The sequence below is a fragment of the Mus caroli genome, unplaced genomic scaffold, assembly GCF_978045245.1.
Source record: "Mus caroli unplaced genomic scaffold, Mus_caroli_1 scaffold_4, whole genome shotgun sequence".
Lineage (NCBI taxonomy): Eukaryota > Metazoa > Chordata > Mammalia > Rodentia > Muridae > Mus > Mus caroli.
The window spans coordinates 144332657-144402652 of record NW_028227259.1 but is presented as its reverse complement, the minus strand read 5'-3'; the positions used below and the strand labels follow the sequence as shown (position 1 = coordinate 144402652).

Genomic DNA, 69996 nt, shown 5'->3' with positions numbered 1-69996 from the left:
TAGTTTTTGTTTTTTGAAACAGAATCTCATGTAACCCAGTTTGGCTTGGTGTGTGTGTGTGTTGTATGTATGTATGTAACATATATGTCATATATGTGCCAATTGTATGTGATGTGTATGTTGTAAGAATGTAGCATGTGTATGTCAGGTGTGTTGTATATGTATTATGTGTGTGTGTTTTCTGTAATGGCATGTGTATGTATGATTGTTATTTATTCTATTTATTTTTATGTAGTATGTGTGTACATATGTGTATGCATCTGTATGTGATATGTGTATGTGTTTTATGTATGTGGCATGTGTGTTATATGTGCGTGGTATGTATATATGTTGTGTATGTGCATATGTATATGGTGTGTGTGTGTGCGTGAGAGAGAGAGAGAGAGAGAGAGAGAGAGAGAGAGAGAGAGAGAGAGAGCCAGAGAATAATCTCTGGCACTGTTCCTCAAGCAAGATGTACCATTTCTTTCAAAACAGGGTGTCCACTGCCTTGAAACTCACTGATTCTGCTAAATGAGTTTCAGTGGTTTCTCCTGTGTCTGCCTCCCCATCCCTGGATCACAACTATGCATGACCACTATATCCCACATCTTACACGAGTTCTGTGGGTGGAGCTCAGTCCTTGTGCTTATATGGCAAACACTTCATGGACTGAGTCATGTCTGCAGCCCCCAGATCTCATTACGTGTTTTGGGACAGTCTCAGACCGAGCTCCTTCAGCCCCTGCCTCCCTGGAGTGTGGTTCCCGGCACTGGCCACCATCTTGGCTCCAGTCTCTAAGTTCTCAGATCTGTCACTTGTGACTCCACTGAGCACCCAGCCATCCATCAACCACAGAACTTTCCAGGCTGGTTTTTCCAGTGGAAGCAAGACCTTCCCCAGGTAACCTGAAGCTCTGAGCTCTGAACGGCCCTGTCTCTGCAGCTTTCACCCCCACCCCCAAAGAAGTTGTTCCTAATGGAACTGCGTGTGCTAAGAGTCACAGGTATGCAGTGAAGCCATCATGTGTCCCAGGCCCCTGGTATGGGCAGTTCTCCAGGAAACTCCTTCTGACCTCAGCAAGTCTAACTGGGCACCATTTTCCTTCTAGGACCTGTGAAAGCAGGGTACTGTCTTTGCTGTTGAAGAATTAGAGCGTCTCTTGAGGAATATGTATTGGTATATTCCTGTAATCTCAACACTGGGAAAAGCTGAGCCAGAAGGATGCCATGAATTCAGGGCCAGCTTGGGCTAAAACACAATAGATTCAAGTCCAACCTGTCTCAAAAAGGCAAAACAAACATCTAGATAGATAAGAAGCCACTTAGATTAGAGGTGTCCTTTATAGAGTCTTTCAGTGACACAATGGTCTTATCCTCCATGGTCCCCCGTTTCTCCTGCTATAAACTTGACCTGACTGCCAACCCTGGCATAGGGCATTCAGAGCTGCCTCTCAGGGACTTCTCCCTGAGCTAGCCCATCCCACTCCAGGAGGAAGGTATCTCAAACCTGGGACCACACTGGAGACGCCAGAAGGCAGAGTGATACCCGAATCCAGTTTCTCAGGCCAATTTAGTACAGCCCCAGCCTGGCTGGGCCACCCCGCCTCAGCAGTCCCCCTAGGCTGGCAATCGGCAGACGCGGTCAAGTGGATCTAAGGCGCCTCTAATTGGCTTCTTGACGATTTGGAAGCTAACGAAAGCTATGCTCGACTCATCTTTAATTGGCATGGGGCCGCTGGAGATGCCAGTGTGGGGAGAGCTGTGGGGCCTGGCTGACACCAGACTGTCATTAATGCTGCTGTGCTGCTCTGTGAAGACCCATCCTCCCGCTCTGTCCCTCCCGGAGCCCTGGGCTCAGCTACCCACTCCACCTCACCGCTAGGTCTCCTCAGCCAGCTCCATCCACTGTAACTCTCTGTGTGGGTGATGAGAGACCCAGGCCTTGTATGCCCCACCCTGGAAAAATGGTCCTGTTCTTGGATAAGGACTCCCCTCCTCCTCTCTTCCTTCCCACTTCCTCTTTTTCACTTCTTCCCCTCCTTTCCTTCCCCTCCTCTTTTTCCTCCCTCCCTCTGTCATTAAAGCATTCACTTTTCCAGCTGGGACTCAGGCTCATTGGCAGGCAGCATTCTTTGTGTGGTCAGCCCTACAGGAAGACAAAGGTCTCCTGCTAGGGAGTGCTGAGCTGCCCACCACAAGCCCTGAAAGGCCAACTACAGCAGCAGTTCTCAACTTGTGTCTCACAAGCCCTTTCACAGGGGGCACCTATCAGATATCCTGCATATCAGATATTTGCCTTATAACAGAGGCAAAATTACAGTTATGAGGTAGCAAGAAAAGTAATTCTATGGTTGGAAGTTACCAAAACAATGAACGACTATAAAGAGCATCAATATCCGGCAGGTTAAGAACCACTGAGCTACATCGTCCAGAACCAAGGGACAACCCAGCCCAGGGATTCTTCCGGGAGCCCTTGTGTGTCCCTACAGTAGGATCCAGAAACCCTGACACAGCCTCTAATTGTTCACATCACTTTTTAAAAAAAAAATGTATATGAATACATTGTCGCTGTCTTCAGACACTCCAGAAGAGGGCATCAGATCCCATTGCAGATGGTTGTGAGCCACCATGTGGTTGCTGGGATTTGAACTCAGGACCTCTGGAAGAGCAGTCAGTGCTCTGAACCACTGAGCCATCTCTCCAGCCCCACATTGACATTGTGGCATTCACACGTTTATGTGTGTTTACACGTTCATGTGTGTGCAGCTGGGTGTGTACATGTGTGGAGTGGAGCCCAGAGGTCAACCTTGGATGTTGTTCCTCAAGAGCCATCCCTATTTGTTTAGTGTATGTCTCAGAGAGAGGTAGAGAGGAGGAGGGATGGAGAGATGCATGTGACACAGTGTACATGTGTGACGTCAGAGGACAACCTCGTGGAACTGGCCCTCTCCTTCCATAAATATGCCATTGCAGGGATCAAACTCAGATCACTGGTATTAATTCCCAAACTCTTTTTCCCACTGACCCATTTCTCAGTGGATCAATCTTGTTTTTAACCCAAGGCTCACAGATTTGGCTACACTAGATATCCAGGGAACACCAAAGATCCACTTGTCTCCTTAGTGGGGGTCTTGCAGGTGTGGACCACCATACCTGACCTTTTAAGCCTGTGATGAAGATCAAACCTGATCCCTACGCTTGATGGAGACACCTCTCCAGCCCCCTTTTAAAAATCAACTATAAATTGTTTTGGGCATGCAGTGGACATGCAGTGGGCATGCAGTGGGTGTGCAATGGGAGTACAGTGGGATGTAGTGTGCTTACAGCGGGCTGCAGTGAGCATGCAGTGGATGTGTAGTGGGCATGCAGTGGGCTGCAGTGGGTGGCAGTGGACTACAGTGAGTGTGCAGTGGGCATGCAGTAAGCGCTGAAGATGAAGCAGATATACATGTTTGCCAAGCCTGTATGTCTGAGTTTTTGGTATCTCTTGGGACCTGAGGCCCAATCCCTACTACCCATGACTACCAAGGGCCAAACAAGGCCAAAGGCTCCTGTCTCTTGCCACAGGGCCTCAAGCAAGAGGGTACAGTAGCTCTGCTAGAGCACTGGCTGACTGGACGGCTCACTCCAATGCCTCATGTTGACATGCGAGCTACCTCCAGCCCCCTTCATGACAATGTTGTTCCAAATTTCTTGTTTCTACTCAGACTCCTTTGTTCCATTAAAATTGCTTCAACTTTGCTGAGGATAAATCTGATTTTATTCTTCTAATTTACTCAGGCAATATTGGATAGTTTGAGCATCACCTATATTATCAGCCCTACTATCAGTTTAATCTCTTCTATAAATTTCCTTCCGTGGATTTCCCACAAGCCCTCCAAAGCAAGAATCAGTATACTTCACTAAGGCAGTACCAGCAGGGTCCGGGGCTGGGCCAGCTCCAGTCTCAGGGCTGAAAGTCAGTATGATGGGCAGCCATGGTGTGTGTGAGTGTTTATGTGTGGTTTATGTATGTGCTTATATATGTGCATGTGTGTGCATATGCATGTGTTTGTGTGTATGCACATACATGCATGTATCTAAGTGTGTATGTAGACATGTCCTCTTGTGAATGTGTGTGTCCATGTGTGTGCATGTTTCCATGTGTGTGCCCCTGTGTCTAAGTATGAGTGTCCATGTGTTCGCATGTCCATCTGTGTGTGTGACACAAGTGCACATGCAGGCATGCCAGCTGATGTGGCCTCCTCTGATGAGATGGTCTTAGGAAAGCTGGGACCCTACATCAGAAATGGAGAGTCATCTGAGCATGCCAGCTGTTGGGCATTTGGGAGCACGGAGATGAGGAGGGAAAAGAGAATGAAGATGAGGGAGGAGGAAGAAGATGAGGGAGGAAGGTGAAAAGGAAGATGAAGACAAAAAAAAGTGAGAAGGAAGAAGAAATTGAGGAGGAGGAAGCAACAAGGAAGAAGAAGAAAAGCACAAAGAAGAAGGGAAGAGGCAAAGGAGGCCATTCCTGGGCCCCTCACAAAAGAGTAAAAAGAAATCAAAGGATGGGGAGATGGATCGATGGGCACTGTGCTTTCCCCACGAGCTTGAAGGCCTGCCTTTGGGTCTCTGGGATCCAGGGAAAGCCAGATACATAGTGTGCATGCATAATTCCAGCATGCTATAGCAAGATAGAAGGCGGAGACAGGAGACTGCCCAGGAACTCACAGGCCAGCTCTCCTGGCGTATGTAGCGGTGATGACATTCCATCTCAAACAAGGTAAAAGGTGAGGCTCAGCACCTGAGCTTGTCCTCCAACCTCCACACATGCACTTGTGTGTGCACATGACCATACATGTGCACACACAGACCATACATTCACACACATGAATGAACACGTGTGCTCACATAGAAGGAACACAGATGGGAAGAACATTAGCAGGACCTTACTGTTGGTCTTAGTGGACCTTCCTTCCAGGCCCAGTGGCTTTCCTGAGAAAACAGAGTTTCCAGAACTGGAAAGGGCTGGTTTTTATTACTGTTCCATTTTCATAGTTTGAGACAGGGTCTCACCATGGTGCCAGGCCAGTGCCACCTCTGGGATTGAATCAATCCTGAATCGATACTCAAGCTTTAGCCTCCCAAGCAGCTACCATCAGGGACTTGTTCCTTTAAAACAGCAAACATTTATTGAACACTTAACATATGCCAGGCAATATTTTAAATATTTTACAGAAAACAACAAATGATCTAAGCAACTGGCACCGCTGTAGCTTAACAGTTATGTTAAGATCTAATTTGCATGCCCAGTTGCGAAGTTAGAGGAACAGTCCAGTCTGATGGCATTTTCTATAGCCACAGCCACCCACATGTCACCATATTAGAACACTTTGTGTGCATGTGGGTGCACATGCATGTGGACTCCAGAGGTCAATTTTGGAGCTCGCTCTCTCTCTCTCTCTCTCTCTCTCTCTCTCTCTCTCTCTCTCTCTCTCTCTCTCTTGCTTTTTTGATGCAGGGTCTCTTAGTGGCCTGGAGCTCAGTGTTGGGCTAGCTTGGCTGATAGAGAGATCAGGAACTTTAACTTTGCAGTGTCTGCCTCCTCCATGCTGTTATTACAGGAATGCACCACTGTCTAATTTCCATGTGGATGCTGAAGATTCCAGCTCAGGTCCTCATGCTGCTGTGCCCAGCACTTTATCTGCTGAGCCCTCTCCCCAGCTCCTAGAACATTTCCATCCATCCATAGAGAGACCTTGCACCCCTGACCATCACTCCATAGCTCCTTCCCAGCCCAACCCCCAACAATCATTAGTCTACCTCCGGTCTCTGCAGATTTCTGGGCATTTCATATTGATGGAATCATAGCAGATGTGGCCTTTTGTTGTCTGGCCTTGTTAACTCAGTATATGAGATTGACTTGACTCGGCTACCTTCTAGCATGTCTGCATTCTTTTCCACTGCCAAGTAATACTCCACTCAATAGATGGATCTCATTCTATTTACCCATGAATCTATTGGTGGGAAATGTAAGGTTTTAGATAGGAGGCATGCTGACTTTCCTTGGGTAGATGTCTGTTCACCCAAACGGAGAGAGGTCACAGACAAACCAAAGAAAGGTTTCCACCCAAATCCAGCTTGGTGAATCAATGAGTTTATTGGGGTTCCTTACAGAAATATGGGTGACTCTAGGACAGTTGCATCATCACTGAGAAGTTCCTACCCCTGTCAGTTATTTATTTCTTAACTAAACCTCAAGAAGCAGAGAGACCTCAGGAGATTCCTGGGAGCCACGTGCGTCTCCTGGCCCTCCACCTCCTACAGATGCTTGAGGCAGTGGTAATGGTTTCTGTAGCTGTCATTTTTCTGAGTACTGTGACAAAATACTCAACAACAACAGCTTAAAGGAGGAAGGGTTTGCTGTGGCCCAGTTTGAAGAGCTATAGACCACAACAGCAGGGAAGGCACAGAGGTGCCAGGAGCACTGCAGCTGGTCACATTGTATCCACAGTCAGAAGCAGAGAGAGATGGATGCCAGGAGTGATGGCACTTGTCACATTATATCCAAACTTGGGAAGCAGAGAGAGGTGGATCCCCAGGAATGAAGCAGCTGGTCACATTGTATCCACAGTCAGGAAGCAGAGAGAGATGGATGCTGGGACTCCGCTCCAGTTCTCCTTTCTATTCAATCCAGACATGCCCAGAGGTTTGCCTCCTGGGTGATTCTGGACCCTGTCTGGCTGACAGTATTAACCTTCACAGACCAATGTCATGTCTGTCTCCTGTGGATCATCACAATTTGGGACAATCAATTCCACTTGCAAGAAACAGCCATGCTGAGTGTGTCCCAAGATGCTTCAGACGTTTCAGGCTGGCTTCCCATGCAGCATGGTCATGAGGACTCTGCTTTACCCATGGTTGAACTCATGGCCACGACTATGATTTTTATGCATAGATGTATATGTATGTGTTCATGTTTGCTCTAGTCTCATCTCTGATGCTGTGACAAACACTCTGAGCAAAAGTAGCATGGGGAGGGAAAGGTTTGCTTGGTATGTAGTTTCAGGTCACAGTCTAGCACTCAGGGAAGCCAGTGCAAGAGCTCATGTTAAAAACCCGAGAGGAAGACTGCTTTCTGGCTCACTGGCTCCTGCTCAGCTAATCTTCTCATACATCCCAGACCCACCTGCCTAGGAAATAGCGCCACCCACAGTGGGCTGGACTCTCCTGCATCAGTTAAGACAATCAAGATTACCCCTTACATACATGCCCACAGACCAACCTGATAAAGACAACTACCCAATTAAAATCTTTTTTGAAGGTGGTTCTAGGTCATGCTAAGTTAATAGCTAACATTAACTGGGACAATGTGTGTGTGTGTGTGCGCGTGTGCAGGTATGCTCATGCAGGCAGATGCCAAAAGACAACCTTAGGTATTATCCTTATAAATACCACCTTTCCTCCTTTTAGACAGGGCCTCTCAGTGGCCTGGAACACATCAAGCAGGCTAGGCTATGTGGCTAGTGACATTCAGGGATCCACCCGTGTCTTCTTCCCCAGTGCTGAGATTATACGCTTGACCCACCATGCCTGACTCTTCTCCATGGATTCTGAGGGTCAAATGCCAAGTTCTCGTGCTTGTAAGACAAACACTATCTCCTCAGACTGATACATCCATAACTTGATGGGTCTGCTGGAAACCACTAGATGTAGGACCTACTTAAAGGAACTAGCTCACTGGGAGAGGGATCAAGAAAGATTGTATCTCCAGTTGCTTCACAGCCACCATAATGTGAGCAACCTTCTTCTTCCTCTTCCTGTGCCCTCAGTGTTTCAGCCCTGTCATAGACCTAAAAGCAAGAGGGGCTGCTGACCATGGATTGAAAGCTCTAAAGCTGTAAGTCAGCATAAAGCTCTCCCTCTCAGTCCTCTATCTCAGCAATGGAAAGCTAACGCGGGAGCCGCCACAGCTTTGCTGTGTGAATACTGAGCATGTCAGGGACATGCATATAGAAGCCTTTCCATTGCTCTGGGGGATGTCCTAGAGGCAGAATGGCTAGTGCAGGCAGGAGCTGTTTAACTGCCAGGCTGCTTTCAAAGGAGTTTATTTTGAAAATAAAAGCAAGGAGACAGAAGTGCGTCCTTCAGGGCCCAGGCAGACAGGTTCACCCTGGGAGACTGGGAATGCTTTCCATTCATAACTGTTCCCTGAGGCCCTGAGGAGACTCTTCATGAATGACTGACTTAATGAATGACTGAATTAATGAATGAGTGAGTGATCTGAGAGAAGAGGAGACAGAAAAGAGAACGGAGAAATTTGAGTGTTAGCCATCTTGAAGGTGAATGCCGGTTTGGCAGACATCCAGAGGTACCACGGCTGGGTGGATGGATGCTGGAAGAGATGCTGAGAAATGACCCTGGAGTCCCACTGGCACTGACTGTGGTTCAGGGGCCTTGGCTGAGTACAGCCTTCTCTACTGAGTGGTCTTTTCCCACATCTCTCTCTTTTACAACATCTCCAGAAAGGTGTAATTTTTCTCTCAGAGGCAACAGTAACAGCCTATTACACAAATAACGAGAGAAATAAAACCTACTGAGACACAGGACCTTGAGGCCCACCCAGCACACAATGCTGTCGTTATTGAACCAGAATACTGGAGGCTTCTTGTGGATAAACATATCAGTGGGCGACAACCAAGCTGGGGGAGCAGGAACTAGGAGTCCCCGTCCCCACAGCTGGATGCTTCAGGAATGGAGTCTATAGGATTACTGTCGCTGTGGTGAGGGCTGTCATCTGTCTCAGGGCAAGTGACACTTCAGTGCTTTCTCTGCCTGGGAGGGGTCAACATTAAACAGCTACCCAGAAGTGTCACAAGATTCAGCCCCACAAGGCCCCAGCCAGCTACAAATGTTCCCACTGCAGGTGGCACTCTGTGAGTCCCTTGGAAGCAGGCAGGTCTCTGAGCTGCACAGCTATACCCATGAGCTCATACAGAGTCTGAGCCTTGCTGACCCCAGGCTATGAGAACAAGTCACATGGTGTCAGGGCTGTTTCCTACTGAGGCCCCATTCCAGCCTGGGTCGGATGGACACACACACACACACCACCACCACCACCATCATCATCATCACCATCATCACCACCACCATCATCATCATCATCATCTCTCTGTGTCCTTACAGGGTCATTCCTTGGTTTAGGGAAAGAGTTGGCTTTTCTTTTTCTTTTCAGTTTCTTTTGTTAATTTCTCTAGGGTTTTTGTTTGTTTTTTTAATTATTTCTCTCAACCATGTTAGGCAGCGGCTCTACCACTGAGCCACGCCCCCAGCCCCTCCCTGGGGGATTCTAGGCAGGGGCTCTACCACTGAGCCACGCCCAGGCCCCTCCCTGGGGGATCTAGGCAGGGGCTCTACCACTGGGCCACGCCCCCAGCCCCTCCCTGGGGGATTCTAGGCAGGGGCTCTACCACTGAGCCACGCCCCCAGCCCCTCCCTGGGGGATTCTAGGCAGGGGCTCTACCACTGAGCCACGCCCCCAGCCCCTCCTTGGGGGATTCTAGGCAGGGGGCTCTACCACTGAGCCACGCCCCCAGCCCCTCCTTGGGGGATTCTAGGCAGGGGGCTCTACCACTGAGCCACGCCCCCAGCCCCTCACCAGGAGATTCTAGGAAGGGGTTCTACCATTGAGCCCCATCTCCCAGCTTCCTTTTACTTCTTATTTTGAGCCAGGGTCTCATTAAATTATCCAAGCTGGCCTTGAACTCACTCTGTAGCCACTCAGGCCTTGAACTTCTGACCTTCTGGACTCACTTTCCCAAGTATCTGTGTTGAGAGACTTGTGCCATTAAACTTAGCCTCATCTATTCCCATAGCATAGCAAGCAGGTAGGTTTAGAGCCCACCCGATGACCTCATTTTATTTTTGATGACCTCTGTAAGACAGGCTGAAATGCAGACAGTCTGAGAATCTGGGTTTAGGGCTATCACAGAGGAATTTGTAGAGACACATAGGAACTACATGAACTCATAGCAGACCAAAGGTGCTGTCCAAGGCAGGTCACCACAAAGGGAGACAGGTACCAACTATCTGTGGGGGAGTCCGGGACACATGTGGTCTGTGACAACACCTGAGACCTTTGGCTGATTTAATCTTTAGCCTTCAGATGATTTCCTGGCCAACAGCAGTGGCCATCTTTAATGGAAACCATGTCTGTGCAAATAGGTCGTCTGCATCATACAGGCTCCAAGAACCATCCCTGAAGCTCTGCACAGGAGGAAAGGAAAGCTCAGAGAGGGCAATTTGCTCGCTCACCTGTAACAGTAGGCTCTAAACACATTTTTGGTCAAAGCTCTGAACTCCTTCCAAGGCAGGCATGGTAGCACACACCTGTCATGCCAGCCAGCACTCAGGGAGCAGGAACAAGAGGATGCCATAGTCTGAGGCCATCCTGGGTTATCTAGCAGGTTCCAGGCTAACCAGGACAGTTTAGTAAGACCCCCGACTCAAATATAAATAGCAAACAAAAAGGCTGCTCCAGTCCCATTTGGTTCCTCGTGGTGCCATTGCACTAGCTGGGCTCACTGCCAGGCACCAAGGAAAACCATCAGAGAGGGACCAATCACACAAAGGCACAAGGAGACAGATACCCGGCTTGCTCTGCTTGCTGGAACCACCCAGCCAGCCAATGAATGTGGGAGCTGAGGCACACATGTGCAGGTTAGGGGCTTCCCCACGGCATGGATGATGTGGAAGGGTCTGAGTGGCCCTCAGGATGTTAGAGGTTCCTGATCTCTTGTCCATAGCACAGTGGTTGGAAGTGTGGTGAATCTCAGGGATAGAGACATCCAGGATACCACCAGCCATCCTGGTGTGGATGGTAGAAGGCTTCGCTCTAGCCTAGAATCCCCCAGTGAGGTGCTGGGGGTGTGGCTCAGTGGTAGAGCCCCTGCCTAGAATCCCTCAGTGAGGGGCTGGGGTGTGGCTCAGTGGTAGAGCCCCTGCCTAGAATCCCTCAGTGAGGGGCTGGGGTGTGGCTCAGTGGTAGAGCCCCTGCCTAGAATCCCTCAGTGAGGGGCTGGGGTGTGGCTCAGTGGTAGAGCCCCTGCCTAGAATCCCTCAGTGAGGGGCTGGGGTGTGGCTCAGTGGTAAGGCATTTGGATCGCCTTCAGTCCTATCCCCAGGACAACATGAGGAAAATGATCCTCTGACCTTAAACGGATGTAAAGTTAGGTTTCTATCCATTCTTAGGTGCTGAGTGACCTGGAGCAGTCCCACCTTCCTGGGCGTCCCTTTGATCAGCTGTATGTCCTGAGGTTACCTACCATCTCCTAATCCTGGGCCCCCAAATTTGGCAACTCAATCTCCACCAAACACAGTGGCACTGAAAGGCTCTGCCAGCTCATTTATTCCCCACATACTCACACTGCGCCTCCACCCCATCCCTGTTTTCTCTCCTCACGGGACAGGACCCATAGCTGTCAAAGAGGCCACATTTGAGAAGTGAGTAGCTGAGTTGCTGAACTCCCTTGGACCAGCCTGACCAGCAAAAACAAGCTCAGTGGACTTCAGCATTTGGTGGGAGGAAGCAGCGAGATGGGTATTGGACATGGGCTTGGCATGGACATGGGTGTGCACACAGCTGTGTGGCTCCACACCAGCCCAGGAAGCTGTGCTACTCAGGTCTTTGAGACCCGGTACACACTTAGAGAGGAACTTATGCAGACCATAAGCCCCGAACACACAGTACAACCCAGAAGGAGTTCTTATTGGCATTGGGCATGGTGAGGCTTATTGGAAGCTATTCTTTGAGCATCTACTTTATGGTGTGTCAGCCTTAGGAGTCCTTGTGCTTTAGCCTAACCAAAAGAGATATAGGAATGGCAGCAGGGTGACTGAAGGTGTCAGGTGGGGCTAAGATCCAAAGTGGTAGCCAGCTGGGCCAAGGGACTGATGTGGAACAGTGGATAAGATGGAGCTGACTCAGGACCTTGCAGTTACTCCGTGGATGGTGTCTCTGGATCACTGTGCTCAGAGTTCAAGAGGTCTGGAGGCTCACTGAGTCCAGCATGGCCTAGGCTGCCCGCTCAGCCTCTCCAAGGGCAGCTGCTCCCTGAAGAGCAACTGTGAATAAAGGGTTGGGCTCAAGGTTAGCGGGCTGTGTGCAAACCTCCAGCATAGCTTGGGAAACAGGGCTGACCTTGTAGAGCTCAAAACAGGGATTAGAAAAGTCAGGAAAACTAGGATAGTGTGACCTCTTCCTGGGACCCTCAGTGATGGTCTGCCTGCTTCCATAAGGACATGGAATGGAGGTCTCAGAGAAGTTTGGGGGCATCAGGAAGAGGAGATATCTGGAGACAGGGAAAAGGTCATAGCCTGAGGGATGTGGTGACCAGAGTAAATGGCCTTGAGAAAGGACAGTGCAGAGCCATCCTTGGGAACGAGGCAGCAGAGTGGACGCCAGCCCTTCCTGGCTGGTGTCCCCACGGAACCCCAGGCGCTCACGAGCTTGGCAAGCGTCTCCCAGACTCTAATTTGTGGGAGAAGCGACCTTTTATACTTCAGATCACATGAAGTTAATTTGCACTCCAAGTTCAAGAACGCTCCGTGAAGGCGGGAATGAGGCTTCCCAACAGCTGTTACTGTAGGGCTCAACATGACAGAGACAGTGTCGGTTTTTATACAGAAAGATTCTCTCTCTTCTCTCTCTCTCTCTCTCTCTCTCTCTCTCTCTCTCTCTCTCTCTCTCTCTCTCTCTCTCTCTGCCACAGGGCAGGTCAGCAGCCATCAGAAGAGAAGAATCTAAGGAACTGTGAGCGTCAAGCAGACACCTTATTTAATATCACTGCCGCGCAATGCTCTTCACACTGAATGTCTTCAGTGATAAAGGGCTCATTACCCTTCGGGTCAACCAATCTATTCCTGGCCACATGTGGCTGTGACTGGGTCTCACAAGTATTAGGGTATCTGATTTAACTCCCTTCCTCCATGATGCCCTACCTAGAGTTATGTGGAACAACCCCCTTCCTCATTCCCATGACAAGCAGAGGCAGGTGGATCTCTATGAGTTAGTTCAATGTCAGCCTGGTCTATATATCGAGTTTCAGGTCAGCCAGGGTTGTATTCAAAGACCCTGTCTCAGAAACAAATAAACAAAAAACAAATGTTATAACTGGTCACCCTATTGGACTACCTCTGGTTTTCTCTCTCTGTCTCTCTGTCTCTGCCTCTTTCTCTCACTCTGTGTGTGTGTGTGTGTGTGTGTGTGTGTGTGTGTAATTGTGATTGCATAGAGTGGCTAGAAAGCAATGTTGATCTTGCGTCGTTTTGTGTTTGTAGTTGTTTAATTGTTCGTTTGAGACAGGGTCTCTACATAGCCCTGGCTGTCCTGGAACTTGTCCTGGTCTACATAGACCAGGCTGGCCTCGAACTCTCAGAGCTCCACCTGCCTCTGCCTCCTGAGTGCTGAGATTAAAGGTGTGCACCTACCCTCCCACCCCACCCCACCCCACCCCACCCCAGCTGCCATCTAGCTCTTATGTGCTTCTGCTCTTAGTTTCTTATGTGCTGTCTGCCTTGTGGGTCTCTCTCTTGCTGGAACTCAACACATTGGCTAGGCTTGATGGCCAGTGAGGTCCAGGTTTCTCCTGTCTCTGCCTCACTAGCTCTGAGATTACAAGCCTGTACCCATCACACCTAGCAATTTTACATTGGTTTTGAAGATCAAACTCAGGTCCTCATGACCTGACAATGAACATTATTTTCCACTGAGATCTCTCTAGCCTCCACTTCTGATTCTGGACACCACATGTCCCTGCACAGATGTTGAACCCATCCTGGTCACGGATGCTCTAGTGTGGGCTGAGCTGCTGAGATCTCAGGTGCTCTTCTCTCTTGCCTGACACCTGCCCCCTACACCATTCCACTGAGCTCCAGGGTGTCCTGCAGCCTCGTGGACAATGTCCACAGAGTAGATGCCACCTGCTGGTCCTGTGCCCTTTACCATCAGAGGCTAAGTGGGTGAGCAGCAGGAGGGAAGTCTCTGGTCCCTGTGTCCCAGGGGTTGTGTTTTCCCAGGGCCAGTCACATGGCAGCAGCTGGACTCAGCCTCTTCCTCACCCTCTGGGGAAGTCAGGGAGGGAGCTAAGCCCCGGCAGGAGGCTGTTGTATTTCTTCCTTTCTACTAGCCTTCTAACCTGAAATGGGGTTAAGAGAAAGGCAAGCAGGGCCTGGTGGGTGGAGGTGGGGAGAGCTTCAATTCTGCGTGAGTATAAGGCCAGTCTGAGCTACAGAGAAAGGGATATGGAAAAGGAGAGAGATAGTCAGACAGAAAGAGACACAGAGATGGAAGACAGAGACAGACACAAACAGACAGAGGAAGACAGAGACTGAAAGACAAAAACGAGAGATAGAGATAGCAAAACATTTTAAGAAAGGAGAAAGAGAAGGAGACAGAAGAGACAGACAGTAATGCTGAGGAAAGACAGGGTGAGAGAGCACACTGAGTTCTAGGGGAAGTGGGAGGGGAAGTAAAACAAGGAGTTGTGGAGAGAAGCTACACCCTAGTCCCTCCCTGGGGGATTCTAGGCAGGGGCTCTACTACTGAGCCATGCCCCCAGCCCCTCCCTGGGGGATTCTAGGCAAGGGCTCTATCACTGAGCCACGTCCCCAGCCCTTCACTGGGGGATTCTAGGCAGAGGCTCTACCACTGAGCCACACCCCAGCCCCTCACTGGAAACTGGTATTTTGTCCAGGGTCTTTGTGCAATGAACATGCATGAAATCTATGAATAGCGTGGTGGCCCCTGGAAAGGAAGACCCATGACTTTGAAGAGAAGGTATCCGGGATACATTCTAGCCTTACACATTGCTCATTTACACTAGGGTTCACTGTACCCCCCAGTTCAAGACTGGAAGAAAGACTAGGGTCTCAGGTCTCCAGTAGACTGATGGGCACACGAGGCACTGGTTCCTCGATCAGCATGTGACACCTTTCATAGCACCCTGAGTCACCAGGACAGAAACATGAACACACATACACATCATGTTGTTCATTCTGCCTGGGAACCCAAGCTCCATGGAGACACGGACAATCCACATCACCACTCGGGACCATCACACCATTCTGTCCTATGTCTGATGTCCCTTGTGCTACATCATAAGCCATCCCCACTCCCAGAGCACCCCAGACTCAGCAGGGACTAGAAAGAGGCCCCTGCCGACTGGCAGGACTGGTTTTCTCTGGCTGGTTCAGAAGAAGAGCCTTGCAGCTATAAGATACCCAAACATGGAAGCGTTTAATTAATTTTTGATGATTGATGTTTGCAAGGCCTTTTACAGAGGAGAGGCCCCTGGGTCCCCACCGTGTGACTTCGCTAATGAAGTAATGAAGTAATGAGTCTGTAGGGTGGCTTAAATAACACCTAGTCCCCAAGGATCTGTGAAGGCAGAGCTGGCGCCTGGGTGAGTAACAAGCTTCAACTGTTTGGAGAAGCAGGAGGTGACTTGGGGCAGGGATCATCCATTAAACCTCTGTCCCTTGATGCCACTTCCCTCCCCTCTCAGATGGGCTGACAGGTCCCTGTCTAGCAAGAGAGAATTTGGGGAGGGGCACAGCAGAATGGACACTTGGTGTGAGCCCCACCCACTTGCGTGGTCTTCCTGTGTTGTGTCCCCAGCCAGCCTCCAACCTCCCAGCCAGAGTGCCTTCTCTCTGGTCCTGGGAGTTGGGGGGAGGGTGTCGCATCTAAATGGGTCCCTCTGGTCCTTGCTTGCTGGCTTGCTCAGTGCTCAGCGCTCACTGCACACGTGAACATGGGCTGTTCCCGTTGTTGTCTTCTCACTCTCTCACTGAGCAGAGCTCCACAGAAGTGGGGGGATTTCGGGGCTTGCTCACTCCAGTGCCTCTGAGCAGCTCAGCTGCCTTTCCCATGCTGATCAGACAAAGATTGGCTGCAGGGTTGTGGGGGGGAGGGGAGGCATGAATGTGGGGAGGTGGGTGGATGGGAAGGATAGTGAAGAGAGGAGGAGGAGGTAAGGAGAGAAGGAGAAAGGAAAGGAAGCACAGGAGGGGAGGCTGGAGGAAATGAGAAAGGAGAGAAGGAGAAAGGACAGAGGGAGGAAGGGGAGAAGGAGAGGAGAAGATCAGGAGGCCAGGCAGAATACCATCCTTGGCCAGAGGCTCCAGCCATCAACTAGAAGGGAGGCTGGAGACCTTGGGAAAAATCAACCTCAGAGTTGTTTCTGACCTCAGAGGTCTTCTGACAATAGTCTTTCTCCCCTGTGGCTCCCTGGCCATTCCTCCTGGTGACAACTCCGAGCTGTGGTCCCAGTGAGAGAGATAAAGCGACCCAACCCTTCCCAAAGGTAATTGGCTAAGGGCAGAAAGCTGTACAACACTGTTAAATCAGGAAAGTGTTAATTTTAATGTTTCTTTGGCCTTTAAATAAGCCAAGATGTTGGGGGTCCAGACAATTTAACTCTTTAATTTGATAGTTTCTAGACCCTTCCCTGGTGCTCACGCTGTCTTGAGCTGAGGACTGCTAGCCAGCAGTTGGCTGCATTACTCTGAACTCTGCACAGATACCTTGAAGGAGCTGCACAGCACATGCTATTGCTTGTTGCTGAAGTACAACTCTGGCTGCTGCAGGAGCTCTCCTGGCCATAACTGTTTCAAACAGTTTGCACTGGACTTTTGCCAACACAAACCTCAAGGAAGTCCCCCTTGACACTGCAGACATTTCCACCCACACCAAAAGGAAACAGCCTCTCCTACAAGCTCAGCGGGAGGCCCCTGGTTGGTGCAAACACAAGCCTTCAATTGCATGCAACACTGTGCTGTGATTGGTGTAGATACAGTCCTTCATTTGCATGAAGCATTCTATACTGTGATTGGTGTAGATTCAATCCCTCATTTGCATGAACCACTGTGCTTGGATTGGTGCACATATCTTTGTGATACCATTTCTCCAGCTATGTAAGTAGGGTGTTTGGCTCACTATTCCTGTTATCCAGGTGAAGCTCTCAGGAGCTGCTCACCTTATATGGTAGCGTCAGACTCAACAAAAATCTCCCAAACCACTGGACTACTCAGAGTATATGAGTTGGTGACATAAGGAAAAGCAACAGCAGGCGACAGCCCTCCTGGGTTGTAGAAAGCAGCAGTGAATGCTTGAATGACTAAGAATTCCTAGGCAAATGCAAGAGAGAAATGGAGAAAGGGACATTGGTGGGGCAAGCAAGCATAAGGAGCATAGGACCCCCATTTGGTTTGGGAGGCCCTTGTAATAAAGCACTTGGCAGCCTAGTTCCTTCACGTGCACTTACTATAGGCACACCTCTCTCAAAACAATGCGCCTAGCAGCCTCAGAACACTTTAACACCCCTCTCCCATATACCTGTATCAGGCTACACATACTCCCATCTGAACAACAGTGTACATATCCTGCCCCTGGTAACAAGTAAATTTAGACAGTTTCTATTCAAGTGTTTTCCCAACTCTTCAGGAATGAAGAATAGAAGGGCTGACCTGGCTCTCAGAGCAGGGGCAGGCCAGGGAGGGAGAGGCTTTTGGCGTTGAAGTTCTGTGGGTGCCAGAGAGTTAGCAGTGAGGAGAAGGAGGAGGAGGAGGAAGAGGAGGAGGTATCCATTCATTTTTCTGTCTCTTGCTAGGCATACCCAGATGCTATCCCCAAACAGAGATCCACTCTGATTTCCAGGACTTCTAATCTTAACCCACAGATCTCCAAAAGGATGGCGGGATGGGATGGGATGGGTACAGATGGAGCTGTACCTTCCTTGAGCTGGCAGTGTGGCCTCTACCCCACTGCTCCATGGCAAACAGTTCTGCCCAGTGGTTGAGGAGCCTAGAAACTGTCATCTCTCTCAGGCCCAAGTGTGGTCAGGGATGGCCTCCCAGCCACCTCCTCCCCAGACATCCTCTCCTTCCCTCTGTCTCTTAGCTCTCAGAGCAGGGGCAGGCCAGGGAGGGAGAGGCTTTTGGCGTTGAAGTTCTGTGGGTGCCAGAGAGTTAGCAGTGAGCTATGGAAACCCCAGGTGCGGCCTAACCTACAAATGCAAAATTATGGTAATAAGGACGCAGGATATTTGATGAGGCAGAATCTTGGGGGAATTGGATTTTGGCTGACGTGCAAGGAAAAAGGCAGGCTGGGGGAAGGTAGAAAAACGCTGAGCGCCAACAGGGAGGGCAGGTGTGGGAAGCTCTGTGAGCGGATGTGGAAGAGGGAGAGGAAGCGGCACCCACAGCCCCAGAAGGACACTCACTGCCAGGCAGCTGGCCCCAGGGACAACCAAAAAGAGCAGCAGCCTGGTCCTCACTCATCCATCCTACAATAAGTATGCACCTGCTGAATGCTCCCAGGAGCCCTGAGAGCTGGGAAATAGCTCAGTGGCAGTCATATCCCAGTGTGTGTACAATGGTCCCTAGGTTCTACCCACAGTGCTGCACTTTTGAGAGCAACTTCAAGTTGTTCTGGGCTTCTGCATAGATCTTCAGATGCCAGCAAGCTGGGCCAGCTTCTGCAGGCAGAGGACACACCCAGACCATGATGGAAACCAGCACACTTGGTGTCTGTGTGATCAAGGCCCTGAGTGTGGACATGCATGACAGCTGTGACCCAGGTGTCCCACCTGGACCTTTCCTCACCTGGCCTTCTGGGTAACATGGGCCCCAACTCCGACCCATACAAAGTCAGACCTCTGTTCATCATCCTGGACTGTGTGCCCTCGGGTGGTCAAAGGGCATTGCCACAACTACCCATCCCAAGTTGGGTATCCAAGTTCTCAGAAAGGGACCTAGACAGCTGAGGGTCTTCGTGAGTAGGTTGTCCATACCCCACTATTCTGTGGGAACAATCACTCTTCGTTTGTAGCAGCCTAGAGGTGATCCCAGTTACCCGAGACCTAATGGCCAATTGACTGTGAGTTGCCTTCTTCTATGAGGTCTCGGTGCCCATGAACAACCATGGGAGCTTGCCCAGCTACGCCCAGGAAAGGTCTATGAGGCATCCCATGTGTGGATGCTAATATAGAAGCCTGGACGTAACCTTCAGGGCTGATGCCTTGTAGACTCCTTTGGGCCTTCACATTTTGTTTTGTTTTGTTTTGTTTTGTTTTGTTTTGTTTTGTTTTGTTTTGTTTTGTTTTGTTTTGAGACAGGTTTTCTCAGTGGAACCCTGGCTGTCCTGGAACTCCTTCTGTAGACCAGACTGGCCTGAAACCCAGAGATCAGTCTGCTTCCGCTTCCGCCTCCGCCTCCACCTCCGCCTTATGAGTGCTGGGATTAAAGGTGTGCACTTGGAACTTCACTTAAAAAAAAGGACAAGGAGGAGGAGGAGGAGGAGGAGAAGGAAGAAGGAGGAGGAGGAGGAGGAGGAAAAGAAGAAGAAGAAGAAGAAGAAGAAGAAGAAGAAGAAGAAGAAGAAGAAGAGGAGGAGGAGGAGGAGGAGGAGGAGGAGGAGGAGGAGGAGGAGGAGGAGGAGGAGGAGGAAGCAGCAGCAGCAGGAGCTGGGCAGTGGTGGTGCACGCCTTTAATCCCAGCACTTGGGAGGCAGAGGCAGGTGGATCTCTGTGAGTTCGAGGCCAGCCTGGTCTACAGAGTGAGTTCCAAAACAGACAGAGTTACACAGAGAGACCCTGTCTCAAAAATCAAACAAGCAAAAGCTGGTTTAAACAGCTCAGTAGATAAACCTGCCAAGACCGAAGAGTTGAGTTCAATCTCCGGGAACCACATGGTAGAAGAAAACTGTCTTCTACAGCCTCTGCGCATGTACTGTGGCACACACACATTAATTACAAAACAAAATAAAGAATTTAAATGTGGTGGCCAAGGTCCACCATCCCAGCTTTACTCAAAACGTCTGCAATAGGAGGATTGCGAGTTAGAAGCTCCCTTGGTTGCGTGTGAGATCTTGTCTCGGTAAAAATGAGTGGCTGAAGAGATGGCTCAGCCCTTCTGTGCTTACTGCACAAGCCTCAGGACCAAGCCACATCCCAGGACCCATGTAAAAACTAAGCATGCTGGCACACACTTGTAATCCCGGTGCCAGAGAGGCAGAGACAGGCGAGCCCTGGGCTCTCTGCCAAGCCAGCATAGCTCATTTGGTGAGCTCTGGGCCAGGGAGAAACCCTGTCTCAACAAACAAGGTGAATAGATCCTGAGAAGATTGACCTCTGGCCTTTGTGTGTACACATGCCAGCAAACACATCTGTGAGAGCAGGACACACACACACACACACACACACACACTGGAGTATAACAGCGAAGCCAGGCCTGATGGCTAGGGTCTGCCATCCCAGCTGTTTGGGAGACTGAGACAGGAAGATTTTAAGGCCTGCCTGGGATACACAGAAAGATCTCAAAAAAAAAAAAAAAAAAAAAAAGATGGTGGCACGCATCATTAATTCCAGCACTTGGGAAACAGAGGCAGGTGGATTTCTGAGTTCAAGTCCAGCCTAGTCTACAGAGCACATCTAATTGAGTCCTTTGGGGATGCTGCTGGTGGTATCCACACAAAGCTATTGGAAACAAAGGTAGGGTGGGGTGGAGAAAGGGCCCAGAAGCAGCACTTCTAAGTGGCTGCCTAGAGGAAACCTGATGACCTTTAATTTCCAAGAGTAGGCTCCATGTGGGGCCCTAAGGTGGGACGATGGATGGGAGGTAACACACAGACCACCAGCAGACACAGACAGACTGGTCGGAAGAGAGACAACACAGTACCAATCTCAAGCCCCACCAGAAAGCTGGCAGGTAGCAGGACCTCCTTCCCCGGGGGCTGGGGATGGAGGCATGCAGGAACAATCACAGCTTTGTCCTAACCACAAGAGAAAAGTAAAACCCAAATGCAGATCCTGAATGAACTGGTTGGCTGTCATGGTGATGATATCCTGTGTGATGACAGAAGGACTGACTACCCAGTGTCCACAGCACAGTTCATCTAATGACATTCTAGGGCCAGTCTGGAGCTTGACCAGGGCAGGGCTGGCCTTGGATGTAGGAGGCTCTGGGTTCCACTCCTAACACCACATCAACTGTGATGAGTAACTTATGCCTGTCAATTTAGCACTTGGGACATGGAGGCAGGAGGATCAGGCATTTAAGGTCACCCTTGGCTACATAGCAAAGTTAAAGCTACAAGAGACTCTATCTATAAATAAATAAATTAATTAATTAAAGGTAATACTCTGGGAAATGGGACTAGAAAACCCAGAAGGGGGTGCTGGGGAGATGGCTCCGTGGTTAAGAGCACTTGCTACTCCTGTAGAGGACCCAGATTTGGTCCCGAGCACCCACACAACAGCTCACAACCATCAGCAGCTCCAGGGAATCCGTCACTCTTTTCTGGTCTCCTTGGGCACCAGGCACACGTGTGGTGCACAGACATACACACAGGCAAAACACTCACACACATAAAATAAAATAGATTAAAAAAAAAAAAAAAAAAAAAAAACAGAAAACACAGCAGGGTCACGGGAGCCAGGGACTGGCTGCCTGCGGATTCACAGGTTTCCGAGAGAGAGAGAGAGAGAGAGAGAGAGAGAGAGAGAGAGAGAGAGAGAGAGAGGCGGGGGGGAGGGGGAGAGGGAGAGGGAGAGGGAGAGGGAGAGGGAGAGGGAGAGGGAGAGGGAGAGGGAGAGGGAGAGGGAGAGGGAGAGGGAGAGGGAGAGGGAGAGGGAGAGAGAGAGAGAGAGAGAGAGAGAGAGAGAGAGAGGAAGCTGATTCTCAATTCACAAGGGCTGGCGGGGGGGGGGGGTGGGGGGTGCTTCACTATTCTGTGGCCTCTGCTGCCCCCTAGAGGTGATGTCTGGTAATACATGCTCTTTACCAGGCAGGGGACCCTGAGGCTTTATTTATTTGGGATGCCTGGGTCCACCCTTACTCCCTTCCCTAGGTTCACCCAGGCGCTTATGAATGGATCCCCAGGCTCCAGGTCTGTAATGATTCCAGCATTTTTTTCTTTATTTCCCTCTTTTTCTGATTTCAAATAAATTATTACCTACATGACGGTGTGTGCCTTTGTTCCCAGCACTTGGGAAGCAAAGATACGTGGCTCTCTGTGAGTTCAAGGCCAGCCTGGTCTCCATGGGGAGTTCCAGTCTATCCACAGCTGCATAGTAAGATCCCGTCTACAAAATAAATGGAAATCGTAGCTATTCCACCAAGACCAGAAGTGTGAGAGCCCAGTCGCCCCTGTGGGCACAGAACTGTTACTGCCCAGGCTGTGCCACAGTAGACTGTCTGCTTGCAAACTGTAAGCCAAAACAAATGCTCCCTGCTCCAAATACATTGTACACGCACACACACACACACACCCATGTGCCTGCATGCAGGACACTCTCATCAGGACACTCTCGTGTAGCTCAGGCTGGCCTCAACTCCCTCATAGCCAAAAATGACCTTGCACCCCAGATTTTCCTGCCTCCCCTGCTAAGTGCTGGGATCACAGGACTGCAATGTCACATCTGGCGAGAACAAGCAGGTAGCATACACATGTGAACATGCAATTGAAGACTCACCTGATTTCTGCCCCCAGTGAGCCTCAAATAATCTTGGTGGTATGATGCCACCACTAACCTTATTCGTCAGGCAGGAGGCCCTAAACCTCCAGGACTCCTGGGCTTCTTGACGTCTCTTCTCCTAGGGATGTATTCTCTCCGTTCTTCTTATCCTTATTGCCTGTTGGTCTGGCTGGAGGGGGACTCTGACTGTCTTCACCCCACACTGTCAGAACCTGTGGCCACCAGCTCGGTATCTGTCTAAAGCCTGTAGAGAAGTGGATGCGCAAGGCAGCCCTTAGGCCAGGGCCTCTCACAGAGTGAAGAGCAGAGCAAGCATTTCCCTTCTGGGTGGATAAGTGACTGGATGGGTGGGTAGGTGGATGGATGATGGGTAGGTGGAAAAGAGGTTGGATGGATGCATGCATGGATGAGTGGGTAAGTGGATGGATGAATAATGGATACATGGATGAAGCAGGCAGATGGACGGCTTGGTGTGCTGTGTGTTGATGGGTGTGTACATGCATAGATGGATGAATAATGGGTAGCTGACTGGATGTGTGCATGGATGGGTGGACAGATGGCTGGCTGGATAGGTGCATGGATAGATTGCTGGATGGATGGGTGGATGGATGGATGGATGGATGGAGGATGGATGGATGATGGGTGGGTAGGTAGATGGGTTAGTGACTTGAACATTTTCAAAGGATGCTCCCAACGGTGCAATGTAGGTACAGCCATAGCAAAGAGAGCTGCGTACTGAGGTATTGAGGCTGAGGAAATGTGGGCAGGTAACATGTGCTATCAGAGGCCAGTGCGTGTGCACGCATGCAACACACACACACCAGTGCTCTGGGATCTCTTATGGCACAAACAAACAACAATAACTGCCAAAGTCGGTTCACAGAGGACTCTGAGTTAAAGCCTGGGCTCCAGGGTGATCCCACTTGGGGATAACGGGACATTTTGGAGGTCTCTGGGTCACTGGGGAGCATGCTTTTGAAGACTATGGGACCCCGGTGCCTCCTGCCTCTCTTGCCTTCTGGCTCATGAGGTCAGTGGCTCTGTTCTACCATAGTCTCAGTCACTGTTGTGAACAGTGCAGCTGTGAACATGGATGTGTGCAAATGCCTCTTTGAGATTCTGCTGCAATTCTTGGTATGTTTACGTTCATCTATGGGCACATACGTGTCGAGGTCAGAGGTCAATCCCAGTGTCATTCATTAGGTGCTATCCACCTTGATTTCGGGGGCAGAGTTTCTCCCTTGGCCTGGGACTCACCAGTTCAGTTAGGCTGGCTAGCCAGTAAGCCGTAGGGATCTTCCTCTCTGTTTGTCCAGTGTTGGAATTATAGACACATACCCCCATGCCGGCCTTTCTATGCAGTTTCTAGAGCCAAATCAGATCCCGGTGCCACAAGTGCCTTTTCATCTTAGTTAATTTTCTGTTGCTTTAAAAAAACATACTCTGGCCAGGTGTGGTGGTGCACGCCTTTAATCCTAGCACTTAGGAGGCAGAGGCAGGCGAATTTCTGGGTTCGAGGCCAGCCTGGTCTACAAAGTGAGTTCCAGGACAGCCAGGGCTACACAGAGAAACCCTGTCTTGAAAAAAAAAAAAAAAAAAAAAAAAAAAAAAAAAAACATACTCTGACAAGATTAACTTAAGGGAGAAAGGTTTTATTCTGGCCACAGTGTACAGTCCACTGAGGCTGGGAAGTCAAGGGTCTTGCAGCTGATCACATTGTCCAGTCAGGAAGCAGAATGCCATGAGTGCATGCTGCCGCTCTGCTCCCTTTCTCAACCTAGCAGAGGATGTAGGCTAGGGAATGGCACCGCCCACAGTGGAAGTCTCCCTACTTCAGCTAACACACCCAAGATAATCCTGCTCAGGCACGCCCAGAGGCCCATTTCCAGATTATTCTAGAAGGCAGTGGATGGTGTGAGTTGGTAGACTACCTACCTTTACCAACTTTAGTTGACTAAAGTGCACGTGGGAGACTCTAAGTTCAATCCCCAGTACTGACAAAATAAACCACCGAAGCAGGATTGAAGGTGTAGCTCAGTGGTAGAGCATTCCTCCTTCCATCTGTGAGGCTCTGAGTTCTATTCCCAGCACTGAAAACAAAGCGAGGCTGGTTATCCAACTGCTTTCCAGCACGCCAGCACTTCTTCACATGCCTGCCAACAATAGTAGGTGTTCCAGTTGACCTGCACCCTTGTTAGCTCTCAGCACCATTGGCTTGCCTTCAGCACCGTGCTTGTTTTGCATGGGCAGGATTTAGCAGCAGCTGTCTCATGGTTGAGCATTTGGCGCTATGCTAACTTGCAGCGCTGTCAACACTGGGATGTGGGAAAGCCTTCCTGACTCTTTGCAAAACTGTAGATATTCAAATGTGGGAAAAACCTTCCAAACATACAAAGACAGAAATCCCTGTTGTGAGTCCTTCTTCCACATAACCCCTGGGGTTCTGTTTCGTGACCAGAAAGCCGTGTGCTGAGCCTCCACCACTGCCTCATACACCTCTGCACCAGCCTAGGGACACACATGGGCCAATTTGAAGAGTCACATCATACTATCTCACTTCACAACACTGCTTTGCCCTGAAAGAAAAAAAAATTATCAGTTTTGCAGCTGGACCTGCTGTCCCAGGCCTGGAATCTCAGCTCCTCGGGAAGCTGAGGCAGGAGGGTTGCAAGCTCAAGGCATACTTGAGCTACATAATGAATTCAAGGCCAGCCTGGGCAACTCATCCTGTCTCAAAATAGTTAAGAGAGGGCTGAAGATGTAGCTCAGTAGTAGAGTTCCTACCTAGAATTTCCCCAGAGGAGCAAGGAACATGGCTCCACAAGAGATCACTCGCCCAGACTCCCCCAGTGAAGGGCTGGAGGGATGGATCAGTAATGGAGCATTTGCCTAGCTGGCCAAGCATCTGGGTTCAAACTCCATCATAGCGGGTGGTGGAGGTGACCAAACAGGACTCCAAGGCTACAGCCTGGGGCAAGGAGGGGGAGAGACATGCATGGCGAATATAGCATCCTTCTCTGTCTTGGAGGTAGCTTTCCAAGGTTCTAGAATCATTCTATTGTCTTCTGAGGGCCTCTGTTCCCTCGTCTGTGAAATGAGCAAACAATAAGATGACCCAAGGTTTCTGTTACTATGATCGCCTCAGTCCTAAGCAAATGTAAACTTCTGAGCCATGATCCCAGCCCCACTTTGGGGGATTCTAGGCAGGGCTCCTGGAGCCACACCCCAGCCCCTCCATATCTCCTGGAGGGGAAAAAGTACATTGCATTTAGACTGACAATCTTGACAGAGGCAATGAGAGTGGGCTTCCATGACAGGGAAAATAACGACCTCCTCCTCCTCCTCCTCTCCCTCCTCCTCCTTCTTTGGTTTAATTGTTTGGGGGTTTTGTTTGTTTGTTCGAGACTGGGTTTCTCTGTATAGCCCTGGCTGCCCTGAAACTCACTCTGTAGACCAGGCTGGCCTTGAACTCAGAGATCTGCCTGCCTTTGCCTCACTAGTGCTGGGATTACAGGCACACCACATCCCAGCATGAATATATATATATATATATATATATATATATATATATATATATATACACATATATCCACATGTCTGGCCTCAAAGCCTCTGTATAACCCAGAGGAACCTTGCGCTCCTGGCCCCTCTGCCTCTGCTTGCCAAATGCTGGGACTATAGGTGTGCCACACCAGGCTCTGTTGTTTCTTGACTGTATGATAGCAAATGAAAATAGCCCAGGGCTGGTGAGATGGTGCAGCAAGCCTGCCAACCTGAGTCCAATTCTCAGGACCCATGTGATGGAAGAAAGGAATCAACCCACTCCCACAGGTTCTCCTCTGACCTCCATGTGTGCAGTGGCACAGTGGTCCCCATACACGTGTGTGTGTGTGTGTGTGTGTGTGTGTGTGTGTTTGTGGTGTGGTGTGTTTGTGTATACACACACGTTAAGGTCAGTGGTCAGAGCCAGGTGATGTGGAGGGTGCCTGTCATCGCAGAATTGGGATGTAATTGGAAGTAATGAGTCATGAATAATAGATTAGTGACTCGTCTCCATAGGGATGGATGTTGCGATCTCTGACCCTCTGCAGGTCAGATCAGACCTAATATGTGAATGCTCCTTGAGTGTAGGACTTAGCCTGTTTCTGATTAGTCTCTCCCTAGAGCAGCTGTTTTCAACCTGTGGGTTGTGAGAACCTTTCACAGAGGTCACTCAGGGTCATAGGAAACACATGATGACTCATAACAGTAGCAAAATTACAGTTATGAAGTAGGAATGAAAATAATTTTCTGGTTGGGGATCAGCACAACAGGAGAAACTGTACTAAAGGGCCACACATTAGGAAGGCTGAGAATCCCTGAGCTAGAGCTTTATAAGCTGGACTTGGTTCTAGTGGAGTCCACAGTTCCACTCAGTGAAGCTCAGAACATCTCCGAGCAGGAGACAGGCAAGGGCATTGATGAAGCTGAGTGTCAACTGCAGAGCCTGGGATGGCAGTATGTGTGGGAGGGTGAGACATCCATGTACCCCCCATTTATCCATCCATCTATCCATCCATCCATCCACTCACCCATCCACCCACCTACCCACCCACCCATCCACCTATCCATCCATCCACTCACCCATCCACCAATCCATCCATCTGCCCTCAGCTGCAGAGTGGCTAGCAGGAAGAAGGCTTCTAAAGCCTGACTCCTTCTGTGTTACCTACCTCTAAGCCATCATCCCAGCACATCTGAAGGATGGAGCTGTGTCTCTGAAGCTGCTTTAAGGCTTACTAAGCATGGGGTGGGAGCTACAGAGGCCGTACGTACAGTTCCCACACTGCCAGCCCTTGTCCTTCTTTGAATTATTTTTATTGAAAATTTTTTTGAAACAAGATGTTTAAGTCAGGATTCTCTAGAGGAACAGAATGGTTTGTCAGTTTTATGTTACAGGGAGACTTAACAGATTGGCTTATATAAAGTGGTCTGGGAAGTCTAGCAATGGCTACTGCTAGACTTACTGGCTTACTCCAAAGAGATGAGAACTTGATACCCGCCTTGTCCATGCCCATGGCTGGATGTCTCAGCAGTCTCAGCCAGTGCTGAAGGCAGAGGGGTTCTGCAGAGGTCTTTGGTCCATGGTGGAAGGCTAAAGAAGCTGGGTTCTGGTGGTGGTGGCCGCAAGATGACAACAAAGTAGATGTGCTTGCTAGTGTGGCATGAAGGTGAACAGGCAAAAGAGCAAACGCTTTTCTTTCTCAGCCTTCGTTTTGTCTGAACTGCCAACAGAAGGTACCACCCACTGGCAGAATGGGTCTTTCCACTTCAATTAAAAGGATCGAGACAGTCCCTTACAGGTGTGCTCAATGGCTAGAACTCATGCTTCTCGTGTCTTGGCCTCCCAAGTTCTGAGAATACAGGCGTGCCCACTGGTCTGACTCACCATGCTTCTGCTTGCAAATGTTCATGAATAGAGACATCAGAGAGCAAGCCACAGATCTACTCCTGGGTCTGTGTGTCCATCAGTAGAGAGAGCAGAGAGCAAGCCACAGATCTACTCCTGGGTCTGTGTGTCCATCAGTAGAGAGAGCAGAGAGCAAGCCACAGATCTACTCCTGGGTCTGTGTGTCCATCAGTAGAGAGAGCAGAGAGCAAGCCACAGATCTACTCCTGGGTCTGTGTGTCCATCAGTAGAGAGAGCAGAGAGCAAGCCACAGATCTACTCCTGGGTCTGTGTGTCCAGCAGCAGCAGTAGCTCTGTTGACCCGGGAAGGGATGGAAACTCTACCAAGCACCTTGGATGTATCAGGTCCCCCGAAACGAAGCCTTTTGGCAAATGGTGTGTCATTTAATCCCTGAAAGGATCCAGCGAGAAGGAAGGAAGTGCTGTCACAGGCCACGCTCTGAGAGAACTTCCTAGCTTTGGTGTTCAGTGAAGAAGACAGCTGAGAAACATTACACATAGGAACCCTTTGTATGAACTGACTGAAGGAAGTTGAATCACCGACAGGAAGCTGATGGTGGGCTCCAGGGACCTCTAGAAGCACCCAGGCTGGCTAACCTAACCTACTTAGTGAATTCCAGACCAACAATACATCCTATCTCAAAACAAAAGGCGAAGGGGGCCCAAAGAAGGACACCTGAAGTTGTTCTCTGAAGCCATTTGATTGAATATCCAATGATAAAATAAAAAAAATTTTTAAAAAAGTAAATAGATACAAAATCACCACACTCCTCTTTATACAGAATTGGAAAACCCCACAGGAGGATCATGGTTGAACTACCACCCAGGTTGTTAGAAAAAAAAAATTGTGACCCTATAAACATGCAGATCAACTCGGCAATTTTTGTTATTTCTGTAGGTTAATCCTGACTACATTCATAACTAAAATGTATAGAGTATTAGACAAATACTCTATTATTACCAAAATAAGGCCCAGGCTCTGCTGGAACTGGAATCCTGGGAGTTTGTGAGTCACAGGCTATGGGTTCTGGGGAAACAGCCAGGTTCACTATGGAGCCCAGTTCTGCCTCTCAATCAGCTTATTTTAATTATTTTTTGCATTTAAAATTTTTTTGTATGTATGGGTGTTTTGCTTGTATACATGTGTGTGCACATGCCTGCCTGGTGAACTCGGACACCAGAAGAGGACACTGGACCTCATGGGGCTGGAAATACTGAGGATTGTTAGTGACCCTGTAGGTGTTGCCATTCAAAGTCGGTTCCTCTGACAGGGCAGTCAGTCGTCTTGCTGGTTCAGCCATCTCTCCAGCAACCTCAATCATTTTCTTTTTGAGACACGATCTCACCCATCCCAGGCTAGCTTTGAACTCACTATGTAGCCTGATCCTCCTGCCTTGACCTCCCAGACAAGCAAGACAGACATGCACCATCATGATCTGTTTAAGCAGTGCTGAGGATCAAACTGGGGGAGGGGGGCTGTATGTGTGCTAAGCAAGTGTTCGTCTATCAACTGAGCTTCATCCCTAGCCTCTCACCTCGACTTTCAGTCAGCCAGGGTGTCATTAGACAGCCTCAAATTTGCCATCTTCCAGCCTCAACCTCCCAAGTGCTGGGTTACAGAAATGGTCTACCACACTTGACCTTTATAAAACTCTTGCGCCCCCCCCCCCCCATTGACACTATTAATTCCACTGTTGTCTTACTTTGTTTTTCTGTGGCTGTCATAAAATACCCTGACAAAGGCAACTTAAGCTTACGGTTCCAGAGGGATAATGCCCACTGTGGTGGGTTGCAGGCAGGGTAGATGTGGAGGCAGAAGCAGGATGCGGACCTGTCACATTGTATCCACTACTCAAGAAGCTGAGCATAAAGAGGAAGTGGAGTCTGTCTATAAAGCCTCAAGGCCAGCCTTCTGTGACCCACTTCCTCTAGCCAAGCTCCACCTCCTCCCCGGAGCTGGAGTTTCAGGTGGTTGTGAGCCACCATATGTGGGTACTGGGACCCATACTCAAAACAATAGGAGTGGCAAGTGCAGGCAGCCACTGACCCATCCCTCGGGCCCCATCAACAGCCATTTTAAAGTGATTACTTAAGCTTCTTTCCAGCCTGGCCTTGTGACACACACCTGTAATCCCAGCACTTTGGAAACAGAGGCAGGCAGATCTCTGTGAGTTCAAGGCTAGCCTGGTCTACGTAGTGAGTTCCCCAAGACAGCCAAGAAGACATAGTGAGATCCTGTCTTGAAATAAAAATACATAAAATAAAACAGGGAAGGAGATGTCTTTCTTTCTGGTGCAACAATCCCTCCAACACACGCTGGAGAATAGCCAGAAGTTAATGAGACTCTATCCTTTGCATTTTAATTTATTCTTGTGTCTGATGTGTGCCTAGGGAGGTTCTCATGCTGTGTCACACACTGAAAGTCAGAGGACAACCTCGAGTTTTGATTCTCACTGCCCCCTGCCTCTTGTTTGAAGCAGAGACTCTTGTTTGCTGCTGCATCCGCCCCTCAGGCTTTTAGGGGTTTTCCCGTCTGCAACTTCCATTATTCCTGAGAAGCACCAGGATTCCAAACACACATTACCTCACCAGGCTTTTACATGGGTTCTGGGAATTTGAACTCAGGTCTTCAAGATTGCAGAGTAAGGGCTTTTCCCACTGAGCCCTAAATGTGTGAACCCCACCACTCACCAGGTTAAGCCATGGGGAAGCCCCTTTCCTGAAACAAGGCAGCTCAGCCCAACACACCCTTTTTTAAACAAACCCTCCGTTTTCCTTCAGACTTCTTCTTTATCATCAATAGCTCAAGATCCAAACCAGTCCAAAGCGGAGACCCCTCAGAGCTACTTTATAATGTGACCAGAATGCTGTCCACTTTCTTCTCCAGCCTCCCTTCTGCAGAGGTGATCAGCATGTGTCCAGGGCTTCCGTGTGCTGGGGAGGCAGAGATCCTGGACCTCTGCCACAGAGAGAGAAGGCATACCAAGGTGCATCAAAAGCTTTTCAAGATTTCTCCAGGCAAAGCAACACGCCAGCAATTTGCTTTTGCTGTGTGTGGGCGGACGGGTGTTTAAATTTAGAACCGACAAAAAGACTTTGCTGAGAAATCTATACGCTCCTTGCTTCTTGAGTATTAGTGGCACGAAACCCTAATCTTCCCTCTTCACGTGCCAACTGCGAGAACGCTCGGAAACTCGTTTCCTCCCGATCTCTGTCTACTCCCACCGTGCTTTGTATGCATGTCTTTTCTTTTACACCACCAAGAAATCATTTTGGAAGAAGCGAGCTTCACACGACTCAATGGAGCTTGGATAAGGAGTCATTAACTCAAGGAAAGAGAGGATACATTTATTGAGGGAAAATGCCTGAGCTGTCTAAGGACTTTAGTGTGTAAGCAGAAGTGTGGCTTTTTTCAGAACCGTCAGCAGCAGGCACAGAAAGGCTTCTGGGATGGAGTTTCCAGGACTATCAACCTCTGGGGAAGGGGCTCCAGGCTGCAGTTTCTCCCAGTATCTGCCCAAGTCTTTCCCAGTCAGTGAAACTTCTCTCAGAGAGACATGGTGGGGTTTTCTAGTTTGGGTGCAAGACTCACCCTGCAGGACAGGGCTTCCTCCTACTTTCCCCCTGAGCCTCAGTGAGGATCTGGAGGTCTGGTACAGCCTGCAATCCCAGCACTAGGAAAGGGAACAAACTTAGGCCTGATCCCTAGCCTTGCCGACAGCCAGGCTATCCTAATTAGTAAGCTCTAGGCCCTGGCTCATGAAACAAGGTATAACGGGCATGGTGGCAGCCACACCTTTAGCCCAAGCAGAGGCAAGTGAATCTCTGAGTTTGAGACCAGCCTGGTCTACGTAATGCGTTCCAGACCAGCCAAGGCTACACAGTGTGATTCTGTCTAAAGAAAAGAAATAAGAGAGAGTGGGGAGAAGGAGAGAAAAGAACAAAAGAAAGAAGGGTAGAAGGGGCCTGAGGAAACTGACTTCTGACCTCCATACATATGTATGTATGTATACACACACACACACACACACACACAGGAACCCCCACACAAAAGAATGAGTTTATGTTATTTTTGAAAGTAGATGAAACCAAAGATAATCATGTTAAGCAAATTATGCCAGTCTCAGAAAGACAGACACCATGTTTTCTCTGACTGGTGGGGCCTAGATTTTACATAGTCACAGTAGATCCGTGTGTGTATGTGTGTGTGTGTGTGTGTGTGTGTGTGTGTGTGTGTGTGTGTGTGTGTGTGGTGTGCATTTAAGAAAACAAACAGGGAGGAGGGGAGAAAAGGGAAGGTAGAGGGAAAGGGGGGATATGCTCAATTTACAATATATAATTTTAAGAAAAAAGTGCTTTGATTTAACAGCTCACCCTTAAGAGTACCACTTGTTGCTCTTGCTGAGGACCAGGTTCGGTTCCCATCACCTACATGGCAGCACATAACTGTCTGTAACTCCAAATCTAGGGAACACAACGCCCTCTTCTGGCCTCTGTGGGTACTGCACATGACACCATATACAGGAAGGCAAAAATACTCATGCAAATAAATAAATACTGTTTAATTCTTTTAAGTATTCTGCAAGATGAACAATAATTAATGTAAATGAGACTTGTTCCTCAATACCCAGAAAAAAGGAAGAAAATGAAAGAAAGAGGGAAGGAGAAAAAAATGATGGCTGGGATTTAGCTCAGTTGGTGAATGCTTGCTTAGCGTACATAAACTCCTAGATGTTATCCCCACACCAGCAAACCATGTGTGGGGTGCGTTCCTGTCATCCCTGCACTTGGAAGGAGAATCAGGAGTTCAATATTTTCCTTGATCAACCTAGAGTACTTGTGACCCTGTCTCAAAAGACAGAAGAGGAGGGGGAGGAGGAAAAGAGGAAAAGGGGAGGAGGAGGAGGAGGAGGAGGAGGAGGAGGAGGAGGAGGAGGAGGAAATAATAATCCTAGAACTCGGGAGGATATGTGAGTTTGAGGCCAGCCTGGTCGACATAGTGAGTTCCAGGACAACTAGGGCTACACGGAGATACCGTGTCTAAAAGAGGCAAAATTGACAGACAAACAGACAAAACAAGTTACTGTATATTAAGTGTGCCTTAGCCAAAGCCAGGTACACACCAAGTGAAGACAAATATTAAAATATTAATAATATTAAAACAAATATTATTTTGTGTCCGCAGCTAGGGCACTAAGCCCCCTACACAGGTGGTCAAGCACCGCCACCGAGATCCTGGAGCTCGGAGAGGCACACTGTCCCTTTAAAACGAAGCCTGGACCGCTCCTTTGCAGCGCGGAACCTTAGCACCTGGGACTGCAGTGACCTACGGACCTTACGCCCAACGGACAGGAACCGGAAGTTCTCGCCGGGACTTCTGCTAAACCATTGCTGGCTTAGTTGCTCCCTGAAACCGCTTTCTGGCGCTGCTGGTGGGGTGAGCGCTGGTTGCCGAGGGTTTCGGTCCCAACTGCTGTCAGTAGTGATCCAGCCATCCCCAGTCCTGCGCCGTCGGGGCTCCCCGGGGAGCTCGGCCGTTTCCCTCATCCCTGATATCTGAAAGTGGGACAGCTAGTCGCGGGGATGGCGGTCATCCCTAGCAGTGTGGCGGGACAAAGACGCTCACAAAAGCCCGCACGAGCATGCGCACACTCGCGTTTGGGTTGGGGCGTGGTATTGATAACAGGGTCTCCCCCATGTAGCTCAGGCTGGCCTCGAACTGGGGCTTCTCCAGCCTCAGCGTCCCCTGTCCTGGGATGGCAGACATGTGCCACCACGTGCAGCTTGGAATGGGCCGCTTGTCATTTCTGCTGTTCCAGGTTGTGTCCCATTCTGATTGCTCCATTCCTTGTTTTCTTTTCTTTTAAAACTAAAGCCTCCGCTGAAGAACGGGACCATGGAAGACAAACCACTGGTAGTATCTAAACAGAAGACAGAAGTGGTGTGCGGTGTGCCCACTCAGGTGGTCTGCACGGCCTTCAGCAGCCACATCCTGGTTGTGGTGACCCAGTTCGGGAAGATGGGTACGCTAGTGTCCTTGGAGCCCAGCAATGTGGCCAATGACATCAGCAAGCCAGTGCTCACCACGAGAGTCCTCCTCGGGCAGGACGAGGTAATGGAAGTTGAGAGCATCTTTTTTCTGCTGTCATTTGTCCATAGGGATATGGGGTGCCTGGTAGGCACACCTCCATACGCACCCAAAGTATGCGCAGTGAGCATTTTCCAGGGTTATTCTGGACTGAGGCTGTCCTGGCTGGCTCGAGTGATGCTTTTCCCAGCGTGTTAGCATTTTACTCAACACTCGGGGAGGGACTGATTTTTATGACATAGCCATCTCCTCAGTTTGACTCTGTCCCGGTGGCTCTATGTTTATGTCTGCTTCTTGAGTCTGGACAGCAGTTCCCTTTGCAGGCCTGTCTGTCTTGATTAGGAGTAACCAGAGAGACAGTAGGCAGAGGTACCAAGGAAAAGTCTTAATACTGCCTCCTGGGCAGTTCCCTCTGTCTGCTTTATGCAGTCCACGTGGCGCTCTGAATCACTGTTGTTCTAGCTTAGGGGGTTTGGGGAAAGTGTGAGACGCTGGCCTAGGTCTCTTAAGGAAAGCATCAGGAGCAGACAGTGTTTGTCCCCAGTGTGACTATACACACCTGTAATCCTTTCAGGGGGAGGCTGCAGCAGAAAAATTGCTACAAGTTTGTGATCAGACTGAGCTGAGGCCAGCTAGGGATAGACCTTCTTCTCCCTGCATAAGCAAAAAAGGAGAAGAAATAAAGCAAACTACTGGTTATGGTGACCTGCTGGCTGCTGTAGTCCCAGCACTTGGGAGGTGGGATCAGGAGAATCGGTTCAGTTTCATTCCCATAAGGCTTGCTTGGGCTACATGACACCCTCTGTTAAAAAGGCAGGGAGCATTGAGATGGCTCAGGGGCTAAAGGGCATGCAAGCCTGATAGTCTGAGTTAAGTCTCACAATCCCACAGTGGACAGAGACAAGTTGTATTCTTTTATATGTGTGTGTGTGTGTGTGTGTATATATATATATATATATATATATATATATATATACATACATATATATATATCATAAATATAATGTATATAATATTATACATGATATGTTTATTATATTCTATATAGATATATAAAGATATCTATATAAAATGTTATAATAATTATTTATAATTTTAGTAGAGCCTAATTAGCCATGTGCTCATGTTTAATCTTGGCACTTGGGAGATGATTAAGGTAGGCCTAATCTACATGGCAAGTTCCAGATCAGACACGGCTACCTAGTGAGCTCTTATCTCAACAACAATTAATAGATCTGTACATAGTAAGCTCTTGTCTCAACAAAAACAAATAAGTGAATGAATAAGTAGCTCTAAGCAATGGAGACTGAGGAAGTGGCTCAGTTCATACAGTGCTTGCAAGCACAGCCTGAGAGTCCTCAGAACTCACAAGAAAGCTGGATGTGGGGCTCAGCGTGGTGGTGCAGACCTTTCCTCCCAGCGCTGGTGGCTGACTCAGGCCGGTCCGTGCAAGTGTGCGGCCAGCTTCATCTACATACCAAGTTCTAGCAAGGGCTGCTTGGAGAGACCCTGTCTCCCAAAGGGAAAACGAAGAAACCCTGCAGCGAAGGCAGGGACAGGAGGATCCCGGGGCTTGCTGGTTAGGCAGGCCGTCGGGCCTAATTAGTGGCTTACAGGTCAAGAAGAGATCCTGTCCCAGAGTACATAGTTGGTGTTCAGGATGATTCCTGAGGTTGTCCCCAGGCCGCCCCAGACGTGCACATGCTCACGCTCAAAAAAAAAGGACAAAGAAATGAAACTGGATATGATAGCACATATTCAGAAATCCCAGCTCTCAGGAGGTTGAGGTAGGAGGATTGCCATGAGTTCAAGGCCAACCTGGGCTAAATGAGTTCCATGATACTATAGAAAATGGCAACCTGTTTTTTTTTTTTTAAAAAAAAAAAAAAAAAAAAAAAAAGAGCCGGGCATGGTGGCACACGCCTTTAATCCCAGCACTCGGGAGGCAGAGGCAGGCGGATTTCTGAGTTCGAGGCCAGCCCGGTCTACAAAGTGAGTTCAGGACAGCCAGGGCTACACAGAGAAACCCTGACTCAAAAAAAACAAAATAAATAAATAAAAACAGATGAGGTTTCCTGCAGTCATGACCCTGTCTTCCTTTCCCTCCCTCCCTCCCAGCCTCTTATCCATGTCTTTGCAAAGAACCTGGTAGCATTTGTGTCGCAAGAAGCAGGAAACAGAGCCGTCCTCCTGGCCATGGCTGTGAAAGACAAGAGCATGGAGAGGCTCAAGGCATTGAAGGAAGTGATCCGGCTGTGCCAGGTGTGGTGACCTGCAGTTAGCAGTGCCAGACACAGACGTCTGGACGCTCGGTGAGCGGGGCCTTTGAGACCCATCTTTCCAGCGCCAGGAGAGAGCTCATTCTCTGCCTTTAGTCCTCAAAGCTGGAAACAGCACTCAAGTCTCAGGGGACTCTCCCTGCATGGCTGCTGTGTTCTGCCTTGGGCACTGGAGCGGGGCTGGGCTGCAGCTGCTGCATCCACTGAGTGGAAATGAGCGTCCGGTTATGAGGATAAGTAATCCTGGGTGTGCAGGAGCACTTGTGGGAAGATTTTTTTATTAAAAATAAATCTAAAGTACTTGGCTGGCCTTCTCAGTGATCCTGAGACATCATGGGCATATGTTCTAGGTTCACTTCAGGACACCTGAGGTGGGAGGGAAACCTGTTCGGCAAAAGTACAGTACGTGGTTGCTGGGTGTGAGGTAGATCCTAGGCGTGCGTTCAGCCAGCATTGGGTGCTGTCCCTTCCGTGCTGGGGGCATGGACCAAGCCTCAAGTTACAGAATATAGTGAGAGGGGTTGGTGAGATGGCTCAGCAGGTAAGAGCACCCGACTGCTCTTCCAAAGGTCCCGAGTTCAAATCCCAGCAACCACATGGTGGCTCACAACCATCCATAAGGAGATCTGACTCCCTCTTCTGGTGTCTGAAGACAGCTTACTTACATATAATAAATAAATAAATCTTTAAAAAAATATATATAGTGAGAGACAGACATGCAGACACTGGACATGCAGCAAGCAGAGCGAAGGTGGCCATGCTGGTGGGTCCCTAAGGATGGGCTGGGTGGGAGAGCCAGGGATGCTGGTGGCAGGCAGAGGCAAAGCTCAGAGAGGAGGAGGAGTTCCGACATTAGGCTGGCATTTGTTCCGAGTCGCCCTGTTGGTGCCCATCCCTCTGAAGAGTGGCATCCTGAGACCTAGGGTCTCCGGACACAGGGAGTCTCCGGACACAGGGATGGGGGTGGCCCCCAATCACAGTTGAGTGGGAATTTCTGATTCCAATGGAGAATCTGCTCTGACATTCTCATGGTCACCAATGGAGAAGAGACCACAGAAAGGCCGGGTAGAGAACCTTTCTCTAGGTCCAGGGATGAGCAGTAAGCTTGGCTGGCCACTCTCCACTTAGGTTAAGTCGGGACTAGCTGGCCTCGAGTCTTGATCCTCGTGCAGGTCGATGCCTGCTGTGTACTGAGCCCTGTTCCCCTGCCCTTGGGAAGCTGCGGACCTCTCCAGGGATAAATGAGGAGGGCTGTAGGCTGAAGCCAGGTCACCTGGGATGGGAGTAGGGACTGTAGACTTGACTCGGGATCACCCTTTGGTCTCTTGCCTCCCAACACCCCACGGATTTCCCATCCATCAGAATCCACCTGCATGGCCACCTGTTCTCTGCTTACCACATGTCCAGTGTCTGCCGGACTTCTGGAAGGTGTCACTGCCTAGAACAGGAGTATCCCAGAGCCTCTGACGGCCCTGTTGCTACTCCAGCTCTCAACCACCACCTCATCCACACCCCCATTCCTGATAGGCACCTCTCTCCCAGTCCCTGGGTAGGCTGGTGTTGGGGTCTGGCACCCACCCAGGTGCCCCTTCTGTAACCTCTTACCCATCACTCCCAGTTGCCATCAGCCTCTGGAGAGCATGGACCACCAGGAATCTCACAGGCCACTCAGATGAAGGAAAGACCCATGTTGGGTACACACAGTTGGCAGATCCAGCCAAAGCAGGACCTGCTCCGGGAGCCCTGTACAAAGGTCTCTGGTATCAGCCTGCGATTATTCAGATAAACAACCAACCTGCTAGCCCCAGCCTCACTATCTTAACAGATAGCACTCTGGGCGGGGCTCAAGGCCAGGTCCAAGTTCAGGTTTGTGCCTTCGGTTTTCTAAGCAGACAACAAAGCCTGATCACATGGCCCCATCTGGTGACCCATTACATCCTTTCAACAACTTATCCCTGACACCTGCCTGCCTCCAAGAGGCCAGGCCTTGCAGCAGCTGCTCCCAGGTGGAGCAGCTGGACACTTGCCCTGTTGCTCCCAGCCACGAGGCCCTGTGACAGCTCAGGTGCTGCTGCCAGCTCCCTCGGTTAATAATGCTCAGGAATGCTACTTGTGCCTCCGGGCTCCTGGTCCTGTCTCAAGCCGTTTCCTTTCTAGCCGTCCTCTTGGGTCCACCACCACCCCAAAAAGCAGGTGGTGGGAACACCTGATCCTTAGGGTCAGAGTGTATTCCACATGATAAGTGACAGCTGGGGACATAAAGGGAGCTTCACTCCATTTGTGTGTAGGACTAGAGGCTGCATTCCCCGGGAAGGGGTACTGAAACTCTCCTGTAATTGAACCCGTTCCCTCTCCAAGCTGGGCAGTATTTACAGCTGCTCCGAGCTGTCTGTTGGCCATAAAACAGACCAATACCAGATGCCTTAATCATCTAAGCCAGTGCCCCTTGCCCAGACCTGTGTGTAAATCAAACAAGGCTCTACTGGAGAAGACACTTGGCCAGGGCTTCCTCTGCTACCACCATAACTCAGAAGAGATCCACAGTGCCAGCAATTTCTGGGTAGAAAGTATTTCTGTGGATAGAGGGCCCGCATGTGGCGCACACCCAGGGTACATCTGTAAACTAGCACATGAAAGCATGAACTTGGGTTCCTGGGTACCTGTCACATGCCACAAGGCAGGCTGCCTCCCAGCAGCCATGCCTTCACCGCCGCCATGAGGTCTCAGTTTTCTGCTGAGAGCAAGCAGCCTCCCAGTGGTTAGGAAAAATGTGCCCATCCATGTTCAGCCCGTGAGTTGGCATTGTAGAGGTAAGGAAAAGGTAGCTGTCCTTGGGAGTCCCTGCAGGTGCCTTTCCAGGAGCTTGACCAAGCTCTGCCCTGCCCCCAGTGATCAAGTGAGCAGCACACAGGGCAGGCCAGTGAGCTGGTCAAGCTTGAGGTTGAGAACTGGCAAGTTAAGAGTCCCAGAGCTGGGGTGAAGGGCTTACCAAGCATGAGGGCTGGACTTCAGATCTCTAGTACCCATGTAAAAGCCAGCAGATGAAACAGCTGCCTGAAATGTGTGTGTGCAACACACACTCTACATACAGAAAGTGTGTGTGGGGGGGGGGAGGATGAGTGGAAGAATGAATGGAGAGAGAGAGAGATGGTAAGCCTCAAGTGAGTACTTGGAGCAGGGGTCAATGGGGAGTGATGTCAGGAGCCTACATGCACAGGGTGGTCGCAGGGGCATTACCACTATAGCTTACAGTTTATCACATGTTAGGCTTGTCTGTAGGGTCAAGACTGCTTGGGTCAGCTGGAAGTGAGAATAAACAAACTGTACAAGAACCAGGAGATGAAAGACCCCAGAGCCCTGCTCAAGTGGGAGAAACCATTAGACATAAGCCGGGCTCAGTCAGGCCCCAGGCCCCAGAGCCCACTGCAAAGCAGATACCTTGCATAAGGCTGCATGGAGCCCTGAGCCCATCTCCACCACACAGACACAAAGGCCTCCATCATGGTGGGCCTGAACACAAATAAAGGCACAGGGATAAAGAATGATCGGAAGGAGCAGGGAGCTGGGGAGAGAGCTCCAAGAGAAAGACCTAGCAGGGCCACCCAAAACATGAGAAACACTGCAGAGCGTACTGCAGAAACAGGGCCCAGTTACAACTCCCCAAGGCTGCACCAAAGATGTGGGACATTCAAGAAGAAGATGATGACGATGACGACGATGATGATGGTTGTTGTTTTTTCATTTATTTATGTGTGGGGACATGCTCGTCCCATTGCACACATATGGAGGACAGTTAGGAAGTAATTTCTCTCCTACCATGTGGTTCTCATGGATCAAACTCAGGTGATCAGGCTTGGTGGCAAGCACCCTTTTATCCACTGAGCCATCTTGCTGCCCCAGTACGAAAGATTCTGATAGTGCCCTGACCCACTCACCTTCAAAGTTCTTCCATGCCCCTGGCCCTAGACAACCATGGTAGGCACTTACTTAGCCTATGTCTCCTGTTGCCAACCGTCCTGTGACAGGTATCAGCGACCTTGATCAGAGGTTAGAGGTGAGGTAGGCCCTCTACCCTTCTGCCTCCAGGTGCTTCAGAGGTGAAAGGAGAGCGAGCCATGTGGATAGAGGGAAAACTGGAGTCATCTCTACCCTCAGTATATGTCACCAGCACCATGACCCTTCCTGAGAACCCAGGTTGAATCTGGAGACCAGCTCCCACCGGGTTCATGTTCACAAACCTGTCTAGGCATCGTAAGCTCTATGGGCTAGGTCTGAGGGCACCACTGACCAGGACAAGTGTAGAAAGGCTGATCCCAGAATCCTGGATGAGAGAAGGCGTGGCCTGGTGAAGGGTGTGGTCCAACAAGGCTGTTGGGCAGGCAGGGCAGGCCAGGCGGGACTGGGAGGAGTTTCTGGGCCTCTGAGAAGCCATGCTTGGGCAGCAGCAATAGTGTCCTAGGGGCCTGGGCTGCCCCAGGTGCTGAGACGGAGGACGACTGAGGGCTGGAGACCACACTGAGGCTGAACCTCCTCCAGCCCAGAAACTACAGACTGTGTACCGAGAAACCAAAGCAACGCACCAGCCCAGTGGGCCCTGCCAGCCGCCCAGAGCCACCAGGGAGGTGAGCTGTGTGGGTGTGGGTGTGCATGCTTGTGGGGCTGGCTCAGCAATAGAATGGTGTCCGAGCCGGGGCCCCATGACACCAACAGGGTGGGGTGAAACTTGCTGCCAAGGACCAGCAAGCACCATGCCCTCCCGATCCAGCCTTCTCCTCCTGTGTCCCAGACTCGCCACTTACCAAAAAGGGTCTCAGACACAGGGCAAGGAGTTGCCCATCTCTAAAGTGAAGGGCCCCCAGGTCCACACCCAAGTCTGGCATCTGGCTCTGGGGCAAAGTCAAGCACAGACAGGCCCTGACGGATTCTCCAAAGACTAAGAGGAAGGTCTGGAGGGGAAAGGTGGGCACAGGAACTGGGAGGGGGCACAGCTGGAAGATGGGCAAGGAGCAGTGTCCACACATCGCCAGGATAGCCTACCATGGGGTCGAAGGCCATGGGACACAAACAGGCCGTAGTCATTCCCATGGATGGAAGCCAGGACTCCACCTGCATTCCATCTGATACCAGGGTGGCTGAGCTGCCTGGACCGAGTCTCAAGTCTTCACTAGCCTGGTAAGAGGGCTGATAGCCATCAGAGAGTAGCAACTTAAGTCCCACACTGAGTGCCCAGACCCCTGTAGGACCATAAACAGAGATTCAGATACCCTTGGGAAACTGAGCCAAACCTTGGTCATGTCGAGCTTTCTGGGCCTTCCTCCTTTACTCAAGGCTGATCCCCTCCAAGAGAGAGGCCACATCTGGCCACCAGGAGGTGCTACATATACATTTTAGACTTCGGCAGGTATACTGGGAAGCCTCAGGGCAGAGGAAGCACAGGCAGAGAGAGGGAAGGGGTGGCTCTATGGTTCCCCAACATGGAAGGCCACCAATCTGGACTCATCACCCAGGCTTTCTGGAACCTATAAAGGTAGAAGGGGGCACAGAGAGACACCCATGACCTCTCGACCCACCTGAGCACCTTAACCCACAAGGAGCTAGCTCTTGGCTTCCGTCTCCACCCTGCCACACCTCCGGTGTGAGTGCTACTTGAATTGGGGCCAGAGCACTAGTGGAGACAATCTCCCTGTGGTCATAGTGGACCCTAGCAGGGCATCCCGAGGATTGGGAGGCTAGCCTGGGGTCAGTGGATGCCGAAGTCGTGCTGCCTGCTCTGCAGGACCTGACCTGGACTTGTCGGCTCAGCCCACTGATACCATTGGCAGTGGTTTCTTAGGAAGTGGCCCCGAAGCCTCAGGGCAAACAAAGCCTGGCCCCTACTCTGGAGAGGGACTAGAGAGCTAACAGGAGACTTGTCACTGGCCAGTCTGAAGCCAGGAGTGGGGGCCTCAGCAAGCATCAGAAGTGGAGGCCATGGGGCAGGATTGGAAGTGAGGGACAGGCAGAGTGGCTCTCTGACGTCCCCTGTTCTCTCAATACAGCTTTCTGGATTGGCCAGGACTCTGGTGTCCTGGTCACAGGGAACAGTGGTCAGAGGTTCTTCTGCCCCATCTGGGCTAGCAGGTCTATCCTGATATGGGCGTGGCCAGGGTCCAGCCAGCCCTCTATCAGTATGGCCTATGATACTGGCCTCTAGTGAGGCCTAACTCAATAGAACAGGAACAAGAGGCTAACTAGCTTCTCTCCTGCTGCTCTGCCCTGGGACCTCTCACTTTGTCAGTCCCAGCTCCCTGGTGCTGTCTGAGCTCAGCATGACACAGCTCCCCCCTCTCCAGAATGTGGGCCTATGTGGAGATATGGACCCCCCTCTCCAGCCAAATTATTTGGCAAGCCCTTCCCTGGTCCCAGAGCCAGGCAACAAAGATGGTCCCAAGCCCTAGCCACGACAGAGATGTATGTACCAAACACACACTGTGCACCCAGCAGGTCATCTCTACCCCCACCTCACATGCCCCAGTTATGAGGCAGGAAAGGGGACCCACCATATGATGGAGATGGTGTCATCACCTCCATTAAAGCCCATTTCAGATCCTGAAAGTGGTGGCGCACACCTTTAATCCTACCACTTGGTTGAGACAGAGACAGGTAGATCTCTAAGTTCAAGGCCAGCCTGGTCTACAGAGTGAAGCCAGGACAGCCAGAGCTACATAAAGAAATACCCTGTCTCAAAGGGGGAAAAGAGCTCATTACAGAGCTGGACGTCCTGACCCCTCTTATCATGAATGATACCCTCACAGCTTGCCCAAAACCATAAAGTTCCAAGGGGAAGATGCTGCAGTGACTACAGGTGTCCAGCAGGGGGCAGACACTGCTGAGATGAGGTGGGGTTCGGGGCAATCTTGACATCGAAGAATGGGTGGGGTTTCTGTGCCTTGCCAAGAAGGTGGGTCAGACTGTATCTCATCTTTTCTTTCCAGCAGCCCAGAGGCAGTCATTGCTGACCTATCTTGCAGATGGAAACACTGAGGCTCAGTCACACCCAGAATTCTAGAGTGTCTGACAAGCCTGATGATCAAAACTGTCCCCACATTACCCTGCCTGGATAGAGTGGACAAGAAACAAACAAACAAACAAACAAACAAACAAACAAACAAACAAACTATGCCAACGGGAATAGAGGCCAGTTGGGCAATCCAGTTCCTGACTAAACCCACTTTACGTGTGGGAACACTGAGGCCTAGAGAGGCAAGGGGTCCATGGTCATGGGCAGGCAGGATAAGACTGAGGGCTGAGGTCACTTCTGGAAAAGACTGCATGAAGTTGGGTAGAGATGGCAGGGGTCCTCAGAACTCTTGCCTTCAAGGCCTGGGATAGGTTTAGACAGACTCTCCAAGGCCTTCCTGGGATGACAGAGCTAAGCATGAACACAGCAGGCATAGGACATCTATGAGGACCATAGGAATGCCCCTGGGTCTGGTCTCCACACTGGCAGCCATAACTCAAGGGGCTTCCCAAGGGTCAAGGACACCTTTTTGGTGCTACTGGCCCTGTTTCTAGCAAGCAGGCCTCCCTGCCTGCCAGGCAGGGAAGTCCTCCTGATGTCAAGTCATAGTGCTTCCTGCTGTTGCCTCAGTCATTCCGTCCATCTGGCCTGAGGTAGAACCTGGGGTTCATCGCTTGTACTGGGTTCTGGGAACAAACCTTAACAAGATCCAGAGAAGCCTCAGTTTCCCTTTTTTTGCAGCAGCTGGAATGGTACAGCAAAGTGAATCGCAGTCCCTGCAAAGCCCGAAAGCCATTGATGCCATGGACAGAGCTGGGTTTTGGCCTTCAGCACTGTGCCCAAGGATGACAGCCTGTCCCCACACACTGAATGGTGTCTCTGTGGGGTAGAGTGGGACTAGGGGTGGGGGTGCCTTCGGCACAGTAGCAATTCCAGCCAGGAAGAGATCCTCAGGCCAAGGCCATCACAACTGGGCCACGATTATTAGGGATCCAGGCACAGTGCCAGATTCCAGAAACTCCTACTAAGGACAGATAAACACACAAACGGATCTCAGAAGAAAATGTACAGCGATGGGATTGGGGAACACTGTGGCTAGAAGTAACAGTTTCCCTGTGCAGGGGCAGTTGTATCTGGGAGGAGAGCCAGCCTAGCTGCCGGAGCCATGGTCCATGCAGGAGTGGATGGTGCCTAGAATCTATGGTGGAAACCATGGAGGGAGCAGTACGGGAGCAGGGAATTGACAGAGCTCAGCCTTGGACTGTTGTTTGCTTCTGGAGTTTCCCAAACACGTGATAACACACACACACACACACACACACACACACACACCAGTGTCCACACCACAACTCCAAAAGGAAAGTGGCCTGAGGTCCTGTCTGCTAAGTCACCAGTAGGGCCAGATGGTACAAAGGACCAGAAGAGGGTGGGTACATCGTGACAGTACCCAGAGTGGTATGGCCTACATGGGCCCAGAACAGACCTGAGATATGGCCAGAGCCCCCACCTATTCTAGGAACCAGGGTAAGTGAGCCTCTCTCCATAGAAGTGTTACATGCCAGATCCTTCCAAACCCTTTTTGAAGTGCTAGAGATGGAACCCAGAGCTTGAAAGCTAAACAAGTACTCTACCACTGAGTCACGCCCCAGCCCCTCACTGGGGGATTCTAGACAGGGGCTCTACCACTGAGTCACGCCCCAGCCCCTCACTGGGGGATTCTAGGCAGGGGCTCTACCACTGAGCCACACCCCCAGCCCCTTACTGGGGGATTCTAGGCAGGGGCTCTACCACTGAGCCACGCCCCCAACCCCTCACTGGGGGATTCTAGGCAGGGGCTCTACCACTGAGCCACGCCCCCAGCCCCTCCCTGGGGGATTCTAGGCAGGGGCTCTACCACTGAGCCACGCCCCCAGCCCCTCACTGGGGGATTCCAGGCAGATGCTCCAATAAGATAGGACTAAGTTGTCCAAGCTGGTCTTGAACTTGCTCTGTATCCTAGGATGGTCTTGAATTATCAGTCTTGTTCCAGATTCCCAAGTGTCTGGGAAGACAAGCCTGTGTCATGCAGTTTGGCTAAACTAACCTCTCCACCCCTTTTTTTGTTTACTCTTTTGTTCGTTCATTCATTCATTCAGTGAGACAGACTTTCTTTTTTTTTTTTTTTTAAGATTTATTTATTAATTATATGTAAGTACACTGTAGCTGTCTTCAGACACTCCAGAAGAGGGCGCCAGATCTCGTTGCGGATGGTTGTGAGCCACCATGTGGTTGCTGGGAATTGAACTCTGGACCTTCGGAAGAGCAGTCGGGTGCTCTTACCCACTGAGCCATCTCACCAGCCCCCGAGACAGACTTTCATATAGCCCAATTAGTCCTAAAACGGTATGTAGCAGTGATGACTTTGAACTTGTAACTCTCCTGCCTCTACCTCCCAAGTGCTGTGATAATCGGCATCCACCACCATGCCTGGTTTATGCAGTGTGAGGAATGCAACCCAGAGCTTCATGCACGCTAGGCAAGCACTCTACCAGCTGAGCAACATCCCCAGTCCTGCCCACTTTTAAGTGCACAATTCCGGAGCAGTGGGGACACCCACACTACCCACCACCATGTCTAGCTCTAGATCAGGGGTTCTCACCGTGAGTCTTGTCCCCTTCGAAGTCAAATGATCTCTTCACAGGGGTGGCCTAAGACCATCGCAAAACATAGATACTTACATTACAATTCATAATAATAACAACATTCCAGTTATGAAGTAGCAACAGAAATAATTTTATGGTGGGGGGGGTCATCACAGCGTGAACTGTCTAAGCGTGGAGAAGGGTAAAAACCACTATTCTAGACCTTTCTCACCACCCAGAAAGCAGCACTGTGTTGGATGGCTCCTCGGGGACTTCTCCCTGGAGCTAGCATAGTTTATGCAGACCCTTCGTCCTTCCTGTCCCTGCCTGCTAAACTGCCTGACTACCTAGTGCCAGCAGGTGAAAGGCACCTGCCAGCCGCAGTTCCTGGAAGCCAGCTGCTGCTGGGCAAACAGTCCCAGCGGGATAGAGTGTCGCCAGGGGCGGGGACAAGCCTCTGCTTCTCCTCCCTCTGCCCCTCCCTCAGCCTGAAGCCCAGGTGGGCCACTGGCCAGGTGAGGCCCTGTGTGCCTTCCCTAGCCTAGCGCAACCCTCCCGAGACCAGCCTTGCCCCAACCCGAAGCTTGGCCTCCACTGGGGGCCACATGACCCAGTGAATGACCAGCCAGGCTGCCCCAGAGGAGGCTAGGCCTCTAAGGCCCGGGCCAAAGAGCTTCCTGCTCACAGAGGTAGGCTCCCGCCCCCACGGACAACTGAGGGTAGCAAGGAGGTCCAATGTCGCTGCCTCCCAGCAGGCGCACACTCTTATCACTTGCCGTGGGAGCTTCTGAGACCCTAAGGAGTACCTAGTCGGGGTCAGAGGCAGGCGGGGGGGGGGGGAGTGTTGGGCGGGGGCGGATGGCACCTGAGGGGGAGGAGGGGAGGGCTGGATCACCTTCCCCTGCTCCCAGATGCCCCAGGTAGGTGAATCCCCACTGCCCAGCCCCATGATAGAAACAAGCTTTGGGGTTTTGTTTGTTTGTTTGTTTAAGTTTAAGTTGTTTTAGGTTTAAGTTTCTTTTTCTTTTCTGAAACAGAGTAACTAGGTAGACCAGGCTGGCCCTTATACTCACAGATGCACAGTCCACCTGCCTTAGCCTCTCAAGTACTGAGATTACAGGGGTGTGCTGTGGACACCTGGTTAGAAGCAGTCTTAGATTCCTATAGAGTTGCTGTCTGAGAACCAGGGTCCAAAGGAACCTGAGGGAGTTTGTCACTCCAGGATCTGAGCCCCAGGCCGGAAAACAGCTAGGCCCCTGTTCAAGTGTGAGCCCACAGCTGCCCAGAATCAGGCGAGCTGGTGGGACACTCAGACCCAGGCTCTCACAAAGGGGACAGGTGGCCATGGTGGGCCCCCAGGGAAGCTTCTGTGGATGATGGTGGTAGGGGCGGTGGCCAGGCAGGCAGAAAGTGCATTGGGCAGAACTGTCCCCGAGGTGACACCCACACGGCCTTGCCCACCTCTGGCCCCACCTCCTGCCCCTCACACTCCCACCGGAGCCTTCCCTGGCTTCTCACTCCTCTGCTGGCTTCTGCAGATGAGGAATGCGTCAGGGTTTCTGAAGACAGCCGGAGCCTCCCTCGTGTCAGCGACCTGGCTTCCACCCAGCCCCCCTCCGGCAATGCCCACAGTGGCAGCCGGGCCGCAGATGGAGCGCGTGGACAACGGCTCGCAGGGGGCCCCCCAGCTCTTCCTCACCAGCGCATTGGCCCGAGGCGTTTCAGGCGTGTTTGTATGGACTGCTCTGCTGCTAACCGGCCACCAGGTAAGCAGCTCCTGCCACCCCATCCCCACTGAGCCTGGAAGTTGCTATGGGACCTGGCCCAGATCAGATGGGCCCCGTGGACAGATGCTGTGATCATGGGACCTCCAGGGACAGCTCCCAGCATCAGTCACAGAGACATGTTAGGATTCTAGGCATGGTGTTTAAGGGTCTATGGCCCTTCTCCAGAGCTAGCATGTCAGAGCCAAGCCTAAGGAGGGAGATCTCTGCTGAGGTGAGGGCAGATTCCTGGGTGGGTATCCCCAGTCATGTCTGAGGCCCCTCACTCTACTCCCTGAGGTCAGAGCTTAATCCCAGTTCACAAACAGAAACACCGAGGGGTTTCCCTGGGCTCACACAGCAGGAGGAGAAAGGGCCTTTTCCCTCCAGAGATGGTGAAGGCTTGGACCTTGCTCTATAGAGAACCTCAAGCCAGCCAGATAGGGAGTTTGGGGAGGAGGGTGGGGACTGAGTCGGATAGGAACTGGAACAGTGGGGAACAAGAGGTATGTTGGGGGTATGAGGTGAGAGATGGGGAGCTACAAGAGTAAGAGGCAAGGAGCTGGGGGTGGAGGGTGGGCAAGCAGGGAGCAGAAGCCAGGCATCTAGAATGTGGCAGGGTAGCTGGGGAGCTGGAAGTTGGTTAAGGGAGCTGAGAGCCACAGGCTCTCTGGAACACCCACTTGGCACTGTTGGAAGGCCTGAGTCAGTAGGTGAGCTGGGGGCAGGAAGCAAAAGCAAACACCTGTGCTTGTGACATTCACCTGCTGGCTGGTACCTGTCCAGGTGTGCCTCAGTAACCAGGATACAAGGGAGAAAGATCCGTGCCCGAGGGCAGGCCAGGCAGGTCCTAGCCACAGAGGTGGCACGGGGCACGCTCTTAGGGTCAGCAGGAAGACAGAGAGGGGATCAATCTCCATTTACCGGTGGAGAAACTGAGGCAAAAGAGGAAACAGCTTGCCAAGGTCACCAGCCATATGGTACCAGCCTGGAAAATGTCTCTTGTTGGCTGATCACATTGTGTCCTCCACAGAGGGGAGGGAGGAAGGAACAGATAAGGAGCTGGTCTCTGACCTCAGCAGCCTTCGCACCACCCCACGTGTCCCCTGCACACACACACACACACACACAGCTCCCTCTAACGGTGACCTCCATGCCGCACAGGGCACCTCACCGCGACGGTGGCCTGGAATGGGGAGGAGGCACCCAGCTCCCAGCTGGCTTACTTTGAAAGACTAGAAGCGTAGGCTGATCCAAGAGGGTCACTAGTGAAGGCTACCCTGAGATCCATATCATGTTGAAGACCAAACTGAACAAACCAGTGAGAACACACACACACATCTCAAAATAGAGCAAAGGTAAAGGGACTGGATGCAGAGGAGGTCTGGGCTCTGTTCCTAGAACTGAGGTGGGGGTAGGGCACGTCCCTATTCTGTTTCTTGTAGAAAAACACAGAAGGTCCAGACAGCTTCAAGGTGAACAGTACCTTCCTGGAGTTTTGTTTTGTTTTGTGACAGCATCTTGTAGCCCAGGATGGCCGCAAAGTCCCTATGTAGCAGAAGATAACCTTGAACTCCTGATCTTCCTGCTTCTATTTCCCAAGTACTGAGATGACAGGTGTGCACCACTTACCCTATTTCTATGGGGCTGGGGATAAAGCCCAGGGCTTCCTGCATGCTAGGTAGGCACTCCACCACATCCCCAGCCCTTTCCTTCCATTTTGACAGGCACGCGTGACACCTGACACCCTGTTTCGTTTCCTACTCTGATCTCTGGTACCTTATCCTATCAGAGGACATCTCACAGAGCTGTGTGGCTGCACATCGTTTTTACCAATTCTATAGTGTTCCTTTATACATGGGCTTATGGTGTAACCAGTCTGGCTCTCCCACGATGAGTGTAGCCGCAGTATTTGTCCCTGTATTTTGCAGGACCCAGGAAACTCTTGTTGAATGAATAAATGAATAGCCCAACTTCCAGAATGTTCTTCAAGAACTACAGAGTATCAAAATATGTTGCAGGCTTGAAAATGCTGAGGTAGCCGGGTGTGGTGGCGCACGCCTTTAATCCCAGCACTCGGGAGGCAGAGGCAGGCGGATTTCTGAGTTCGAGGCCAGCCTGGTCTACAAAGTGAGTTCCAGGACAGCCAGGGCTACACAGAGAAACCCTGTCTCGAAAAACCAAAAAAAAACAAAACAAAAAACAAAAACGAAAATGCTGAGGAAATGAATTTTAGGCCTGAGGTGATGGACAGACTTGTCCACTTCAGTTTCTCAACCTTCCTCACGCTGCCAGCCTTTAACACAGCGCCTCCTGTTGTGGTGGCCCCAACCATAAAATTATTCTGTTGCTTCTACCATGAATCTTTTTTTTTTTTTTTGGTTTTTGAGACAGGGTTTCTCTGTGTAGCCCTGGCTGTCCTGGAACTCACTCTGTAGACCAGGCTGGCCTCGAACTCAGAAATCTGCCTGCCTTCTGCCTCCCGAGTGCTGGGATTAAAGGTGTGCGCCACCGCGGCCGGCTACTGCTATGAATCTTAGTGTAGATATCTGACGTGCAGGATACCTGATATGCAATCTTTAAGGAGGTCTCCACCCACAGGTTGAGAACCACTGGACTATATAGTGTGGCACCCCCCACCCCCATCTCAAAACCAACAACAGCAATCTTTTTTTTTTTTTTTTAATTTCTTTCCTTTTTAAATATTTTACACTGTGTTGAAGAAGCAAGTTAGAAGAAAGGTCTGGTTTTCAGCCTTTTACATGTCTATCAAAACAGGAGATAGGTTAGGGAAAGTGCCTGCCCTGTAAGCCTGGGGACCTGAGCTCAATATAGCACCCACCAAAAAACTCTAGGGACAGTGGGATTCGTCAGTATTCTCAAGGAGGGCTGACCAACCAGATCCTTGAGAGTCATCGGCCAGCCCCAAGTTTAGCCAGATCAATAGCTCCAGGCTCAGGAAGAGATTTTGTCTCATAAAACTACAAGGGTGGTGTCAGAGGAATGACGCTGAAGGTGGCAAGAGGAAAGGACTACTAGAGGTGTGGCCTGTGGTTGCGCATGTGTCTACAGGAGGAGCTGCAGAGACAGCTTAGCAGTTAAGAGCACTGGCTGCTCTTGCAGAGCACCCGCATTGGGTAGCTCACAGCTTTAGGTAACTCCAGAAGCACGGGATCTGACACCCTCTTCTGGGCTCCATAGGCACTGCATGCATATGTGGCTTACACTCACACAGATGCCAAAATGCATAGCATTTTTATTTGTTAATCACAGATAATTTTTTTTTTGTCTTTGTGGTGCTAGGGGTTGATCATGCCAGGCAAGCGCTCTCCCAGGAAGCCACACCCTGGCCTCAATACAGTTTTAAAGAATTGAAGATATTGTTCAATGGGAAACCACTTGCTTAGCCTGTGTCAAACTTTGGGTTAAATTAAATAATAAAGGCTGGTTATGGTGGCTCACACCTTTAATCCCAGTACTTAGGAAGCAGAGACAGGCAGGTTCAATTAGTTCAAGACTAGCTAGGTCTACATAGTGACTTTCAAGCCAGCCAGGGCTCCATATACATAGTGAGACAGTTACACCTGTCTTAAAAGAAAAAGAAAAACATATATGTATGTATATATATGTATATATATGTTTAGTATATATTTGTATATATTATGCATTATTTAATTTGGAGTGGTCATGTTCTAGGGATTGAATCCGGAGCCTCGCTCTTGTTAGACACTTACTCTACCTTAGACATGCCTCTGCCCCCAATCCTTGTGTGTGTGTGTGTGTGTGTGTGTGCGCGCGCGCGCGCGTGCCTGTGTATCCTTGCACTTAGTTTTTTTGCTCATGAATGCTGGGGACTTGAATTTTGGTCCTTAGGTTTGCAAAGCAAGATATTGCCAACTGAATCCCTCGCCAGTCCTACTTTCTAGATGGAGACAGGGATGCTAAGTTGGTCTTAAGTGCCCATGAAGCCCCTGTCATAAGCGAGTCTCCCTTTTCACCTAATATATGTGCTACGTTCCCTCTGATTACTTCCTGTCTGTACTGGTCCTGTGCTCAGTAGAACATTAGGCAGTGTAGGAGAAAGAGCAGCCTGGTGCGCCACCTGGCTCTGGTCCTCTCCCATTTGCCTGGCACCCATGCAGTGGACAGTCGGGCCAGGAACTGGGGCAGAGGTGCCACTGGAACTCTTCTGCCGCAGATCTACTCCCACCTACGTTCCTACACCGCCCCGCGAGAGCAGCGCTTCGTCATCCGCCTCCTGTTCATTGTGCCCATCTACGCCTTCGACTCATGGCTCAGCCTCCTCCTCCTTGGGGGCCATCCTTACTACGTCTACTTCGACTCTGTGCGAGACTGCTACGAAGGTGAGATCCCAGACTGGGCCCGGGGAAGCTGAGCAGGGGTAGAGGACCCTCAGCTTACACACAAGCATGTGCATGCGCGCACACGCAAACATGCGCACACTTCCCCTGCCGCCCGCAAGATGCTCCACTTCCTTCTCTCAGCTGGGACCGGCTTCAGGGGTTGTCCGGTCTGCAGCCTGCATGCCCATGCCTAGGACTCGTAGTCTGAGTCTGCGCACTCGCTTCCCCAGGTTTGTCGACTGATGGGAGTCTTGCTTGCAGGGGGGTTCCATGACTGACCCTCACTGTCACCCCTCTGTCCCCTTGCAGCATTTGTCATCTACAGTTTCCTGACCTTGTGCTTCCAATATCTGGGGGGCGAGAGCGCCATCATGGCTGAGATCCGAGGCAAACCTATCAGGTAAACCCATCGGGACTCGGCCAGGCCACACTGGAGAAGCCCCGGTTTTCTTACTAGTAGCCTTACCGACTTCTTCCGCACACCCAGGTCCAGCTGCTTCTATGGGACCTGCTGCCTCCGTGGTATGTCCTACTCCATCACCTTCTTACGCTTCTGCAAACAGGTGAGGTGGCCTGCCCGCCCCCACCCGATGCCCTTGCTCCAGCCCAGCCCAGCCCAGCCTCACTCCCTTCTCCTCCCCCTCCCAGGCCACACTCCAGTTCTGCATTGTGAAACCCGTTATGGCGCTGATCACCATCATCCTCCAGGCTTTTGACAAATACCACGATGGGGACTTCAAGTAAGGGGACTGTGAGCAGGTGCCTCACTGGGGGCCAGGGGAGACAGGGGTCCCCCTTCCTTAAGCAGCCCCCACTCCCATCCCTGACATTAGCTCCGTTGGTAAAGTATTTATATGTGAGTCTCTGGGTTCCATCCCTAACTGTTACAAACCAAGTGTTGTGGTGAACACCTGTCATCTGAGCACTTGGGAGATAGATGTAGGAATGTTAAAGCTGGGGGTTATCCTTGTCTGTATAACATGTTTGAGGCCAGCCTGGGCTACATGAGGAAGGTCTCGCAAAAACAAACAAACAAACAAACAAACAAACAAACAAACAAACAGACATTGCTAAGTTTGTGGGAATGCCCAGGATAGGCATCAGCTCTAGGAGAGGGGCCTAAACCATGCCCTACTCCTGACAGAACCCCAGGCCCCCAATCATTGTGCCCATTGATACTGCCTAAGGCCCTGGGGAGAGGAACTAGGTAGAGCTGTCCTGGGGTTGTGTTGCCCAGCCAGAAAGGGGACAGGCAAAGGGGATGTCTGTGAGGAGCAGGGACCACTCTAACCAGCAGTTCCTTTGGCCCAGCATCCACAGCGGCTACCTGTACGTGACCCTCGTGTACAACGCCTCAGTCAGCCTGGCTCTCTACGCTCTGTTCCTTTTCTACTTCGCTACCAGGGACCTCCTGAGACCCTTCGAGCCGGTACTCAAGTTCCTCACCATCAAAGCCATCATCTTCCTCTCCTTCTGGCAGGGTGTGTGAGTCGGGTAGGAGAGGGTGTGGGGCCAGGACTGGCATCCCTGGAACCTGGGTCTGAATCTTACCTCCATCCCAGCCCTGTGTGCCTCAGCTTCCCTGACCTTACCAAAAGTCAATGACCCTGCTGCTCAGCTTGGAGTTGGGGACACAGATGGAGGCTGTGCCTCGGCTTCCTGACTGCTTGGTCCCTGCCGAGCCCCCAGGAGTCCATGAGAACTCAGTCCCCAATGTGGGGCAAAAATGGAAGAAGCTGGCCAAGAGCAGGAGTCCCCTAGCCCGAGTTAGATATGTCAGGGAGAGCATCCAGGAACCCCGACTTTGAGGTACTCGGCCCTTTTCAATGATAACATCCACCAATGAACTCAGGACCAAAGAAGCTCTGGGATCAGGCTAGCCTTTTCCCCTGCATACCCCGGATTTCAGTAGGAACTGTGGCAGGGCTCAGCTCCCATCCACGGATGGGGCCTGAGGGGTTGTCACTTCCCTAGGAATGCTGTTGGCCATCTTGGAGAGGTGTGGGGTCATCCCTGAGGTCCAGGCCGTGGACGGCACCAGGGTTGGGGCTGGTACCTTGGCCGCTGGCTACCAGAATTTCCTCATCTGTGTTGAGATGCTGTTCGCCTCTCTCGCGCTGCGTTACGCCTTCCCCAGCCAGGTGTATTCAGAGAAGAAGAACTCACCAGGTGAGCTGGGCCCCACCAGCAGGAGTGCCATGGCTCAGCTGTGATATCCCCACGGGTGTCTGAGCCAGGCAGATAGGAGGATTATGAGCTCTGAAAGATGTGGGTGGAGTCAGCCACTGTCTTAGGAATCCTTGGTGCTTGGGAAGGTGTCAAGAGGGGCTGGGTTGGCTACTCTACTGTGTCCGCCATATTGGCCACATGGCTGGGTTCCACTTGCTCAAGGTGAAGGACTTCCTCTGGACAGGAGTCTATTTAAGGATAGGCCCAGAGACCAGTGCTGAGATGCAGGAGCTGAGCCAAGTCTCAGGTGTCTGAGATTACCTGCAAGGCCTGGACATGCAGGATCCCCAGACCCAGAGAGCCCAAGGTGGCTTGAGAGAGACAGGGAGGGCTAAGGGGGTGGGGTAGATGAAGTGGGGTGCTGTGGGCTAGAGAACCTAGGACTCAGGTCCACACACTCTGTACCCTCCAGTCCCGCCAGCACCTATGCAAAGCATATCCAGTGGCTTAAAGGAGACCATCAGCCCACAGGACATTGTCCAGGACGCCATTCATAACTTCTCGCCAGCCTACCAGCAGTACACACAGCAGTCCACACATGAAGCTCCTGGGCCTGGCCAGGGTGGGCACCCAGCACCCAGCACCCACCCCGGCCCAGCCAGTGGCTCTGCAGGTGGTAAGAAGAGTCGCAATATAGAGAAACGCATGCTGATTCCCTCAGAGGACCTGTAGGGGCGCAGGGCGCGTGGAACCTAGCTGGGGAATCCAGCTTGCCTGGGTTTCTGGGGTGGTAAACAGGGACCTCACCTACCAGCATCTCTTGACAGAGGCCCAGCCTCTCCCGAGAGCCTCACAGGGCCTGTCTATTCCATGTTACAGCCCAGAGTGAAGTCACCTGGGCAAATTGGACCAACCAGAGGACCCAGTGGAATGTCTTAATTATAGCCTGCAGGTGAAGCTGTGGGTTGGCCATCCTTCCATGGACAGAAGAGACAGGTGGTTAGATCTTACGCTGAGCATCGACAGAGAGGGATGGCCAGGCAGGGCGGGCCCAGTCACCGAGTGCTGGGGAGCCACATAGCCTGGGCCTGGCTGTGGCTATCTTGGGTGAAGAAGATCCCTTGCCCTTGCATTCTAATATAGAAAGTTGGCGAGGCTCTCGCAGGGGCAGCCTAGCCTATTTAGCACAACAGAGTTGCCAGTGCGCCAGCCTACCAGCTACTAGCTGCTTATTTATAGATAAACACCTTGCATTTTCTAGACTTTGTTGGGCTTTCTGTTCTTGTGGGGGCCTGTCTTCTGAGTGATGGGTCTCTACATGGTGGTTCGCTGGGACCTATGGAGTGAGTGGGTGTCTGGAGCAGCTAAGACAGACACCATGTTGTGGCTCTGCACGGTATACGGCAAAGAAGGTGGACTTTGCCACGAGATGACCAGCTCTGTGCCACGGTGGGAGCTGGAGCAGTCACCTCCCTCCTTCAGGTCGGCCCCACCCTAAAGTGGTTTATGATTCCTGTGGCACAACCTAGCGTGGCCTGGTCCAAGAACTCAAGCCTGGGGGCCTGCCTTCTCTCTTGTCTCTTCCTGTATACCAGGTCCAGTGCCCAGGGAGGCTAAGATAGACTCAGTATTCCAGCTCCACTGGCCTTGGAAACATGGGGACGAAGGCAGACAGAAATGCCACCCACCCAGGAACAGTGTCACTTGCCTAGTTGTTAGTTCCCACAGCCCACAATATCAGACAAAGGGGGTGGAGGGGGTGTTTCCCTGTCTTATTCTCAGGGCCCAGAGACAGGAGGAGGCAAGGCCATTAGCTTCTCCCTGAGCCCTCTGGGCTGATAAGATAGGCTCTACTCCTTCCTGCCTGTAAAAAGCCACCCACACCTACTTATCTTACTTCTGGGACTGGCAGGCACAGAGGGTGGCCCCACAGCCCACACAGTCAGCAGGGCTGGGAGGGGCTCTGTACTCCCAGAGACCTACACTCTAGAGCCCATGCCTGCCGGCCTACAAATACAGGAGGCTTAGGGCTCGGCCAGCAGGGGGCTGCCTTCCTCTGCCCCAGCCTTGTGGCTATGGACAAACTCGAAAGGATCCTCGGATCCTCGCCCATAAGTCCAGATACAAAGTAGGCTCCTGGGCCTCCGCCAGTCAGTTGACATCACTAAATACCCACACGTGCACTGGGAACCTCTGTACCTAGGCACTGGGAAGGTGTGCTAACCAAAGATATTAAACAAGTTGCCAGTAAGGGATGTCAGTAGGGGGCGCTGCACCTTGCTTCCCTCTCCCCTGCACCACCTGCACTCAGAGATACATCAGTTGAAACTTGCTACAAAGAAAAGCTGGGCCAGGCATAGCATGTCCCCCCAGGGCCCTGGTGGCTACAGACTGACTCAGAAGGATCTGGCCAGGCCAAGCTGCTCAAAGAATGCTGGGATGCGATTGGAGTACCAGGGAGGGGGCGGGGCTTCAGTCTCCTCTCAAGTCCAGCCCATGGGGTGCGAGGAGGGGGCTGCTTGCCAGGCAGTAAGTGGACTTGTCCTGGCACAACCTTCTGCCATTTCACGTGCAGGTGTGTATGCACGTGTGCACATTTGTAAGGAGGCCAGAGCGTCGATGCTGGGTGTTTTCTTTTGTTATTTTTCCAGTAAGTTTTTAAAGTTTTCGAGACAGGGCTTTTTTTTGTTTTGTTTTGTTTTTCGAGACAGGGTTTCTCTGTGTAGCCTTGGCTGTCCTGGAACTCACTCTGTAGACCAGGCTGGCCTCGAACTCAGAAATCCGCCTGCCTCTGCCCTCCCCCCCCCCCCCCCCCCGAGTGCTGGGATCAAAGGCGTGCGCCACCACGCCGGGCTTCTTTTTTTTTTTTTTTTTGGTTTTTCAAGACAGGGTTTCTCTGTGTAGCCCTGGCTGTCCTGGAACTCACTTTGTAGACCAGGCTGGCCTCGAACTCAGAAATCCGCCTGCCTCTGCCTCCCGAGTGCTGGGATTAGAGGCGTGCGCCACCACGCCCGGCTCACACCGGGCTTCTTAACTGAACCGTAGAGCTTCATCAATTTGGATGAAGCCTTAAGAATCTGCGTTGACCCCTACAATTGTTGGGATTATGCGAGTGTTGGGATCTGAACACTGATCCTCACATTTACACAGCAGACTGTGTAGCTGAGCCATTTTGAACTTGTGCTGACCACTGTGCCGAGTGGACCTGGTGTGGGTGTGGCTTCCTTTTATAGTCTGTCTACCCAAAGGCTGATTGCACCCAGAGACAGAAGTAAGCTATAGGCTGGGGACAGGGGATTCTGGAGTCAGCTGTAGAGAAACCTGGTCTCGCTAGAGGCTGTTTCTGACTTGAAACTCACCAAGTAGGCTAGGCCTGCTGGCCCGTGAGCACCCGAGATTTATTTCTCTCTGCGTCTATAACGCTGGGGTTACAAATATGCACCTGGCTTCCTAGGGATTGAACCCAGGTCCTCATGCTTGCAAGGCAAGCACTTTAGCAACTGAGCCATCCTCAGCACTAGTCCTTAGAGCATTCTGTTAGCGTCACTGAGCTGTGCCCTACACAGACCCTGGCCCTCTTGCAATGTCCTGCGTGTTCACCCAAGAGAGGCCAGGGACCAAGCAGGTGACATGGCCCACCCTACAAGGATTACTCAGGTTCCTGGGGCTCCCACAAATTGCCCTGGCCATCAGAAGCCTCCAGTCAGCATATCCTGGACACTGAGGGACATATCTGCAGATGATCTAGGCGTGTAGGTAGAAAGGTGTCACCTGGCGATAGTCCCTACATTTTAGGAGACCAGCCTGGGATTATAACCCGACTCCCAGGGGAGGGCCCAGGAAGCTAGGCCTCCTCAGGGAAGGGCCAGCCCAAGCTGCAGGGCAGGGTGCATGGTTCCCAACCACAGCACCATCCAGACACCAGAAGCATCCCAAACAGGAAATTCTTTATTGCAAAGATACAAAAGCAGTCACGGCAACATGTACAGCAATAAATTAGATGGTGGCCATGAGGCAGGGGGCAGACAGGGGGCCAACAGTCTGTGATCTTGATCTTTTCTCAATAATTTATAACATGGGAGAAAAAAAAGCACAAAAAAATAAATATTGAAATGAAATTGCCAAGTGGCAGGTGGCTGAGGATGCCAGGTCTCTGCGTGGACAGCATGTGTCCCTGTCACCTTTTGAAAAAGTTAAAGCTTACTTTCAGAAGTCAAAGGAACAAGACAGAAAATTCACTTTTATCTTTAAATAAAAATGTCCATATATTAAATTGTGACAATGAAATTTCAGTGACACAATGCCACAGGGCGCGCTCACACCCTTCCCAGCCCCTCCAGGCAGGTGCCCTGCACAGGTGCTCCAGGTAGCACTGACAGCCCTGTCTACCCTGGAGGCCAAGAATATAGAGCCTCTGCCCAGGAAGACCACCACAGGCCAGGCGTGGGCAGCAAGCCACAGTCAGTGGTCATCTGCCTACCACTGTAGCCCAACCGGAGACCACTCATCCAGTGTGACACCTGCTGGAGCAGGCTTCACCAGTGACCCAGCATGCCCAGTGCCACCACAGAAAGACTGAGGAAGGCTGTTGGCACCCTGGGCCTTCGTTCCCCACCCCACTGTCCAACCTACTCTGCATTAATAAAGATCTACAGTATCAAACTGGGAAAGAAAATTGTTATGAAAAATCTGTATGATAAAATGTGTGCATAATTTTATATATATATATATAATATCTTCTCTCTTTAAATATCCATGGTCCTTATTGATATCCAATATGGATTACCTACCAAGGCTATGGTTCCAACAGTGCTTGCTTTCTAAGTGCCTGGCTGTGACTCAGCCTGCCCCTGACTCCCTGTCTACCATATCCCCCAGGACCTGGAGGACAGGAGTCCTTCAGTAAAAAAGCGCAAGATGTCCAGTGGCCCCAGAGCTCTATGAATGAGGAAAAGGCAGGTAACAATTGGGCACCAAAGTTGCAGAGTATTTGCAACCTACAGTCTGCCTGGGGTCCATGCTGCCTACCATGGGTGTGTCCACAAGGCCCTCCAGACTCAGCCTCTGTCCCTTAATACTATGCCTCTCAGGCCTCTTCCACATCCCCTGGACCTCGGCTGCCAGGACTCCACACTATCCCTGTCTACTTCGTTCCTGTTCTTTTTGCAGCAACACACATCTCACCTGCCACCGACGACGTCTCTCTCGGCACCTCTCAGGCTTCACCTGCTCCTCTCACGCCTCTCCCCTCTGCTAAGCCCCAGAGAACCCGAGTCTGGCTGTTTGCTGGCTCTGTGGACAGGCGGCCCCTGCAGCACCACAATGGGCAGCCAACCAGACCTCCAGGGACACTCCATGACATTTGTGCAACCCTCAGCGCACATACTGGACAGGCTCTCCCATGTGGCCACCTGGCCAGCAGTTTCCAGTCTTCACAGGCTGTGATGGTAGCCTGTGTACACACAGGAACACAGACATTAGCCCCTGCAAGTGTTTCCCAGGACATGAGCCTGGCTCTATCTAAGAGCTAAAGCAGGTTGTAGCGCCCTTTGATAAGGACAAGAAGGCCCAAGCCCAGAAAGGGACAGGCGGAATGGTGTCCACCCCAGCTGGAGGCCCTTAGAGGGGACAGCACCGACGGTGCTGACAAGCAGGCACCGGAGAAGTGGAAGACGGAGTCCTCACACTCTGCTGCAGGGGCCTAGAGTTGTTCATCCTGGTTGGCCATGTGGTTCCTGCCAGCTCCTAAAAACACACCCCCAGGGGAAGGAGAGATTTGAGAGGGGGTTGCTTGCGGCACTGGCTCCTGAGAGCTTCCCTTTTATCCTGCATCTGCCTGTCCCTGCTGTCCCTACCCTCAGCCCCGCAGGGTTCACAGTGGGCAGGTAGACATGAGGAATCTGTGCCAGGGAGCCTGGGATAGGCATGAGGGCTGTGCCACTGCCCGCACCCTGCCCGGCCCCAGCAGACACTAGGAGGCGGCTGAGAAGGGTACAGAGGTGGAGGAGAGCTCGGCAGATTTGACGATGGTGATGACACTGGTGGTGGCCACCTTGGTGGGTGTGACAGGCCCTCGGGCCACGGTGCGAGCGAAGGTCTGTAGGGCCTCATACTTGGAGCGCAGGGCATCTAGCTCCAGCCGCATGCTGCTGTTCTCTCGAGCCAGCTTCTCCACCTCCTGCTGCAGCTCCACACGCTGCCGTTCCAGCTCCTCTTTCTGTGTCACACGCTTGATGCGACAGCTAGCTGCGTAGCCTCTGTTCTTGAGTGTACGCCGCCGCTGCTTCAGCCGAGTGACCTCCTCCTTGGTGAGCCCCCGCAGGTGCTGGTTTAGCTCCCGCACTGACATGGACACCAGCTCATCATCGCTAAGAACAGGGGCGTTCTCGCCCGCCTCCTTCTTGACCTAAGGAGCCACACGAGCAGCGGTCAGAACAGGGACACAGAATTTATGGGACGGGCACACAAACACCAAAGGCTAAGGTCTGATACGACAAAGGCCCAGCAGTGCCTCTCACCTGCCCTGTGTTCCCATTGTGCACCAGGGTGGCAGCATGGGACTCCAAGACTACGCCCATGGCAGGGTACCCACAGACAGCCCTGCTCCTGTCGCTATGACACCTCTTTGAACAGGGAGGACCTGACAGCCATTCCCTCAGGAAGGTCTTGGTCAACTTCTAAAGCTTTCTGTGGACACAGGAACTGGGACCTTGCCCCCTTGGATGCTCTGGCCAAACACTTTTAGGTGAGGGACAGCACTGGCCTGCCCTTCCCTGACATCCACCCACTGGGGCAAAACCTGCATCTTGGCTGGTCAGGGCTCGCTCAAGGGACCCAGCACACAGTACCCAGGAGCCTCTGAGACAAGGAAGCTGAATCAGTAGCACTTCTGGTGATAGTGACATCGAGTAGTAAGGCCTGGCAGAAGGGACACCAGCTTACCTGAGGATACCACTGTGCTTACCTGGGATGGAGGGCAGCTGGGGTGGGGGACAAGTTTGGGCAGAGGAAGGGCCTGTGGGTGCAGCCCTAGGTAGCCAGTATCTGTTCCACACCTGCCCTCCCGCCCTCCCACCTGTGAGCTGCCTCTCTCGGTATCAAGGGCACTGAGCCGCCTCTCCTCCTCTTTCTCCAATTCCTGAGGACAAAGCTGACCTCATTTTCTAGGGCAGTGCTGTGAGGGGGCCGGGGAGGGGGGGCTTTGCCAGGGCAGGATGAGTTGCCCCTGTGCCATGCCAGGGCAGAGCCCGCCACAGCCCATGCTGGCCCTGCCCGCCTTACCTTCAATGCCTTGTTGGGCTTGGGATTAGTCGTCATAACCCGGGCCCTGTCACCAGGACGGAACCACCAGAAAATCGTGTCTGGAAAGACAGAAACGGTAGGTTAGGACTTAGCAAGCTGGAGTCGTTACCTCTAAGTAGCAGCTCCTGGAAATGGGGCAGGCCTGCCCTTAAGCCTGTGGCTCTCAACCTCTTAATGCTATGACCCTTTAATATTCCGGTGTGACCCTCATGTTCTTGTGACCCCCATCCATGAAATTATTTTTATTGCTACTTTATATTTGTACTTTTGCTACTGTTATGAATCGTAACGTAAATATCTGTGCGTTTTGATGGACTTAAGTGACACCCCCACCCCATAAAAAGGTTGTTGGGCACCCTTGGGATCGCGACAGACAGGTTAAGAACTACTGCTTCAGCACTGTGGAGCAGGCACCCTGGCCAGTTTGCCTCTGCCTAGCAGGGAGGAATGAGATCCAACCATGCCTCTTGCTCCAGCAACAGTCCCCAGAACACACAAGACCCCTACGTCCCTGGGGGCTGCCATCTGGTTCCCCCATCCAGCTCACAGTAAGGGATGCCATCAGCCCTGCGGAATAACTGCCAGTCACGAACAATTGTTGCTTTCTGCTCTAGGTGCCCTCTTGAACGCAGACAAGATATTTACAGCCGGGGCGGGGGGTGGGGGTGGGGTACCAGGTGCTGCATGCATCCTCAAGACCAAAGGGACTTGCTAGCCGCATAGCCAACTCTATAATCGGCAGTGCTCCACTCTGAAGGAGAGGGCCTTGGGGCAGTGTCTATCCCTTAGCAAGAGCTCCTGGTGTTCCCATCTCAGCCTGGCTCACCAGGGAGAGAAGTAAGGCTATTTCCCGAGACCTCATTCACACCCCCACCCCCAAGACAGATAGGGTACAGAACACCTGCCACTCCTCCACAGCACCACCCTCCTGCAACCCAAGGGACACCTACCGCTGTGAAGGACACTGCAGCTGTGACATCACCACTCCTCCCTGGCCACCCCAGCCCCTCAGAGTGACCCCAAGGCCCCTATGGGTGGGGTGGGGGCTACTGGTGGGTAGCAGGTTCAGAGGATCCAGCCAGAGACACAGGCAGAGAACTCCAGCCACCTGGCAGACTTACTGGGCTGTCTGGCAGGCCCTGTCCCCATGGCCAGCCCGCCAGCCCCCTTGCCCGCCCTTCTCATTCTCCAGTCTGCATTGTGTCACACACCCTCATCATTCATGAAAAAGCCAGCCAAAGCATCCCAAGCATGATTCCCCTCTGATAGTTGCCATGACGACCTTGGGATGTAGCCAACCCCCCACTGTCGCCATGGCAACAGAGAAGCCCAAAAGCATTTGGGACTTGTGGGTCAAGCCTGTGCGGAAAGACAACACGAGGTTCTCAGGCAGTAAACAAACCCATTCATTCCCTGACAAGTGGGGAAGGGGTAAGAGGGACAGGGATGCCTTTAAAGTGGGATACACCCCCAGCTCTTGTCTTTCAAACCCTGACAAAGATGGGCACAGAACAAGGAACACCAGGGAAATCACACAAAGGAGAGTGTGGAGGACAGGCATGAACAAGACAGTGGAGGACCCCCCCGTTCCTTCCCCCACAGATGTGAGGGGCCTTTAGGCTCTGTCTCTCTACACGGTGACCCCACCTCTGATGGGGTCCTGTCTCATTGCCCGCCACCTTTACTGCCCAGGAAGCCATCAGCAAGAGACAAGGTAGTAGACATAGTACCCTGGTGACTTCACTGGTCATGCTGAGGGGCAATGGCAGTAGGCCGACCAGGAGAGGGGCAGGGCCAGGAGCTCAGGTAAAGCAGCACGCATCCTGTCACAGTATCCATCTGGGACCTGAGATGGACCAGAGCTTGTGGGGGTGATCCAATGTCGATGAGAGATCACATGGGGATACGGGGAGAACATGCATCATCCACAGATCACTTCCAGCTCCAGCTAGGTTAACAGTGGCACTAAAGAGGTCCTGGGCTGTTCCATTAGGAACTCTCACGAGCCGGGCGCCTAGGAGCCCCGGGAGCCCTGAGAAAGTTTTCCGTGTAAGGAGGGAGGAGGGATTGGGCATCTCTTCCAACTTGCAACTACAGCGTCAGTGACATAGCTATGTGGTGAGTCACAGGCTGTTTACAGAGCCGGCTCACATTCCCACACAAGGACACCCCTCCCACCCGCATGCTCACGGGCCCCAGGGGCCACTGCCAGCGGAAAAGGAAGGTGCCTGGAAGAAGGGGGGATCAACTCAGACCCACGGGTGCCGAGACGTGCAGGCCAGCGCTCAGCTTGGAGCAGGAATCTTTCCATTGCCATAGTGATGGTACCGTGACAGCTGGGTGGCCAGGATATGCACGGGGCAGGGGCTTGCCCCCAGGTGACCCCACGAGAGTCAACTGACCACTGGATGGAGACCACCTGGCCAGCAGGAAGGGCCCCTCCCTGGCACTTTCCATGCATACCCTCTTTGTGGGCTTCTGCTGGGTTCTGAGTTCAGGGATCCTTCTTCAGACCTAAGCTGGCTTAAAAATAAGTAAACCCCAGAGGCCATAGACAAATGCCAACCCCTTCAATGCTGGGGTCATTTCCTCAGAAAAAGAGGATGAGAGAAAAGACCCCAGAGATGACAAGTGGCGAGAAGCCCCCACTCAGGAGTCCTGGGTGCACACTTAGACTGAGCTAATGTTTTTACCCCAGCCTACCCCACCCCAGCTAGGCTTCAGCTTCTGGAACCCTGTTCAGCAGGAACACCTGCACCCCCTGTCAAAATAACTCAGACTCCATCCTTCATGACCAACATTGTAGAAGTCTGTCCAGGTGAAAGGTGAGGTGCACGTTTGCCCTGAGTCAGACAGAGGCATGCATGCCCTTCTGCCTGGTTGCAATCATGGGGGACGATCTAAGGGACAGAGATTTTCAGCAACTCAGTGTGTGTACGCCAAGCACCTGGGTACAGTCCCAACCTACCCATCGAAGGCCAAGCCAGGCCTGTCATCCTAGACCCTGGGAGAACTACAAGTTCAAGGCCAACCTGGGCTACAGAGTGTGTTCAAAGTCAGACTGGACAACTTAGGGAGAACCTATCCCCACCCTAGCCCAGCTCCTCTGATAAACACGGCCAGCCAGCAGGGACAGGGTGGCCAGTCATTCCATTTCAAGATGGACTGGAATAGAAGAGGCCCTGTGCATAAAGAGCAGAGAGGCACACTGCCGCAGATCGAGGGAGTCCAGCCTGGCACCCAGAGGCAGCAGGTAGCAGATGCTAGCAGACTGTCTTTCGTAGGGGAGAGGGGATGGGGGTGAGGGAGCAGGCAGAGCATCTCCTATCCTACCTACTTTTGCTCCCCAGAAGCAGTCCCTCAGCACTCCACTGCACTGACTGCACTACTGGGGGCACTTATAGCATCAAGACTCTCTCCTGCACGACATCCTGGTAGTCCTAGCACACAGCAAGAAGGACCATGTCCAGGTCCATAAGACAAACAGACAGGGAGCTACAGAGACCTTGCTACTAGTGCTATGGTGGACCAGAAAAGGTCTCCGTCTCAAAAGGTCTCCATGTTCCCCAGGTAGTGTATAACATGGATCATCTCACTCTGATGCAACTGTGACACCAACCTGGGGGTTCTGAGTGGTACCCCTGTTCCTCGGAGTGACAGCAACTCCAGCCCCCAATCCAGCTGACCAAGATGTGTGCTCTTCAGGTTTCTGGTCTCCCAGAATGGGGGAAGGGAGCAGGGTGGGTGACAAGAGACCTAGTCTGTCCAAGGGGACAGGTTCATGCCCCAGACAGCAAGCGTCACCCTGACAGCAGGCAGCCACAGAACCTAAAGCCACTAAGGATGTGGCTACCTCTGTTCGGGAGCCTTTCACAAATACCCAAAGCCAAGCACCCTTTCCAGGACCCCGAGGACACCTGGGGCTGACACATCCCCGACAGACAGCGGCCACATGCTGATGAACCACAACACAGCTGATCAAATGAGCTCCTGCCACTGCAGACCACTAAGATTTCACTGTGCCGTCCTCCCACAGCGCGTGGCTGGGCATCTCCACCCAGCTCAGGCTGGCTGGCCGCCCTCCCATAAGCCACAACTGTCTGCCTAGCCTAGAGGACGTCTGGTCACCTTGCGCTTGCAATCTCAGGAAGCTGTGTCATCCCAGTGACATGCAGAGGTGACTCAAGCAGTTTCGAGGCTGACAGCAGGGTGCACTGCACACCTCCCTCAACTGTGGCTGCCCTCCCTCTGCCTCTAACCTGACCTCCTCTCCATGACTGACTGAGTGGCTCTGGCCCATCCCTGGTGGTCCTGGGGCTCCAGCCACTTTCTACTCTCCATGTTTCACTGGGGATGTCCCCAGGAAACAGCTAAGCCCAAACATATGTGTGTGTGTGTGTGTGTGCGTGCGCGCGCGCGCGTGTGTACTTGCCAAAGTGGGTGTGAAGGTCAGAGGATAATTTTTGGGAGTCAGTTCTCTCCTTCTACGATGTGGGTCTTGGGGCTTTGAACTCAGGTCACCAGGCTTGATGGCAAGCACCTCTACCCCCTGAGCCACCCCACTGGGCATATCTCACTTGTTTGAAACCAGGACTCTCAGTGGCCCGGAACTAATCACAAAGGTTAGGCTAGCTGACCAGAGAGATTCAGTGATCCTCCTGTCTCTCCCTACCCAACACTGGGATGACAGAGTATGCCACCACATCTAACATCTTTATGTGGGCTCAAGCAAACACTTTATGAACTGAGTTATCTATCTCTCCAGACCTGTTTGTTTAAGATGGAGCCTCGTACAGCCCAGGCTAGTCTGGGACTGGTCTTCTCTTGCCTCAGCCTCCCAAGTGCTGGAATCACAGAACCAGCTCTTGACCTACCCAGCCCCATGCACGGTCCAGTTCTTCTCTGGACCTTGGTGTAACAGATCCCCAACTCTGATCTTGGTGCCTCAGACTTAGTCCTACAGATAATGTAGGTCTTGGGGTTCCCTTCTGAGCTTCCCTGTCTGGGCTTCCTTCTTTGGCTGGTGAACGTTCCTGGCTATGATGGATATGGGGTCTCCACTCTACCCTCAACTTCCACTTCTTCCTGAAAGCCCTCCTAATTGCTGTCTTTGGAAAGCCAGCCTATTCCCTGGACCTAGACCTGGTTCTAGAACATTCTTTCAGCAGCTTCCATGCACAATCAACTGCTGTTAAGCAGAGCACGCGTGCTGCTGATACCAGCTCCTTCAGGGTATCAAGGTCTGTTTTATAGACAGACAGAGGCGGGGACTCAGACAAAAAAGGAAGCTGAGTGGAGGGTGTGTGCTCTCCCCCTACCATACCAGACAGCCCCAAGGAAGAGCTGACAGGTGTGTCATCAGACACAACAGCCCCTATCCTCTAACCCTGACCTCTGACCTCAGGCCAGGCCATCAAGCAAGCAAGGCCGTAGTATCCTCCCCAACACCAAGCAGTGTGGTGTTTGATCACTGGGGCTCAGGTCTACCTCTGTGAAACTCTATAGGTTTTCAGATAACACTTTCAGTTTCCTGAAACTGCAGGAAAGAGGAAACAGAACGCATGTGTGACTTATAAAAAGCAAAAGTAAATACGAGTGACCAGGCATCTTCCCGGAGCGGAGCAGGGGACAGGGAGGGTGGGGCGGGAGAATGAGTCACTGTTTATAGCTCCAGAGATCGGCCACACAGAGAATTCTCCCAGCTGGCCTGATTTCCATTTCCCGTGTGGACTAGACCCGAGATCCAGAAAGTCCACCCCAAGAAACCTTTAGACTCAGAACAGCCGGGGCAAAAACAGACACAGCTTCTTAGTCTAGACTGCAAGAAAGAGTTAGCAGAAACTGTAAACAAGCCCTGGGGCTGGTAGAGCCAGGGACTAAAAACTGAGGGTCCTTAGGAAGTAATGGCCAGAAAAGACTCACCAGAAGCCTTGAGGTGCTAGAGAAAGGGCGGGGACACAGAGACGGCAGACTCTCGGGAAAACAGAGCTTCCCCGGACCCTCCATCCAACGCCCATTTTTAGCAACTACCTGGAAAGTACACAGCCCTGAACTTGGAACAGGGCCCTGCAAGACCAGCTCAGTTGGAGAACAAGAGGAGAATGTATTCCAGCAAAGCCTGGCTTTGTGTTTTGTCTAGTAAATCTTTTCTTTTGGAATCACAAGAAGTTATCACATTAGACACATTTCCTTTACCAAGGTCAAACACCACATTTCTCTTGTTGATTTATCTAAGGAGAGAGGAAGGTTTTGTCATCAGTGAGGGCTGTCCCCAGTGACATGGGCTGCAGGTAGGTCCTGCCTATACAGCTTTCTTGACTCCATCCACATGCTTAAATTCACACCTATTGTTTCAGTTTGGTTTTGTGTGACAGTGTCTCGCTATGTAACTGAGGCTGGTCTTGAACTAGCTAAGCAATCCAGGCTAACCTTAAACTCAAGATCTTCCTGCCTCAGACTCCCATGTGCTAGGAGTACAAGCATGTGCCACCATAATATAATGGCTTTAGACCAACACCTTTGAAAGAAGTTACCTGGCCCTAAAACACCAGCTCAAAGCATCAAAGTACCCACGTGCACTCCACCAGATACCTTCTGAAATGTTGCTGCCACAGTATGACCTCAGCAGTGCCAACCTCTGGGGTCCCAGGGCTAATTTTAGTGACTCCACAGAGGTGGAAGGGGTGAACTACCTACCAGCTTTGACACAAGCTAGCTTTTGGGGACTGAGTGTACCTGGCAAGAGAAAGGTGAGTGCCTGTCCATCCATTGGAGGGCGAACTGTTAAAGTGCATCTGTGTTAGCAATGAGAGCTGTGTGAAAAGCGAGGCTCAGACTAACTTCCCAAGAGAAACAAGAGCACCAAGCTGCCTCACCTCTCAAATACCGACTGCGTTCTTACGGGGCAAGTTCTAGGAGGCTGGACTGGCTGTTATCTCCATGTGTAAGGATCCCAGAAGAGGAGTCCATCTCCCGCAAAGAGATCTAATCTAGGCACCGAGGACCCACGAGGCTTTCTTCACCTGTAATTTGCTAGAGTTTTTGCTTCTGATTTCTCGCTGCACGCTCTTAAACATGCACACTCTTAACACGCCTATCGCTCACCCTACAAGGGAACCTCGCACTTCAGAGTTGGATGGGACCTTGGCCCCAGACCACACCTGAAGAAAGTGACGGAAGCGATAGGCTGGCCAAGACGGTCACCTGCCTCGCTCCCCACCCACAGCTTCCACATCCGGCACCGCTGGCCGGTCAGCTGATTAGAAAGTGACACCAGTTACTCAGGCCCTTTCGGGGTCCCGGCCGGGGGCGAGGTGGGGGCGAATTCTACGCCGACGGAAATGGCCAGGTGTGCACGGCTCCGGCGTGCCACTCTCCCGCACGTGGTGGGTCCCGCGTGGGCCTTGAGCCAGGTCCCGCGTGGCACGTGCTCGAGGCCCAGGCTGGGCCCCGCGGCCTTCGGGGTGCTCCTCCCGCAGGTGCACAAACTCTACCCAGTTCCCGAAGCCCCTCACTCACCCGGATCGCGCGCGGGGCCGGGCGCGGCGGCTCCTTGTGGACACGCACTCTTCACAAGCGCTTCTGCTCTCGCGCTCCCCTTAGTCGCCGTCTCCGCCTGCGCGCTTCGGACTTCTCGTTCCGACTCGGCGAAGAACAACAAGTCCCTGCCACCCGCCGCCCGCCGCCGGCTCCCCAGTACTGACACCGCTTCCGGGATCGCGCGTCGAAGCGCGTCACCGCCCCGCCCCCGCGATGGCCACGCCCCTAGTGATCACGCCCCTGTTGCTCACGCCTCTTCGCTCACCAAAAACCACGCCCTCTCTGGCCGCGCGTCGGGACCACGCCCCTGATGGCCACGCCCCTCGCTGCCCCAGTCCCTGGTTCCTCCTACAGGCTTCCACGTGCAGTTGTCTCATTGCTGAGCTCGTGGCCCTGTCCATCTCCAACACACCCGGGGCGGGGTCTGTGCTCCTTTCCCAAAGTAGGGGGTGACAGGCGAGCGTGACGCACACTGGTTACGGACCCCACGTTTCCTTGAACTTTCAGCCTGGGCATTATGTCTCTATGCCACCCACTGTGATACTGAGGCTGCTGGAGCCTCCCGGGTCTTGGCAGAGAGAATAGAGGCCAATTGGCTAGTGACCATGTTCTGGACCTAACACCAAGTCCACGTCAAGGTGGGGAAGTGGCTCAGTTACACCACATAATCAGCAAGGCAGATGCACCCTACAAAGGAGAAAGAGATATGTATGTAGCATCCTCTTCTGACCCTTTGATTCGTGTCTGAGACAGAGGTAGGGTCTCACTGTGCAGCTCAGAGTGGCCTGGAACACTTATAAAACTTTAATTTTTTTTTTTTTTTACTTATTTATATGTGTGTTCATATGTATGTGGGTTGGTGTGCACACACTACCACGAATGTGTGGAAGTCAGAGGGCAACTTTAGGGAATCTGTTTTTTTCT

At 51.6% G+C, this 69996-nt stretch overlaps 3 protein-coding genes across 7 annotated transcripts; 2 read left to right on the top strand and 1 right to left on the bottom strand.

Moving 5' to 3' along the window:
* Window positions 1–33281: 33281 nt before the first annotated feature.
* On the top strand, window positions 33282–36619 carry Psmg3 (proteasome assembly chaperone 3). The gene is made up of 3 exons (XM_021163594.3): window positions 33282–33384; window positions 33823–34059; window positions 36154–36619. Exons 2-3 carry the CDS (start codon window positions 33844–33846, stop codon window positions 36304–36306), a joined length of 369 nt encoding a protein of 122 aa, XP_021019253.1. The 5' UTR covers window positions 33282–33384; window positions 33823–33843; the 3' UTR covers window positions 36307–36619.
* Window positions 36620–46421: 9802 nt separating this feature from the next.
* Tmem184a (transmembrane protein 184A) lies at window positions 46422–55491 on the top strand. 4 transcript variants are annotated; one of them, XM_021163721.2, is made up of 9 exons: window positions 46422–46624; window positions 47474–47701; window positions 51897–52062; window positions 52372–52462; window positions 52550–52625; window positions 52711–52802; window positions 53374–53543; window positions 54037–54231; window positions 54704–55491. In XM_021163721.2, exons 1-9 carry the CDS (start codon window positions 46553–46555, stop codon window positions 54961–54963), a joined length of 1350 nt encoding a protein of 449 aa, XP_021019380.1. In that variant the 5' UTR covers window positions 46422–46552; the 3' UTR covers window positions 54964–55491. The 4 variants fall into 4 exon arrangements, with proteins under 4 accessions (XP_021019380.1, XP_085693514.1, XP_021019382.1 ...); XM_085837388.1 differs by having other exon boundaries at window positions 46422–46690; XM_021163723.2 differs by lacking the exon at window positions 46422–46624 and adding an exon at window positions 46683–46750.
* Window positions 55492–58161: 2670 nt separating this feature from the next.
* On the bottom strand, window positions 58162–69239 carry Mafk (MAF bZIP transcription factor K). Of its 2 annotated transcripts, none has more exons than XM_021163780.3 (3): window positions 69052–69239; window positions 61513–61592; window positions 58162–60637 (listed from the first exon to the last, which is right to left on the bottom strand). In XM_021163780.3, the coding sequence occupies exons 2-3, from the start codon at window positions 61546–61548 to the stop codon at window positions 60203–60205; spliced, it is 471 nt and encodes a 156-aa protein (XP_021019439.1). In that variant the 5' UTR covers window positions 61549–61592; window positions 69052–69239; the 3' UTR covers window positions 58162–60202. The 2 variants fall into 2 exon arrangements, with proteins under 2 accessions (XP_021019439.1, XP_029333697.1); XM_029477837.2 differs by lacking the exon at window positions 69052–69239 and adding an exon at window positions 68409–68746.
* Window positions 69240–69996: the final 757 nt, after the last annotated feature.

Coding starts and splice junctions, on each gene's coding strand:
- Mafk (XM_021163780.3), bottom strand. CDS start 61,548: ATGACGACTAATCCCAAGCCCAACAAGGCATTGAAG. Junction 60,638..61,512: donor AGCCCAACAAGGCATTGAAG/GTAAGGCGGGCA, acceptor GTGGCTCCTTAG/GTCAAGAAGGAGGCGGGCGA.
- Tmem184a (XM_085837388.1), top strand. CDS start 46,553: ATGACCAGCCAGGCTGCCCCAGAGGAGGCTAGGCCTCTAAGGCCCGGG. Junction 52,626..52,710: donor TCTTACGCTTCTGCAAACAG/GTGAGGTGGCCT, acceptor TCCCCCTCCCAG/GCCACACTCCAGTTCTGCAT. Junction 53,544..54,036: donor CTTCCTCTCCTTCTGGCAGG/GTGTGTGAGTCG, acceptor TCACTTCCCTAG/GAATGCTGTTGGCCATCTTG.
- Psmg3 (XM_021163594.3), top strand. CDS start 33,844: ATGGAAGACAAACCACTGGTAGTATCTAAACAGAAGACAGAAGTGGTG. Junction 34,060..36,153: donor TCCTCCTCGGGCAGGACGAG/GTAATGGAAGTT, acceptor CCTCCCTCCCAG/CCTCTTATCCATGTCTTTGC.